Source organism: Taudactylus pleione, unplaced genomic scaffold (genome assembly GCF_031769625.1).
Source record: "Taudactylus pleione unplaced genomic scaffold, aTauple2 ptg000258l, whole genome shotgun sequence".
Lineage (NCBI taxonomy): Eukaryota > Metazoa > Chordata > Amphibia > Anura > Myobatrachidae > Taudactylus > Taudactylus pleione.
This window is the reverse complement of record NW_028284660.1, coordinates 4352355-4424443: the sequence shown is the minus strand read 5'-3', so window position 1 is coordinate 4424443 and position 72089 is coordinate 4352355. Positions and strand designations below refer to the sequence as shown.

General features: G+C 43.2%; 1 protein-coding gene across 1 annotated transcript; it reads right to left on the bottom strand.

The window, feature by feature from the left end:
- Positions 1-28438: 28438 nt before the first annotated feature.
- LOC148514821 (C-type lectin domain family 2 member D6-like) lies at positions 28439-67504 on the bottom strand. The gene is made up of 7 exons (XM_088480953.1): positions 67466-67504; positions 59441-59497; positions 46729-46812; positions 43595-43636; positions 42189-42358; positions 37110-37219; positions 28439-29319 (listed from the first exon to the last, which is right to left on the bottom strand). The coding sequence occupies exons 1-7, from the start codon at positions 67479-67481 to the stop codon at positions 29184-29186; spliced, it is 615 nt and encodes a 204-aa protein (XP_088337079.1). The 5' UTR covers positions 67482-67504; the 3' UTR covers positions 28439-29183.
- Positions 67505-72089: the final 4585 nt, after the last annotated feature.

Here is a 72089-nt window from a genome sequence, read left to right as displayed (position 1 = left end):
CAGCGACAAGCGTGCATCTGCCTGTTAAAGGGTGGTGACACCCTCAAAGTGTGCTACACAAACAATAAAAATATTGTACTTTTTTTTCTTGTCTTTGTGAAATGTGTGGGCTGTAGCCGCACCTGCATCCTTAAAGCAGCAGCGACAAGCGTGCGTCTGTCTGTTAAAGGGTGGTGACACCCTCAAAGTGTGCTACACAAACAATAAAAATATTCTACTTTTTTTTTCGGTCTTTGTGAAATGTGTGGGCTGTAGCCGCACCTGCATCCTTAAAGCAGCAGCGACAAGTGTGCGTCTGTCTGTTAAAGGGTGGGGAGACCCTCAAAGTGTGCTACACAAACAATAAAGATATTGTTCTTTTTTTTTCTGTCTTTGTGAAATGTGTGGGCTGTAGCCGCACCTGCATCCTTAAAGCAGCAGCGACAAGCGTGCGTCTGTCTGTTAAAGGGTGGTGACACCCTCAAAGTGTGCTACACAAACAATAGAAATATTGTTCTTTTTTTTTTCTGGCTTTGTGAATTGTGTGGGCTGTAGCCGCACTTGCATTCTCAAAGCAGCAGCGACAAGCGTGCGTCTGTCTGTTAAAGGGTGGTGACACCCTCAAAGTGTGCTACACAAACAATAAAAATATTCTTCTTCTTTTTTCTGGCTTTGTGAATTGTGTGGGCTGTAGCTGCACTTGCATCCTCAAAGCAGCAGCGACAAGCGTGCGTCTGTCTGTTAAAGGGTGGTGACACCCTCAAAGTGTGCTACACAAACAATAAAAATATTCTTCTTTTTTCTGTCTTTGTGAATTGTGGGCTGTAGCTGCACTTGCATCCTCAAAGCAGCAGCGACAAGCGTGCATCTGTCTGTTAAAGGGTGGTGACACCCTCAAAGTGTGCTACACAAACAATAAAAATATTCTTCTTCTTTTTTCTGTCTTTGTGAATTGTGTGGGCTGTAGCCGCACTTGCATCCTCAAAGCAGCAGCGACAAGCGTGCGTCTGTCTGTTAAAGGGTGGTGTAACCCTCAAAGTGCGCTCCACAAACAATAAAAATATTCTTCTTTTTTTTTCTGTCTTTGTGAATTGTGTGGGCTATAGCCGCACTTGCATCCTCATAGCAGCAGCGACAAGCGTGCGTCTGTCTATTAAAGGATTACATTGGTGACAGCATCCTAGTAGGCATGTCAGACAGTCCGTATCTGTACTGGCAGGAAAAAGAAGCAATTTGGAGGTCCCTGTACAAACTGGCTCTATTTTACCTGAGTTGCCCCCCCTCCAGTGTGTACTCCGAAAGAGTGTTTAGTGCAGCCGGGAACCTTGTCAGCAAAAGGCGTAGGAGGTTGCTTCCACAAAATGTGGAGAAGATGATGTTCATAAAATGAATTATCAACTCTTCCAGGGAGACCAGCAGCCTCCAGAACGTACAGAGGGACCTGTGGTTCCAGCGGGGACGAATTAATACTCTGTGAGGATGAGGATGTACACACTGAAGAGGGTGAGGAATCGGTGGATGAGGAGGATGAGGATGACATCTTGCCTCCGTAGAGCCAGTTTGTGCAGAGACAGATTAATTGCCAGCTTGTTTTGTGGGGGCCCAAACGAACCAATCATTTCAGCCACAGTTGTGTGGCAGACCCTGGCGCTGAAATGATTGGTTTGTTAAAGTGTGCATGTCCTGTTTATACAACATAAGGGTGGGTGGGAGGGCCCAAGGACAATTCCATCTTGCACCTCTTTTTTTTCTTTGCATTATGTACAGTTTGGGGCCTAGTTTTTCAAACTGCCATCCTGTCTGCCACTGCAGTTTCACGCCTAGATGGGTCACGTGTTTGTGCCGCCCACTCGTGTCGCTTAGCATAGTCATCCAGCTACCTCGGTGCAACCTTTTGGACATAAAAACACTATTGTGAGGTGTGAGGTGTTCAGAATAGACTGGAAATGAGTGGAAATTAAGGTTATTGAGGTTAATAATAGCATAGGAGCAGAAAAACCTACAAATTCTGTGATTTTAGCTGTTTTTATGCTTTTTTTAAAAAAAATACAGATCCAAAACACAAAACCCAGAACCCAAAACACGGAAGGGTGGTTTTGGCAAAACCAATCCAGATCCAAAACACGAAGAAAGATCCAGATCCAAAACCAAAACACGAAACACAGTATGATTTCAACCGCTCAGTCAGTGGGTAATACAGAGCTTAATGATTTCAAACTGGATTAGACATTCTTCTACCACTTTATTATACCGTACATTCCTGATTCCATGTGGAAAACGCTGTAATACTGTATAGTGTACCGAATCACCGCTTCTGTCAAACAATCATCGGGCGGTGATACAGAACATACCGTACGGTACATTGGAAATCACACGCATGCGCTATGTAGTTTAGGAAAAGTGACACCTGGTGGGCAAAATGTTGTATTACACATAATGACTTTTTTCACTACTAAACTTTCTTTGTGGCGCGACTCATGGCGTGGTGTGTGGCGCGCCATGCGTGGTGTGAGAGATAACGCTGTGATGCCATGTTATAGCTGGGCACATCAGTAAATCCTTATGTTGGTTTTATAATATTGGACAGTTTGTGTGCAGGGCCTACACGGTCACCTGAAGCTGCAGACTTGCATACAGTGTCACCATCACAGCCATGGTCTGGTGGGCTCCTGGGATTTGACTATGCTGATCGGGAGTGTGGGCAGCCTGAAGGGGTTTGGCTGCTTACCTGCTGCTGTCTGGCTGGTGCCCTTGATAGTCCTGGGCTGAAGAGCACTGGCTGCTTCTCCTACTGGGAGTAAGCTTCATATGGTGACCATCTTAGATGCTAGAGTTGCTTCTGAGAGAGATCTGCAGGTAAATTAAAGAAAAAGAACTCTGTTTGGTAAGCACTCATTAAATATATATAAATGAATGGTTTAAAATATAACTTTTATTATAACATTAATATAAAATAAATTATAATGATCCCTCATTGTGTAGAAAGCAATGTAAAATATTTATTAAGTATTCAAACTAAATATATTACAAGCATCAATTCCTAAATGTAAGAAAATATATAAAGAGTAATGTCTAGTAACATACAGTATTCACAAATACGAATGCCTCCTAATGCGTAAATATAGGCGAAATATAATTTTAAAATAATACTACTGAAATATCAGCTACAAATAGCTTCATCGATATGCATCAGTAAGTGACTGCTGTATGAGCACCTGTGTGTAATGAAAAAAGGAAGGTCAGGGTAAAGACACTGCTATTCCAAATTCTGCTGCTTCTCACTTAAGCTGGCCACACATCTAAAGATTTTCTGTCCAACCAGAAACTAGTTGATTGGTTGGAATTAAAATCTGGTAATGTATGGGAGTAAATAATGATCAACAATTTGCTCCTAAATGCCAGAAAACTGATGAAAATGGCGTCAGACAAGTTTGTTAAATGTTTGATCTAAACAATTTGTTCAAACAGTTTTTGTCCATTTTCTGGCGTTTGGGAGCAAATTGCTGATCATCAGTTACTCCCATACGTTACCAGATTTTCATTCCAACCAATCAACCAGTTGGCTGGTTGGCCAGATAATCTTTAGATGTGTGGCCAGCTTTAGCCTAGACCATCTGTGAGAAATGAGAGATTTGCAGGAAAACAGGTTGCCTTTAGAAACAACAATGTGGAGGAGATGTTGCTCAAATATTCATTTCTACTGTTAAGGGTCTTACTCTAGGCATTGGACCCCCTAATGAGAGAATTACTCTGTTTGAGATAATCTTCAATCAATAGACCAATAGAAAGAATGTAAATCACAAGGATTGCTAATGTTATGTTAGCACTCAGTAAATTGAACTTAGTGCTAAATATACAACATTGTTTGACAAAAATAGTAGTATTCAACCTGTATCATCATCAGAAAAGCATTTCTTCAAAAACAAATATACCATGCAAGAATTGGGTTGTAAGTAATTATTAAATAATCCCAACAAAAAAAGGAGAGAATTCATAAGTTATGAATAAGTTGCGAAAGGATCATACATTCATTATCCTCTTACCCTTATGTATGTCTTTTATGTATGTATGTATGTCTTTTATGTATGTATGTATGTCTTTTATGTATGTATGTATGTCTTTTATGTATGTATGTATGTCTTTTACAACCCAGTGTAATGTTAATGTTGATTCAAATTGTAAAGTGCAACAGACGTTGCTGCGCTATATAAGAAACTGTTAATAAATAATAAATAATAATACACTTAAAACTGTTAGGCAGGTTGTCATATATTTAGTTTGAACCCACAGAAGCAAGCTCAGTGAATAAATATGTCTCTGTAGAACAGGTATTGTTGCGAGAGTCTGAAAAAGATCCTGCCCAATTGCACAATCCAGATCAAACTATGAAATGTCAAGCATACATATGCATAGTTTAGGTACTGCTGTAAAATGGTATTTAGCATTTATAATCAAATATGCCAATATAATAATTCAATCAAGTGAAAACTACTAACCGTGGGTGGACATATATTGAATTAACAACAAAAATTCATGAGCCTTATAAGTTGCAAATGTCAAGATACTTAGTAACAGTTTAGACACCATATAATAATAAATATAATGTCAAAAATGACAATTTCATACGATAAACGGTAATAATTTTACTTTAAATGTCAGCATAAATAGTACCAATGTAACTTATTCATGTGTTAGCTATTTATCACCATAAATCAATGTATTTAAACACAGACTAATAACAAAGTATCAAGATAGAGGTGTATCCATAAAGTGCTAATGCAATACATTGCAAATGTTAGTATCAAAATCAGTTAGGAATGGGTCATACATAGTTCAGCAGACAAAATACAAACACTCGCTCAGGATACACAGTCTGAAATAAGTGCCATGTATCTGTATTACGTCAATCAAATTCTGGGAAAGGTGCTGATAAAAAATATAAACAGATTATTACAAACTGTATGCTGGAGTGTCCCGTGCTGCGCAGACACGGACACCCTTGCCCTGACGTGCGTTTCGCCTTACTGGCTTGTTCACGGAGGAAATGATGGGCTGAAGATCACTGGCTGCTTATTCTACTGGGAGCAAACTTCAGATGGTGAGCATCTTAGATGCTAGAGTTGCTTCTTAGAGAGATCTGCTCTCCTGCAGACTTACTACTCCATACTGGATGTAGGAGAGCTAAGATCCCATAGTAAGCTGGGTGAGTGCTTCAAAGCCTTTCTTCCATTTCTACATCATCATAGCCAGCATCAATATTGTCCCATACCTGGGTTGTGTGTGGTTCTGACTTTTTTGATTGATACACTGCATTCAGGTGGACATGTATAATATCGGTATATGATGTGAACTGTCCAGCTGCCCTGGTGCTGTAATGGTGTCAGGACACTAAGCTATTGATGTACCCCCCACTGCTTAATGGCCTGCTTGAATATTCCTTCAGTGACACCTTCAGATTATTGATACATGCCTCTTAGTCTGCTAGATCGAGCTCTGCTTTTTACTACTCCTACAATATGGCCTGAAGATATCGAAATTGCCAAAATTAATATCGCAGGTTGCCTTTTTTAAGCCTTTCTCACAAACTTCCAGATCTAAAGGGTTGGGTGTCTCTGGGATGCCGAAGAAGGGATTCTCACCTAGTGCAAGAGAGGGATCCACATCTCCTTCTGAATCATCACCATGTCTACATAGTGATGGTGAGTCCCTCACTGTGGGCACTATGAAACATTTCTTTACCCTCTTCAAGGAAGAAATGGCAGCAGAATTACGAGCAGCTCTCCACTCTTCTGAAATCTACTGACAATCTGGTGAAACCGACGTAACATCTAGAAACCAAAATGGGTAAAGTATTTGGCTCCCATAATGATTTCACTCTCCTTCATGATGCTTTGCAGATGGAGGTGGTGGCTCTTAGAGACAAGGTTAGCGAATTGGAACACTGTCCTGTCACTACAACCTTTAATTACATGGAGTTCCTGGTACTGTTTCTAATAGTGGTCTTAAGGAATTGCGACTGACCTGTTCTGGAAATTCCTGCCAGATGTACAACTCTCAGATGTCCTAATTGATTGCATTCATCACATTCTAAAAGTTAGTAATGCCCAGGAGAGACGTCCTGATTATGATATACTACTTTAATATTAAAGAGGCAATTCTTAGAGCTGCCTGGCCTTCATTGGAGTCTGCAGAGGATCTCAGCAATCTTCAGTTATTTGGTGATCTCTAACCAGCAACCTTTGCTAAACGTTGGTCCCTGTAGCCCATTACTACTGCTCTGAGTAAAGCGAGTATCCTATGCAGATGGGGGTTTCCAACTAAGCCGTTTGTCTCTTGCAATGGTGCAATAGTTACAATATTCTTCGCTGGAGGAGGGCACTTCATTCTTAGAATCATGAAACTTTGATAGGACTTTTCTGTGTCGCCGTTCTAGCTTAGGGATTCAGTAGGATTGGTTCAAAGTTGGGCCTACAGGCTGACTGTGTAATGCGAATACTCTCCTCTGATTAATTGTATTTGACACGATTTTGTGTGGTGCTATTATTTCTAGCCCCCTTTCTTTTTTTTCACAGGTATTGAGACTTTACTTTTATGAGCTGGCTATTGCCTTGTTTTTTTATTATAGTTTTTTTTGTCTCAATTTTCTCAAGGGGTGTTATAGTTCTCATTGATGGTACAATATCTACTGCGTGCAAATTATGCACATACTGTGTGTTGAAGCTTTTCATAGCTGTGTCAGTGTTGAGGTTATATGTTTGAATTTCTTTCAAGTGTGCTGTTCTTTATTTTATATTTCTACTAGAGTTATACTGAGCAGGTCATAGCTAACTAAATATCTAATATTTGGTATTTAATATCTGTTATTCATATTATATGTCCCATGGTTAAAAGTTATTATGTTTTTATTTATGATATATAGTTCATATGTGAAGGGACATAGATCTCTACCCCTCAATTTCCCAGTAGTGCTGTCATGGTTCAATGGCCTCTCCTAGCTTCTAGAGAAACTATTTCAGTTCTGGGTATTTTTTCCCATTACATCTTTCCCTGCTTTTTTCTTTTCTTTTTTTTAAGTTTTCTTGGGGGGCGGGGGACACAATAGCACAATTTATATCGCAATTTCAGTTTGGTATATTCTTTTCTATACATTTTTATTATGAATGCATTTTCAATTAGTACTAAAGTGCTTATCTTCCCACATAAAAGGAAGATCACTCTAAATCAATTTTCCAGACTGAAGGCCCATATTGCTGCTGTACAGGAGACTCATTGTAAACAACTCCCCTTTTGTTCACCAGTCTTAAATTCCATTATTTTTACACAGACAATGGACCTGATCAAAAAGCAGGGTTGGCCATACTCCTATCACGTGGCTGTCCATTTGTACTTACCAGACATAAAAGAGATGGAAATGTCAGATATGTAATTCTTGTTTGTTCATTCCTGGCCTTCCCTTTTTTTCTAGTTTGGGAAATTAGTTCTAGATGTGCTCCGTCTAGGCCATGGTGGTTAGGCAGCCATTTGTTAACACAACTAGAGCCCAAACAGGCTCTTCATTATTTTCTGCCATTAATTTTAGAAATAATTACATTTCTACTTTTACTTTTTGGTGTTCTTTAAATGTTGTAGTGCTGGGTGCTGTAATTCACACTGCAGATAGGATCAGAAGAACTTATATACAGCAAAGGTCTGGTCTAGAAGCTATGGTTGCCAGACTAGAGTGTCAAAGTGTCACGAAACCAATTCTAATGTTGGGGGTTGATTTACAAAATGATGCCAAGCAAGGGACGATTTAAATAGTTACTCTCATCAGGAAGTCCAAAGAAACATGTCCCTTATTAACCAGAAATTATATGTTTTTGGCAAATGTGCTTTTAGGTTACTGGAGCAGAAGTTGCGGGTGAAGATGGCAAGAGAATGTGTGCAGAATATTTTTAATTCAGTTGGAGATATAATATCCAACCCTCTATAGCTGGCAAATGTTTTCACTGAATATTACTCATGTTTATATAACCTTGGGGATGAACCCAATACTCTGAATCCTTTCCTGGAGGTATTGAAGACTTTTTAAATTATATCTGTCTTCCATCCCTTGCACCTTAAGTTTGTCAGTCTCTTGAATCCCCATGGTCAAGTAAGATTAAAGTGGATATTGATTCACTTCCATTGGATAAAGCTTCTGCCCGGAGAGAGATATTTTTATTTTTTAAAACTTTTAAGGAGGATTTGGTTCCAGTTTTGGTGTCTGTGTTTAATGATGCTTCTGCACGGGGACGTTTCCCTTGAGAAATGTTAAAAGCTCAGATAATTGCTCTTCCCAAATCAGGGATTATCATCCAATAGTCTTGTTGAACACGGATGTCAAGATTTATGTTAAATTCATAGCCAATAGATTGAGCTCTCTACTTCCCTCATTGGTGCAACCTGACCTGGTGGGTTTCAGATTAGACCACAAGACCAAAGAAGGGAGGAAAGAAGAGGCATCCGAAGCCCCAATCATTACCATTTACCAAATTTACTAACCTCTGATCTCCAGAGCAATAAAACATAAAGAAGAAAAGAACCACCTGTCCCTGAGTCAAGATACCCTCAATTAGAGTTTGAAGGGAAGTACCTTGATCACAATTTTTTATTTAATTTAATTATATTAATTTTAATTGATTTAAGCTCCAAATTGCTTTCCCACATTCTACCTTTTCTAGCATTATTTTGGTTTTGAGCGTAAAACCAGGGTGAGAAAAGGCTGCTAAAATCTTGACTCACTTATTGTCACTGACACTGCAATATTAGCTGTATAATTTAAGATATAGAGAGGAGATAAACCCATTTGGTCATACCTCAGGAAGATAGAACCCTGTTCCTGAAATACACATTATTTGACATTTATTTTAAATTACATTTGAATTAAAGTAAAGTATTAAAAACTAAGAGTGCCCCCCAAAAAGGTTTTCTCTTCTGTTTTTGGTCTTTGCAAAAACAACCTTGTGGTAAACTATACAATAACCGTTGAGTCTTTAATATCATTGGGCATTGTGAGAGATGCAGGGAATCCTTATTACTGTTTTTATTAGATGCCGAAAATGCATTTAATAGACTTCATTGGGGGTATCTTAAAGTTGTTATGCAGCATTTAGAATTGGGGGTCAATTTTGGACTTTTAGTTTCATATAGAGTACCTCCCCATCAGCAAGAACATTTGTCATTGAAAAATCTTCATAGTTCAATATTTCAACTCGCCAAGAATGCCAGCTTTGCCTCTTTATTTTTGTGCTTACAATAGAGCCTCTGGCTGCAAAAATTACACAAGGCACAGATTCCATAAGTGGTTCTTGTATTGTTAGATACTCCCATAAGATTTGTTTATTTGCTCACAATGGGCCAAATGTAATGGAGTGCCAACTTGCACCTTCTCGCGTTTTTTGACCTGGTGCTGGAACTCGCAAATGTAATAGCCTACGAACTTGTTAGTTCAGGGCTAGTACACTATGCGAATCTGTGCGAGTATTTGCAAACTCAGACCTTTTAATGCGACTAGCATTGAAAGGTACAAGTTATATAGAAGCCTTCACAGATCAGTGAAATCCGTGAAGGCTTCTGTGCCTAAAAAAAATAGTTTTTACAATAACAAAAAATAAAAAAAATTGCGTGCCCCCCGGCCCACAAGCTTAGCCAGCCCTGGGCCCTGTAGATAAAAATAGCAGTGCTAAAATAAATAAATAAATAAATAAAATATGGACGGTTTTTAAAATTAACCAACCAGAATACATTTATTCAATATTAAAAAATGTGTACTATGTGCAAAGATTGATATCTTAAAATGCCAGAAGTATATTTGATATTAGTAAAATCAAAAAAGGTCCATTCAATGGGGATAAACAAACATATCTGTTCCTGTGTAGCTAGACTGGACATATGACTTTCCCCACTTATCCAGAAAGGAATTGTATTAAGCAGCAAGAGGTTACCATATAGTGGGCCAAATGATTCCAACACAGTCCTTTAGCACCCAGAGAGCAAATTAGCAGGCTGTATGCAGTCCACCTGGAGCCTTTCCAACGCTGCAGTCTGTACCAGGGAGGATGTAAAAGTCCAAACAAATGTCTGGTCAATCACAGGAGTCCAGAGAGGTCTATAACTATATATTTCTTTATATAATTTAAAACTATTTTACTATGTAATGGTGAAATACATACTCACCGATGGTTTCCAATTTGTGTGGATAATTTTTCTCTCTATCTGTAATAAGGACCATAATGATCAGATTGATGGGCTATTCTACGGATGTAAGGAAGTTCATTCCCTACTTTTTTCATATTGAATCAGCAAACCTCTCAGCTGATCGGGTTTCCCTTTGTTTTGTCACTATGTTTGTTCATGTGGTTGGTTAACCCAACAATGGGATACGAGCCCATTCAGTCTTTAACACAAGATATATTATTGTTTATTTCCCACTTGCCCGTTACAGGTCGGCACTTGGTCATGTGACAAAGGAGTGTCACGTGATTGAAACGCTGATGGCCGGAGCCTGTAGTGTATCCTTTGTGAGTAGGTATCTCCACTTGCATTATAATTGTTTATATTTGTAATGAACAGGTGAGATTGCCTTGTTATGTATTTTAAATAGATTTGATGGACGGTTTTATTTTCATTTGGTGCAATTAACCACAAGTACAATCATTTTACTAATTACCTATGTTATTTAAGTGATTACCAGCAACACATATAAAACACACTCCAGAGGAAGCTTGGCACCTCTTTACCCAGCGAAACGCATTGAGGTGAAATCTCTGGACTCCTATAATTGACTGGACGTTTGTTTGGCCTTTTACATCCTCCCTGGTACAGACTGCAGTGTTGGAAAGACACCAGGTGGACTGCATACAGCCTGCTAATTTGCTCTCCGGGTGCTAAAGGACTGTGTTGGAACCATTTGGCCCACCATATGGTAACCTCTTGCTGCTTAATACAATTCCTTTCTGGATTAGTGGGGAAAGTCATATGTCCAGTCTAGCTAGACAGGAACAGATATGTGTGGTGTTTATCCCCATTGAATGGACCTTTTTTTATTTTACTAATATCAAATATACTGTACTGCTGGTATGTTAAGATAGCAATCTTTGCACATAGTACATATTTTTTAATATTGAATAAATGTATTTTGGTTAATTAATTTTAAAAACCTTCCATCTGTTATTTGTTTACTGTAGCGCTGGTATTTTTTTCTATTTTATTTTGTGATTATCAAAGGGACTGACTACCCCTTTGCCGGCTACTTTGTGACAGCGCGCCCAAATTCGATCTTTCATTCCGGGCTCTGGAGAGCCTGTCCTGGTTATTAAAATACAGGGGAAAAAAATGCGTAGGGGTCCCCTATATTTCAAGGACCAGCACTGGACTCTTTAGAGCCTGTCCTGGTTCTCAAAATAAAGGGCAAAAAAGGCGTAGGGGTCCGCTGTATTTAAGAACCAGCACAGGGCTTAGCTGAGCCGGTCCTATTTGTGGAAATACAGGGGACAAAATTAGTTGGGGTCTCCTTTATTTTGCATAACAATCACTGGATTATTTCTAGCGGTGGTTTTCCCACCATTGAAGTCTATGGGGGAAAGTCTGACAGGCAGGCTGACCTCTTAGAGCCAATCAGTGGGGAGCTCCAAAGGAGGTGCCCGCTGATTGGCAGGCAGCTCCTGCAATGACAGGAGACACATGGGTCCCTGTCATTCACACAGAGGAAGGGTATGTATTTCTCCAGTCCGTACTGGATTCGGGTATTCGTTTTTTTTTTTTAATCCTGTGGATGACTACTTGGACTAAAGTGGACGTGATCTATGCTAGGAATAGGTGAGTATTGATTTTTGTTTACAGGTATCGTGGATTTCTACTGGACAAGGGGACCGTATTGGCTACAGGGATTCTAGGTGAGTATGCATGAATGTGAGTGTGAATGTATGCTTTAATAGAGCTTTACTGTCACGGTCTGGGTGTCTTATGTTTTAATATTTATTTTGCAGGTGAACTAAAGGTACCAGTGAGCCCTTAATGCCCCGCATGCTGGTACTTGTGGTTCTCCATATACTAGCATGCAGGGGAGGCTTGCTGGGACCTGTAGTTCTCCAGCAAAAGACAATTTTATTATATTACATTACACTATACATAATCAACCCGGTACCCACCTGCCAGGGGTGGTGGGGATAGCCCCGGGGTATCAGCTCAGGCCTTAGATGCCCTGGAGAGGAGGATCCCTTTATTGGCGGGTTCCCCACCTCCCCAGGGATCCCCAGCCTGGGCTGACTAGTGGTCAAGTGTAATACTTTGTCCAAGGACATGGTTCTTAAAATACAGAGGACCCTCATGCATTTTTCCCCTATATTTTAAGAACCAGGAGAGGCTCTATAGAACCCGGGGCTGTTTATGCTTCCGGGGGGGCACATCATTTTTTTTTTTTATTAAACTGTTTATTTTTAACACACACTGAAGCTGGTCTATTGTTTTTGAGAATTTTCAGACTATTTAGTGAACGAGTGAAGCACTTGCACTCTGGTTGGGTAGACTTGTTGCAATAAAAATGGTTCTACTTCCAAAAATATTATATCTATTCCACTCTATCTACATAGTGCTGTCTAAGACATTGTACAACAAGTTTTATTCAGTGTTCGCTAGGCATATGTGGAGACAGTGGTGCATCCATCATGGGTGCAGGGTGTGCAGTATAAACAGGTGCATGGGGACCCACACGGTACACCCTGCAATTAGAACCATTGTGCCTCCCATGCGGTGCACCTGCTCCCTATGTTCCTCATGGAATCAGTATGACATACCACCGGACCTAAGCCCGGCAGATGAAATACCGAGCCGGACGTCCGGCAGATGAATATCCCGACGGCGCCTGGTAAGTATCCTAACCTCCCTTAGGGGTGCCTAACCCTAACCTCCACCCTAGTGCCTAACCCTAACCTTCCCCCAGCGGTGTCTAAACCTAACCCTCCTCTACGCGCCCTAAACCTAACCCTCCCAGGGGGGTACCTTACCCTAACCTCCCCCTGGGGGTGCCTAATCCTAACCATCCCGGGGGGGTGCCTAACCTTAAGTCCTCCTGGGAGTCCCTAAACCTAACCTCCCCTACCCCGCTGCTAACAGGTCCCGACACCCGGCTTAGCTACATTCGGTATGCCAGGCGTCGGGATATCAGGATGGGGCTGCTGATAGGCATCGGTATTTAGACGCTTATTATTAGTCCCATGCTGAAATTTCACAGTCGGGAAGCTGTTGGTTGGCATTTCAACTGCCTGCTTCCTGACTACATACCGTTCCTCACATGGTGCCGCTTGTTAGTGATATATTCATAAATATGGCTCCGCACAAGAGCTAGCAAAGATTCTGGCACTGTGCTAGAATCTTTGCTCTCTTCTGCACATGCTCCATCTTTCTGAATTTATCACCAGTAAGATAGCACCACGGAAGAATGCAGCGGAAGCCGGTGCACCACACGGGAGGCAAGAGGATCAGATACAGGGGAGGCACTTCATGGTGGCTGCACATGCCCCCTCCCCAGTTCTTAATATGCCCCTGTGTGGAGAGGTCACAAATCTAGGCTGCACTATCAGATTGCATGTTTAAAATGTCAAGCTAAGGATTGGTTTGTGAATGTCTCTCCTAAACCATGGATCATTTTAGAAATTGTTTTCTCTGCCGTTCTTGCTTTTAGATTTATTATGGTTGCCTAGGTCTAGAAAATTTTACTGTATTGGTACCGTCTTTAGCTGTGTTAGCTACCATTGCACCATAGCATGGCAGGGTTAGTGCTTTCTTGTGAAGACATCCTGTTAACGTCTCCTGCTCTCTCATAGTCAGGAATGCTAATTTGATACGACTTACAGTTAAAGTCCTGGTCAAGTAAGGGCTTGTCCACTTTGGGGGAAGTAATGATTGACTTTCCGAGGTAGAGCTTTTTTATAAATATGTTATGGCACAGTTCACTTCCTCCAGTCATAAAGGGAGTACTACCTGGTGGTATTGCTTACAATTGCTCAGAGGGGTAAATTCTCCAGCCAACTTAAATGGGAAAGGGATCTGTCTCAGGTCATATCTGAGGAAACGTGAGCTACCATATTCCACAACTGTATTAAAGTTTCTCACTGTATCAGTCATATAGCAATGTTTTATAACTTGATACATAGGTTGTACCTCACCCTGGACAGACAATACATAATGTGGACCTCTTTTTCTAAATATTGTTGGAGGAATTGTGGACAGATGGGGATACATTTTTATATTTTATGAGATTCGCCAATCCTCAAACCTATCTGCATTGCAGTTTTGCCTTAAATAGGCAAGTAACAGGAGTATACATTTCTCCTGACCCGCTGGTTGCCCCCTTTCATTTTTATCTGCGAGAGATGCCTTCAGAAAATGGGTACATTTTGGGTCATCTCCTCATAGCTACCAGGGTGGCCATTGCTCAGCTACGGAGAACCACTTTGGTGCCCAGTCTGAGTATAACTGAGGGTAAGATACACAGAGGCATTATGAATTTGAGACACCAGATTGTAAATACTCCTTTTCTGCATCTTCCTCTCTCATGAGATGGTTTGGATGGTGTGAATATAGGGAAAACCAAGGTTGTTAGCAACTAATCTAGGTTTGCTGAAATCTCCACACTTTAGTCTTCATGATGAGGGTATTACTTAGTGTTTGATTCTGCTTATTTTATTTTTTTATTATTATTTAATTCATGCATGTATGTTTAACTCTCTGGAAAGTATATTTTAACTCATAATATATGTTGAGTTTCAATTTTAACTTATTAGTTTAATTTGTGCTCTGTGGGCCTGATTCAGAGCCGGACGCTCTTGAAGAGCAGTCGCCCTGAATCAGGGTGTTTTTTTCTGTTGCAGCCTCCAGGTCGCTCGCTAAGCTGTGGGTCGCCGCAACAAAAAAAAAATACCCTGATTCACAGCTTTTGCAAGCGGCCAGGTGATGGTCGCGATGGTCGTGTGTGGTAGGGTCTCGTCCGTCGCAAGCCCCAGAGATCTTCCTGCTCTAACAGAGCAGGAAGCTCTCAACTGGTGATGTCAGTGGTGCCTCCCACAAACGGCAGGCATTCCTTCGGGAACGCCTCCGTTTCTGTAGCCACCCCCCCCTGCCATCCTCCAAAAAAGGGCGAGCTGTCAATCAAAATCGACAGCTGTCCCCTTTTGGTGCGAGACCCGTATCGAATCAGGCCCTGTGTTCCCTTTCCCTGGGTCTTGACAGCAACTTTTATTTGCCGCATGTTTCCCTTTTCTTTTCTGTACCACACTTTCTGATGTGTTAAAGAACTATATAATAAATGTTTTAGTTTTTTTCAAAAAGTCTTAACTAATAAAATGTGTGTCTTCTTTTGTATCCTCCAACCGTATGTTCAAACCAGTGATACCATATAGAAGAGGCAAAATCATTTACTGCATTATAATTTATTTTTTTATTAGACAAGAAAGGATTATAAGCACTTTCATAAGCAATAGCAGTCTTTAAGGCACTCCCACAGTCTTTGCCAGCCTTCCTAAAATGATGTTCCCATGGGTAGTGTAAGGCAGGGGGAAATATATTTCTCCCTCCACTGATGAAGCAATAGCTTCTTTATCAATGTGTATAACTGACTATAAAAAAAACAATTAAAAAATTATCTTTTACTTCAACCAGCGATCATGTGATGTGTCACAGGATCGCTACCGATGTTAATAAAACAACTTAAAATAACCTGGTGTTCTCCCATTTTTTACTGAAAATCAATAAATCTAATAAAGGTAAAGTTTAAATTAAGAGTCGTAGACCACCGGAAGTAACAAACTGTGGGCCTGATTCAGACCTGCTCCCGAGCGTTATGCGCTCGCAAGCGGGTCAATGGTGGCCCAGTGCGCATGCGCACGACGGAGCCTGCTCCGTCGTGCGCATGCGCGAGACCCGGATAGCGATGGGCAAACCGTCGCTCCGGGTCTCGCTACAAAGGGGGCGTGCTGTTGTTGTTGAGTGACAGCACACCCCCTTTGGTGGGCAGGCCTGGGGAGTGCCTGCCCAAATGGAGGCGTTCCCATGTGAACGCTTCCGTTTGGGGGCGGCTCCACTGACATCACGAGTGATGTCAGTGGGAGAGATATCGGCTCTGTTAGAGCCGAAATCTCTCTGGGGCTTGTGGCCACGAGACCCTACCACAAGGGTCTCGTCGCAAGCCCGATAGTCGTGATGGTCTTGACCATCGCGACCATCTTCCTGGCCGCTCGCTATAGCTGTGGGTGGTCACCCACAGCTATGTGAGCGGCCAGGAGGCCGCTCTAAAAAAACAAGGCTCTGTCAGAGCATCCGGCTCTGAATCAGGGCCTGTGTCCGGTGTGTGGAAAGTAGCCAAACACTAAGCGTACTGCGTCTGGGACATACCTGTGTCAAAACTGGAACTGCTTCATCGAGATCCGGTGTTTGGAATGCAATTGAGATGCAACCTGGAATCCTTATGAGATATATGGGAATGAACTAATGGTATGCAATATACAGCCATCAGACAATATAGTTTATATCTGCAAGTTATTATGTGATGTTGTCCAAATCCATACAGTGGACAGCCCAGAACAAGCTCCCCGGGTCAAAGTTCTGCTCAGCACACTCTGCCGGCCCAACCAAGACTCCAACAACTTCATTAGGCATCCCAGAACAATTGCCACCCCCAAATCCATCCAGTGGAAGGCCCAGAATAGGCTTCCCGGGTCTAATTTCTGCCCAGCATCCACGGGTCAAAGCTCTGTCCAGCATACACCAACGGGAGATTTGACTTGGACCTCAACACCCTAGTATGTCTTCTAGGATCCAATGTTACCACTCTGATTTTTTTTCATCCAAATCCATGCAGTGAAAACCCCAGAACAGGCTCCTTGGGTCAAAGTTCTGCCCAGCATATACCAATGGGAGGTCCAACCAGGATCCTAATGCCCTTAAAACCTGGCCAACTGGATCACCTCACGTTGATTTCATCCCAATTGGTGCAGGGGTGTCCAAATGCATAACCGAACAAACAAGCAAGGAAATAAACAAATACTGTATGTACGTCCTATAATAAACAAATACTGTATGTACTTCCTATAATAAACAAATACTGTATGTACTTCCTATAATAAACAAATACTGTATGTACTTCCTATCTAGGGTGTTACAATTGTGAAACTGAGTTTATGGTTTTTCAATTAATATATATGTTTTCAAAATTCTGATCAAATTAGAACCTAATATAAGGGATATTTTTTTCTTATTACTATATATGTACTATATATATGTTTTTTGATTTCTCATTACATACAGTATCTTTTTAATTAAATACTATTAAAAGTTATGTTTTAATACTATAATTTATTGTACTATGGGCGGGATGTATCAAGCATTGCATTTTGAGTGAAACATCCTGCCACTTACCGCACCAACTGAAGATATAGAAAGAGTGCTGCTTGTAGGGTATATGCAGCAAATATCAGCAGCGGGAGATCCATGTATGTACCCTGCGCCTGGCAGCTGAACTCACTGGCAAATGTACTCGAGGGGTATTGGTAACACCTGGGTCATGGATTGGTCACTGTGTTCAGGGCTGCCAGCAGATAACTTCATGTGTAAGGTGTCTGACTGCCATGTGAGAAGTGATAGGTTTGAGTCCTGGGTATAACAGTATTTTGAAATGTGTGTGTTAAATAAAAGAGGATGTGACTGAAGGTGTTTGGAGAGGTGGCTAGATGGAGGGGAGAGTTTGCCAGGGAGGTGATAGGAGTGGCCAGGAGATGCTGGGGATAAAAGAAAAGAAAGCTACAAATGAGAGTGATTATAAACAGAAAAATTTAAATTTACAAGCCTGAACAGCGCCCCGTGCCCTGAGCTGCAGTGTGGTGTCACATGTCGCACCACCCTAGTTATGGCCCTGCACTTATGCCATCTATCTTTCCAGCTCTAACAAAGCCTTCCAGGTGAAAGTGGCATGCGCATGACAAAGCAATCCATATGTGAAATGATAGGCTGCCAGTTACAGAGCAGAAGATGCCGCTGAGAAGAAGGACATCACTGGACCTTCAGGAGAGATGAGTAATGTTAAATACCAATAGCAAAGTTGGTACTATCACTATGATACTAAACAAAATATGTCACTCTTATTAAGGGATCAATGAGGCCCTGTATATAATAATTTTGAGCTAATTATTCAACTGACATTGTTGGCCTATCTGTCTACTTAACCATTACCAAGTCATGTGCAGGATAAGGGTTAAAAGAAAAAGTGTGCACTGAGATCTGTGTGAGAATAAAGTTGTGCTACTAAGCTGCCACACAAAGTGGGATCTGCAACCCACTAAAAATTGGAAATAGAGAAAACACAGTGTAGCGCTGGTAGACAACAAAATGTAATTAATACAATAAAACATTTGTGCACATGAATGGTACATATAAAAAGAATAATCCTGATCAGTATGAGATATAATTAACCCGGCTGTTGTAATAAAAATAAAAAGCAGTAAAAATGATATATGGGGTGGATGTTATTGCAATGAATACCTTCATGCAATTGAGTCCAGAAATGGGGAACAATAGAAGGTAAATGTCTTACCCTAATTGAGGCTCTGCAGTATCTTATCCACAGGGCACCAGGGGAAAGTTCCAATAGTCTCTACCTGTTGTCGCTGGAGTAGGAGAATAGGAAACTCAGACGTGAATAGTTATGCCGTGGTATAATTCCCTCTTTGGTCCGTACGACTCACTTAAACGGGGGTGATGTTTCCACTATAGACTCCCAAATTTTCTCCTGCAGTGACAGTGGGATTGCCGTGGAGGCCAGCGGGGCCAAACGAGAGTCCGCTATGTCCACAGTCTCTCTCCAACGTGGACCTATAGCCAGATTACCTCCAGGTAGGCTCCTGTGTATAGTTGGCAGACAGGGCTGGACAGAGAGACGGGAACCGGCCGCTGGATGCATTCCGTGTGCACTCTGTCTGCGGCTGCTGCATGTCACAGCTGAGCAGTTTTCCCAAAGTGCCAGTGTGGAATAAAGGTAAGTGATATAAGCAGAGCGTCTTGCAGCGAGGTTCAGGATATCCCCTGTGCAGGATAACACAAACTTTCTCTACGTGTCCATCACCCTCCCTATGAGGGGCCCCTCATGACAGCCTTAAAAGCACCCCACAAAATAGGAAGAGCAACAGAATCAACATTCAGGGATAAAACCCCATTAGAGTGAGCCAGAAAGGATTACATTTCCCAAAATGAATGTTCATGGGGAGCAGAAAAATTGAATGACAGAGAGAGAGGGGCATGTCTGACTCACCAAGGGAACAATACTCTACCAGCACAACCCTCGACACCAGCTTCTGAGATATAATTAAAGTAAATTCTTGAAAAAGAGTGGTGGAAGGCCGAGAAGCCAGAGAATTGAGCCAACTGAGGGTGCAAAACCTATAAGTTGTCGACTAGACCAAACTCATCTACTAAATTAGCAATGAGCGGGAAGAGTTGCCTGTAATAACATGGTGTGCCTGACACATATCAAGAGCTTGCTGCAAATGACTGGAGAAGGGAGATCAATTCACCACATTTATGCCGAACCTCACTTATATATGGAGGGGAGCAGGGCTATTTTTCCAGCAGGAAGAAGCAGAAACTCAGTTCTGAGCCCCTCATTTATGATGTAATGTCCTTGGCCAAATTTATTTTTCATAAGTTTTATTTTAAAGTCGCATTTGAGTGCCTTCTTTTCTAAATATATATAAATAATTGTTTTTCTATAGCTACACCCGCAGTAGCTCCACCACCAGTTCTTGAAACTATTTTTCCAGAAAAATATTCCTGGAGGGGGCATATAAGCTGTAAGTCTCATGAGTGGAGAGGAGTGAATAGAGGCACGCACAAACACATAAAGCTCCAAGGGGTTGATCTGAAATTCTTTAAAAAAAAAGCTAAGGGACCTACAAACTGAGACTGATATTCTCTTGGCATATACAAGCCCACCAGGGCTTGAATAGGGACAGAATTCCCCCAAACTATAAGTGTGTTTCCAGCAGGCAGATAATATCAGACTTCTTCACCTAATTCAAAACCAGGGAGCACCCCGTACATTCCAGGAGAGTATCTGAACAGGAGCACTAGAACTAGCATAATAGAATTAAATAAGTACAGGCTAGGACAGAAAGTAGGCCTGCCAAAAAGCAGCATAAATGGGGGTCACCTGAAGAGTAACAGCAGAGACAGATGAAATAAGGCACTGAAAATAATGTCAATACAGAGGACAGAGACACAGGAAATAATGTTACTACATAGCAAAAGTATTGGCAGATGCTTACAAGGGCTGGATCGGACACCAGAGGGAGCAGGGGGCAGGATCGGACATCGGAGGCTGCAAGGGGAGGGGGAGCCAGATCAGACACCGGCGGCCGTGGTGGAGATGGGTGATGTGACGGACACCGGCAGCTGCCCAGTTGGGAGGGAGGGCCTGCTGAGAGTTACACAGGCCAGCAGTAATATGGAGGGGAGGCTTCAGCCACGGGGTGGGGGTGGAGGTGTCTGGGGTGAAAGACAGTGGCAGAGGGGGGGACGTAGTGAGGAAATCCTCATGGATAACTCAGTTTCGGGGGAAAAGCATCACTTTTCCGAAAAGCTGACTCTGCAAAAAGAGCAGCTTTTTGGCAGTGATTTTTTTGTTACTAGGGCATGATGAATGCCTCCAAAAGATTATTTAAACTCGCAGTGAGTTTAAAACATAATTATCAATAGTAAAAATTATATAATGATGAATAGGCCCCTTTGTGAGTATGGGGGCTATTTAATAAACATAACTATCTTATTTTTCCAGCATAATAGCTGGATAATGTGAAATTTTTTTTCCATATTTAAGTGCAGTAAAAAGTATGGAGAAATCACTGTCACATATTTTTCACTGTTTCTTGAGAACACTCCCTCCACCATAGAATCTAATGGGTGTTGGTTTTCTTCTGGAGTTAATTATATATGCTGGAGAAGAGATATTGATCTCTTTTTTTAACAAACTTATCTCCATTTCCAGATGGCGATAAATAGACTTTCCCCTTTATGACCTGAGCTGTCAGCACTACATTCCCATACACATATACTGGGCCTCTGTACCAGATGGTGATAAGTAGCCTTTCCCCTCAGTACCTGATCTGTCAGCACTACATTCCCATACACATATAATGGGCCTCTGTACCAGATGGTGATAAGTAGCCTTTCCCCTCAGTACCTGATCTGTCAGCATTACATTCCCATACACATATAATGGGTCTCTGTACCAGAGGGTGATAAGTAGCCTTTCCCCTCAGTACCTGATCTGTCAGCACTACATTCCCATACACATATAATGGGCCTCTGTACCAGATGGTGATAAGTAGCCTTTCCCCTCAGTACCTGAGCTATCAGCACTACATTCCCATATACATAGAATGGGCCTCTGTACCAGATGGTGATAAGTAGCCTTTCCCCTCAGTACCTGATCTGTCAGCATTACATTCCCTTACACATATAATGGGCCTCTGTACCAGATGGTGATAAGTAGCCTTTCCTCTCAGTACCTGATCTGTCAGCACTACATTCCCATACACATATAATGGGTCTCTGTACCAGATGGTGATAAGTAGCCTTTCCTCTCAGTACCTGAGCTATCAGCACTACATTCCCATACACATATAATGGGCCTCTGTACCAGATGGTGATAAGTAGACTTTCCCCTTCAGAGATAGATATGTAGAAATTAGATATAAATAGATATGAAATAGATAGATATGAGAGAGATAGATGTGTAGAAATGAGATATAGGTAGATATGAGAGATAGATATGAGCTATATAGATACCGTAGATATGAGATAGAGATATAGATATGAGTTAGATAGATATGAGAAAGATAGATATAGATATGAGAGATAGAAAGATAGATAGATCGATAGATATGAGATAGATGAGAGAGATAGAAAGATAGATAGATTGATAGATATGAGATAGATATAGATATGAGAGAGATAGAAAGATAGATAGATCGATAGATATGAGATAGATAGATATAGAAATGAGATAGATAGATCGATAGATAGATATGATATAGATAGATATTGAGATAGATAGATATGAGAGAGATAGATATGTAGAAATTAGATATAGATAGATATGAGATAAATATATATGAGATAGATTGATAGATATATATGAGATAGAAAGATATATAGATAGATAGATAGATAGATAGATAGATATGAGATAGATAGATAGAGATATGAGATAGATAGATAGATAGATAGATAGATAGATAGATAGATAGATAGATAGATAGATAGATATAGATATGAAATAGATATGAGAGAGAGATATGTAGAAATTAGCTATAGATAGATATGAGATAGATATGACAGATATGATAGATATCTATGAGATAGATATGAGAGATAGATAGATAGATAGATAGATAGATAGATAGATAGATATGAGATATTGTGTATTTATTTTGGTTTTCCCAAGTACCACACCTGGTAGGGAACTACAAATCGTGAGTGTATGTGAGGGCAATTGGCAAATTGATTCTACCACTGTCAGTGCCGGATCCATCTATGGCTATATATATATATATATATATATATATACACAGTCCAGAAAACCGGCACTCCCTGTTAAATGTCAACTGACCTTGCCTTGATGCCCCCCCGGGGGTGTCCTCCAAAATATATATAGGTTTGCGGTGGCACTCACAGGACTTTCAAGTACACAGGAAAAAAAGGGAAACTAAGCCCAAAAAGAAGCCAACGTTTCAATCTCCTTTAGAGCTGCGCTGGAGGGTAAAGTTGTTGATCAGCCAGTAGCCAAACATTTTAGGGACCATCACCACAGTTTGTCCTCCATGAAATTTAAAATGATTGATTGGGTTCCACCTAACCATCGAGGAGGAGATAGGGATAGAGTGCTCTTACAGAAAGAATCATTCTGGATTTACAGTTTGCAAACTGGGCAACCGGGAGGTTTAAGTGAAATGTTGTCCTTTAATTGTTTTCTATGATTCTTTGGTGGCCCATGAGCGCTGTGTCATGAATATTGCATCGTTACATGCTGGATGTTCTCCAATAATTTCCCTCTATCTGTCACTGTATTTTACTTCATTATGTTGGACCTGTTAGTATGATGCTTACGAATGTTAGGTAGTTTGTTTAGTATAACACTTTTTATCTATGATTGGCATCCTGACCTTTCTGTAAGATGCTATCTGTTCTTTATTTACAGAATGCTGCCGTGCGATTTTGTATATGTGTTACCATGGTGATAGGTACACGCCCCCTAGTGACACACCGAGCGCCAGCGTGTCTCACGCCGATGACGTCATCGGGACTCCAGAGGGACAGCGTGGATGTGCACTGTGGTGATGAGTCTCAGGTATGTTTATATATATGTTTGTTGTAAATTTTTTGATATTTGTCTTGATAAAAGAGCCGCTGAGCTCTGAAACGTTGACCATTAAGATACCGTTTTGTCTGCAGTTTTTTATAAGTCGTGGAGTGCCATCTCCTTCCGTGTATTGTATATAGAGTTTCTCTATTAGATTGGCACCCACGCAGGTTGAACTGACAGTCTGAGTGCCAGTCTCTGGTTTTGTGGATATATATATATACTGCAAATACATACAGATGTGTCCTCACATATCTTTGCTACAGTTTTGCCAAACAGCCCCTATCTGTGTGCCAGGTCCTGTAAGAATCTGCTAGCGGTGGTCGTCTTTTTCACCAAATATGCATGTAAACTGCATTGCAATGCAACTAGGACATACCAGGAGACTGTGCTGATTAATTTGATATGTGCAAAAGAGTCTATGAATCATTATACGAAGCCCTGCAATTCAATGGCCACAGTTTTTTTCCATTTAGAGTCTTAGTCGCACACAGATATACAAGTGTTCACTTTGCATGATATGGGAGTTTCTTAAGGGTTTAAAACTTTTAGTTCAGTTAAAGTACTTTTAATCCAGAGTGCCTCTTTTTCTGCTTCAGTCAAGGCCATACATTCAGCTTCTGTTGAAGATACAGCAACTGTTGGTTGCTTATTGCTTGACCAGATTATCGCTGTGCCTACTGTTTCAGCTACAGTAGCTAGTCAGTATAAGAATGTATGTCATCTTCATCAGCTCCCCAGTCTGCACTGCAAAACATTTCAAGCTTTAAAGTTTAGTCCTCGAAAACATAAGATTTAATAAGTTAGTAGACTTTAGATATCTCAAGATCCTCTAACTGCTAACAAATGTTTTCCAGGATTCATTGAAAACTGGCTAACACAGCTCATAGCATGTGTGATGTCTGGGTGACTTCCAACACTTGCATACATCAGACTCCCAATTGCATTTTGATATGGGATAGCTCTCATCTCCTCTATTCAAATTCTGTAGTTGGCGACATGCATTTATTAGTGTTTTACTTTTGTCAATGGGAGAAAACACTAGTTGTGCATCTGACATACCATATTTTAGTAGTACAGTTTCAATATAGTTTTGATGATCTGCACTGATCGTTCCAGCTTTTAGATTTTGCAGAATCTTTTTACCCAGCAGGTGATTTGCGGGACCTAGGTCTTTTGATTTAAATGTTTCTACTAAATGTCTCATTACATTTTCAATGGGACGTTCTTGACCAGCTAGTAGCAAATCATCCACATACACAATGACAGGGAACAGATATCCTTCTATAATTTTTATGTACAGACAAAGATCTGTTTCTGATCTTTCAAAGTTAATTTCTGGCAACACATGGCCTGATTTTGCATGGAACACAAGCTCGCACACGCACGTACCCGGCTGCTATGAAAATATGCTAATTAATGCAATCGTGAGGCCGCCACAGCACGATAAGCCGACGCCCAGCAATACATAATGCCGCCCACTTCACTTTACTCACATCACCAATACCTTGCAAGACAGCGAAAACATCGAGAACCATCGGACCCAAATGCACAATAGTAGTTGACCTGACCTCACTCACAAACTGGTAAACTTCTTGTGTGCATCTAGTATACTGGCTGCATATACGGTTGCAGGGGCTTAATTATGCATTGCCCCTGTAACGATAATCAAACGCACTGGCATGCCTGCGTTCAACAGATCACCCCCCCCATCACCACCCCCAAACGGTCACTTCCTGTCAATCAATGTGTATTGAGACTGCATGCTCCCTGCGATCGCAACCCAATCGCAGTGGCCAGTTTGCGCACTGCGACGCGTAGGCATATGCAGTGCGAAACAATCCATTAGGTGCGTGCAAATTCACGGCTACGTTCCTTGCTGAATCAGGTCCACAGTGTCTAGTTTGATTTTGGTATAATAGCAAGTCATATACTGCAGTGCATATATAGCAATTATTAAACACAGCATACTGTACCTTGCAATGGGGTAGAACTGTAATCCATTCCGGACCCTTGAGTAAATCTCTTTGCAACAAGGTGAGCCTTGTATTGAGCAATTGATCCATCTGGAGTTCAAGCATTACACATTTCTCAGGCACGTCACAGTTTGACTCATGAAATATGACATCTCAGGATTTAACAAGTTTTTTGTTAGCAACATTTCTAAGTCTAAGATGCATCCTGCCACCCTTCGCATGCATGCTGGCATTAGTATTAATACTATCGCATCAATGTTTATAAAATATGTCCTTGTCCTGCATTGTTTTGTACTGTAAGTCGCCGTTTTCTTGTTTGTTCATTTAATTATGTACCTTGTAAGGCGCTGCAGAACCCTTGTGGTGCCAGCTAAATAAAGGATAATAATAATATATCTGCTGTTCTACATCTAAGTCAATGGTTCCAATGGCTCTATCCAGCTCTTTGGGATTTGGGTTGTCTCCTAGATCCATCCTGACCTTCCACAGCTTCTCTCACTTTAACTGCAGTTCTACAGCGAATTTCCAAGTAGAGTAATTCTCTGAGCCTTTCAATTTTATGAAGTTCATACTTGCACTTGGAGCATTTTCACTTTCAATACAAAGTTATAATCCAGTTGAACGTGTCCTTCACAGCCACGGGGTAACCTGAAAGGGGTCCTATTTCATCCTTTTCTGGGAAGTCTGTAGTAAGAAGTCCATACCTACAAGTTGGTATGTGTGTGGATGTGAGCAAGGAGGTTAATCGAAACCTTTAAGTCTGGTGACTCAGACATGTGATGTTATTGAGGCTGAGCCACGAGCACTCACTGCAGCCATGGGCAAAATCCAAGATGGCACCTGCGAAGAGACCCAGTGCAGCATGGAGAACAAAACCAGCACAGACAAGCTCTGGACCACCACAGACAGCTCAGATGAGACCCGGAGGTAGAGGAAGTCCCAGGCCCGGTGACAGGGAAGGACTAGGGGCACAGCCGTACTGGGCCCCAAGATTCTAGGGGCCCACAGACAAACCTAATGGAACTGCTGCCTGCTCTGCTGCTGCAGTGATGCAGGCATGCCTGCAGCGCACACTGCATCAGTGGTGGAACGTCAGAGGGTGCAGCGGCACTGACAGCAGTACTAAAAATGAGTAAGATTGACTCATTATAGTACACTGCCATGGAGCGTAACACAGAATGAGGAGGCAGACTGAGCGCCCTCTTCCCCTCTTTTCCCCTTCCATCTGCTCCTTCCCCTCCTCTTACCTACCCTCTCACACTGCTGTTGCTGGGGGCCTGACGTCACACTCTAGTGACCGGCCCTGGTGCAAAAACCAATGTTCCACTTCCTAGATGCAGCCAGGCATGCGGGCTCTGGCTTTGCCCTGATGCGTTGGCTAGGAGAAGTTCCCTACTGTAGATAGCGTCTCTGCAGAATAACTAGGTGAATTAGTCAATATCTATTAATTAATTAATTAATTCATTCTCTCTCTCTCTACCCCAATTAACCCTTATTTAACCTTCACACCCTTCTACAGAGGCTTCACTTACCCTCTTCCCCTACTCTTCACCCACTGCCTCTCCCCGTCACACTCACCCTCTCTTTCCCTGTCACCCACTGTCTCTCCCAGTCACCCTCTCCCTTTTACCCTTACTATATCACCCACTGCTTCTCCCAATTAACCTCTGTTATTCACCCTCTGCCTCTCCCTGTTACCCCCTTCCTGTCACCCTTTCCCTGATATCTAATACTTCTCCCCAACACCCTATAGGTGCTTACACACGGTACGATAAAAATGAATGATAACGATATCGTTCATATTGTTATATCATTCATTTTTATGTACCAACCAATTTACCCATGACCAACCATGCGCGTTCCCGCATGGACGATAACGATATCGTCCATCGTCCATGCATTCAGGCCAACCTGGACGATATCATTATCTCTTCATAGGGGTCCGCGATCGTTGGTCGTGGGTTGTTGTTGTTTCTGTGGCATGTGGATGAACAATATTGTTCATCCAGCACACCGGGAATTTTAAAGGGAGATCATTCAGCGATATCGTTAGCACTAATGATCGTCTCGTGTGTACGCACCTTATGTCTCTCCCCGTCACCCTCTCTCTGGTCAAACCTCTGCTATATGATAGTCACATTGGTTGTAATTCCTTCGCAAACAGGCGATTTCCGAACCATGTGATCTCCCTCGTGAAAACTGAATACCGACTGCAGTCCTAGGGAGAAACAATTTCTTCATAGGTTCCCCATTGCCGAGAAAACACATATAGGTAAGGCAGACTCTCAAACCCTTGGCCTGTACCTGCAAAGGAACTGGGGATGAGGGGCCCCTAAAAAAAAGTTTGTACAGGGCCCCATGATTTCTGTTGCCAGCCCTGGGAAGTCCATCCATGAATAGAGGTCCCAGGTGCAGGTTAGGTGACAACAGGACAAAGGGGTCTATTTACTAAGCAGTGTTAGTGCCCCTATACACTACACGATTTTAGCAGGCGATTGAACGATAATGATGTCATTATCATTCAATCGTTTAAAAATCGTTTATAAATCGTGCAGTGTTTAGTCATTAACGATCAACGATGCGCGCTCCCGCTGGTCGTTTGATCGTCTCGTCAGTCGATCAAAACATGCAGGTCAATTTCACTTGATAAAGGAAAAATACACAATCTGGGCGCTATACTAACAAGGAGGATATTGATAGTGGTGATTCCTACTCAGAAAACAGGACCTACTTAATTTAAGAGACAATCCAAAGGTAAATCAATCAGGTCTCAGATGACTGCTGCTGCTGATCAAGGAGCTGACCCTCATATACAACAGAAAAAAAGAACACAAATGGAAGCGCTGTCCCTGAGAACCTCAATAATGAGTGTAATGGTGTCAACTAAGGATGTTAACCTAGCACAATGAACATAAATTGAGCTGGTAATTGATGGACAATACCTTCGGCAAATCTATAAAATAAACTTTATATGAAGAGAAATATTAAGACAAAAATAAAAAATACAGATAAAAACACAGATAATGGAATGAACATATAAATAAAATAAATACATTTCACTTGATCTATTAAAGATAGTTTGCAAATCGTTCAGACTGAAAGATAAAATTTCAAGGGGAGTAGATCGTCTAGTGGATGTGCCCCTTTAGGAGACAGAGTGAAAGTGATGAGGAGACAGCCAATCAGTACCCAACTGTCATTTTTCAAACACAGTCTGTGAGATGGCAGTTAGGAGCTGATTGGCTGGCACCTTATCACTTTTCACTCTGTCTCCTAACACTGCTTAGTAAATAGACCCCAAAGTCTTTAAAGCTTAATATAAATGCATGTTATGAATAGATAAATTATTGGGGAAAATATAGGGCCTGGTTCAGCAGCGTACGCAATAGCGATTACGGACACAGATTGAGCGATTGTTTGCCATCACACATGTGTATAAAGCGCATGGCAGTGATCGCATTGCGATTACAGATGCACAGAGGAATTCATCGCAAAGTGAGTGACAGGTTATCAGCGTTTGGGGGTGGTTGGAAAAAAGCAGGTGCGTCTGATCGTTAGAACACCATTTCAAGGGCGTGCATACATTAGCCAATGTAATTGCATATGCAGCATGAGAGCTCTCTGCGTGTGAGGAAACTCTCAGTGCTTACAACTGGTCAGACTTGTAAATGCTGCGTGATTGGCCAATGCAGGTCGATGGTACCGATGTTTACGCATAAGGGCGACATTGGATGGATATGAGAAAGCAGCAGCGGGTGTCTTTATGCCGGCTGGTCTTTGGCACTGGGTTCTCTCTCCAAATGTTACGTATTTTCGCAGTTACTTTTTGTGCAAATAAAGTAGTTTACAAATTCTCCATTCTGGCTTTTGAGACCATTATGATTAAGGAAAACACATTCGGATTTATCTGAGTTCTCAGAAACACTTGTAAATGAAAATCTGCAAAGAGAAGACAAAAAAAAGTCTTTATTTGTGATGTTGCTTAGCAGTAAGGTTCATCTTGCTTCAGTCAATATAAAACATAATAAATTAATCAAGAAATGTTTAACACTAAAGAAGAAATATTATAGAGGGAAGAGTTTACAGTTTTATTACATAGTATATCTAATCTAACCAATTTCAACTTAGACTTTGGTAATTACATTACACAATGGGCATGATTCAGTATGGATCGCTATTGTGATTGCGGCTGCGATTCCGTATGCAGCTAATCTGCGAAAGTATACTAATATTAACAAAAGCACAGCCGCCATAAAGAAGCCCACTTCTGCTATCTTACATACGTCTACCTCGCAGACCAGCGAAAACATCAGTGACATCGGATCCTCACGCACAATTACAACAGGTCTGACCTTACTCAGAAATTGCAAGTCTCGTCGCATGCAGTGAGTACACACGCTGCATATGCCAACGCAGGGGCTAATTTATGCATACCCAGGAAACAGAATTGAAACGGACAGACCCTGTCATCACCCCCAAACGCTGACTACGTGTCGCTCACTCTGAGACTTCATTCTGTAGTCTGCGAACACAATGCTGCCAACGCGCACCATCGACCAATCTGTGCGGTTACAGTTGCGATGCATGCTGAATCCAGCCCAATGTACACTATACTAGGATGTTTATAGTCCAAAACCATTACTTTTGTTGTGCAGGCGTCTACATTTCTCCAGAGTTTCAAAGGAAAGGAAATTAGCAATTTCCACTTCCAGCTGGTTACATATTCTGAGCACAGGAGTGCAGGGTAGCACCATGTTCTTAAGACCCGTCCTCCTCGCAGCTAATTGCCGCAATTTGTGGAGCAATATGGAGGAGGCGAGCCAATATAACGCAATTCCATTCAAATAGCGTCATTTGGCCCCTCCCGACTGACCCGCGAATCTCAGCATTTTGCTGTCAGGGGGAGGGGCCTAATTACATGGTGTGGTGCCAGCCTGCCAGGTCCTGTCCCCATTAGATCTGCTGCAAGATAAGCTTATTTTTAATATATGTGTGACGTATATATTAGGGATGAGCGGGTTCGGTTCCCTGAGAACCGAACCCACCCGAACTTCGGGGATCCGGGGCGATCCGAGCCCAAGCTCGGATCTCCCTGTCTGCCCCGGATCCCTCTCCCGAGGCAAAACCTCGAGATCTGCTGTCGGATCTCGAGGTTTTGCCTCGAGCGGCCATTTAAAAAAAAATGCCTTTGCCTTTAATGGGCAAAGTGCTGATTGGCTGACAGAGCCGTCTGTCACGGCTCTCAGCCAATCAGCATTATGGTGCTCATTTGCATGTAGCACGGACTCGTGAGATCCGTGCTACATGCATCTGTGTGATTGACAGTGACACAGAGCACAGATGGGTCAGTGAGACCCGTCTGTGCTGCTGTGTATTTCAATGACACAGATGCACGCACGGACCAGGAGATCCGTGCTACTTGCATCTGTGTCATTGACACAGAGCACTAACGGGTCCGTGAGACCCGTCTGTGCTGCTGTGGTAAATAAAAAAAAAAAAACCTGTGTAAAAAGAGAAAAAAATGGCGTCCTCCCCCCCAAAAAAAGAGCAACCAGCCCCGGGCATTAGTGACCCAGTGCTGGGTGTGCTTAAATACAGGGGACAAACGACATAGGGGTCCCCTGTACTTAAACACAACCAGCACCGGGCTAGTCAGAACCAGAGCTGGTTGCCAAAATACGGGGGACAAACGACGTAGGGGTCCCCCGTATTCTGCGCAACCAGCTCTGGGCTCTGATCCGGTCCTGGTTCTGGAAATACAGGGGAAAAAAATGAGTAGGGTTCCCCTGTATGTTCCAGAACCAGCACTGGACTTTTTCTAGCGGGGGGCTGATGCCACAGCCAGGGGAGCCCTTTCACCGGGCCCCCCAGCCGCAGCATCAGCCCTGACCGCTAGTCAGCCCAGGCCGGGGATCCCTGGAGAGCTGGGGACCCCCCCAATAAAGGGGTCACCCTCTCCAGGGCACCCCAGGCCCAGGCTGATAGCCCAGGGCTATCCCCGCCACCCCTGGTGGCGGTGGGTGGCGGGTTGATTGTGTGGTGTGGTGTAAATAAAGAATATCAAACATTGTCTTTACAAGTAGAACTGCAAGTCCCAGCAAGCCTGCCCCGCATGCTGGTACTTGGAGAACCACAAGTACCAGCATGCAGGGCATTAAGGGCCCACTAGTACCTGTAGTTCACCTGTAAAAAAATGTTTAAAAAAAACACAAGACACACACACCGTGACAGTATAAGTTTATTAAACATACATACACACACACACATGTACACATACTCACCTATGTAACCTGTAGCATCGGTCCACTTGTCCGGTAAAGTATCCCTAGGGGACCTGTGAAAAAAAACATACTCACCATCTCCTATGCGAGGTTCTGTCCTCTTCGTTCCAAAGTAGGCATCCCCGGACTTGGCAAAAAAAAAAAACGAAAACGCGATCCACGAACTTAGTACCGTTCTATAGAACGGTACTTCCCGAATGAGAGCTTAGCGGCGGGGTATCACCATGGAAACCCCGCTGCTAAGCGTTCATTGGCTGAGAGAGGCCATCTCCCGTCTCTCTCAGCCAATGAACGGCTCCCTCCATTGTAGTCAATGCTGGGAGCCGCAAGGTTATTAAAGTTTACCCTGCGGTTCCCACCATTGACTACAATGGAGGGAGCCGTTCATTGGCTGAGAGAAGGGAGATGACCTCTCTCAGCCAATGAACGCTTAGCAGCAGGGTTTCCATGGTGATACCCCGCCGCTAAGCTCTCATTCGGGAAGTACCGTTCTATAGAACGGTACTAAGTTCGTGGATCGCGTTTTCGTTTTTTTTTTTTGCCAAGTCCGGGGATGCCTACTTTGGAACGAAGAGGACAGAACCTCGCATAGGAGATGGTGAGTATGTTTTTTTTCACAGGTCCCCTAGGGATACTTTACCGGACAAGTGGACCGATGCTACAGGTTACATAGGTGAGTATGTGTACATGTGTGTGTGTGTATGTATGTTTAATAAACTTATACTGTCACGGTGTGTGTGTCCTGTGTTTTTTTAAACATTTTTTTTACAGGTGAACTACAGGTACTAGTGGGCCCTTAATGCCCTGCATGCTGGTACTTGTGGTTCTCCAAGTACCAGCATGCGGGGCAGGCTAGCTGGGACTTGCAGTTCTACTTGTAAAGACAATGTTTGATATTCTTTATTTACACCACACCACACAATCAACCCGCCACCCACCGCCACCAGGGGTGGCGGGGATAGCCCCGGGCTATCAGCCTGGGCCTGGGGTGCCCTGGAGAGGGTGACCCCTTTATTGGGGGGGTCCCCAGCTCTCCAGGGATCCCCGGCCTGGGCTGACTAGCGGTCAGGGTTGATGCTGCGGCTGGGGGGCCCGGTGAAAGGGCTCCCCTGGCTGTGGCATCAGCCCCCCGCTAGAAAAAGTCCAGTGCTGGTTCTGGAACATACAGGGGAACCCTACTCATTTTTTGTCCCCTATATTTCCAGAACCAGGACCGGATCAGAGCCCAGAGCTGGTTGCGCAGAATACAGGGGACCCCTACGTCGTTTGTCCCCCGTATTTTGGCAACCAGCGCTGGTTCTGACTAGCCCGGTGCTGGTTGTGCTTAAGTACAGGGGACCCCTACGTCGTTTGTCCCCTGTATTTAAGCACACCCAGCACTGGGTTACTAATGCCCGGGGCTGGTTGCTCTTTTTTGGGGGGGTGCACGCCATTTTTTTCTTTTTTTACACAGGTTTTTTTTTTTTTTTTTTACCACAGCAGCACAGACGGGTCTCACGGACCTGTCATTGCTCTGTGCCAATCACACAGATGCATGTAGCACGGATCTCCCATGTTCGTGCTACATGCAAATGGGCACCATAACGCTGATTGGCTTCCTGTCTGCCACTGCAGTGCCACTCCTAGATGGGCCACGTGTTTGTGCCGCCCCCTTGTGTCGCTTAGCATAGTCATCCAGCTTCCTCGGTACAACCTTTTGGCCTAAAAACAATATTGTGAGGTGTGAGGTGTTCAGAATAGAGTGGAAATGAGTGGAAATTAATGTTATTGGGGTTATTAATAGCGTAGGAACAAAAAAAGGCCCATTTATGTGATTTTAGCGGGTTTTTTTTATTTTTTAAGAAAAAATCCAGATCCAAAACACAAAACCCAGAACCCAAAACACGGAAGGGTGGTTTTGGCAAAACCAATCCAGATCCAAAACATGAAGAAAGATCCAGATCCAAAACCAAAACACAAAACACGAAAAGTGTCCGGTGCACACCCCTAGTATATATATATATATATATATATATATATATATATATATATATGTGTGTGTTTGTTTGTGTAAGGTATGTGTGAGATGAATGTGTGTATATGTATGGGTGTATGCTTGTGTCAGGCATTAAAGTGGTCAGAACGAGGCAGAACTACGTTCAGCCTACGGCCGCCCACCTTCCCTGGTAGCTGCGGGCTGCAAACCTGCAGCTATCACTCTGAGAGCTCTGCGCTGCACCTACTATGAGAGTCCCTCTCCGTGCCATACTTTACTTGGGTAAGGTTGTGGGATGGAGCTGGAGCTATTTCGGGTCACTCGGGAGAAGCAGCCGCAGATCTATCACTGCATGCACACTCATTGTCTCCTACTGTGCTGCTAGTACCGGGGAAACACGCTGCCCCCCATACACTGACATGTGTTCCCTGGGAATGGACTGCCTCAAATACACTAACGTGTGCCTGGGAACACATTGCACTCAATATACTGGCATGTGCCCTGTAGCATGCTTCCCCGAATATACTGACAAATATGCCCCAAGAACATGGTGCCTCATACACTGAATTGTGTCTAGGAACATGCTACCCCCAACACACTTTATGTGTGCATGGGAATACATGTCCTTTCATACACTAATGTGTGCCCGTGAACATGCTGCCCTCCATACACTTCATGAGTGCCCTCTGTATACTGACAAATACCAGGGAATCCACTGCCAGCCATCCATACATACTGACATGCCCACACACTGCCAAAGTTCATGCTTTCCATACATTGACATGTATGTCCCGGAAACACGCTGCCCTCCCTACACCAAAATGTGTATATAGTATTCACCCTGTCGGTCATTACATTATTGTTCTGATTATTGCTAATACCCCTTTCACGCTGCGTAGCAAACGGGTTACTGTGCAGTGTCAAAGGGTCCCGTTCACTGCCTAGGGAGAGCTGGCGCTTGGAGATGATCAGTGATGGCGGTGATGTCCTCGACCCGGCATTTATTGCCGGGTCGAGCCGCCAGTCTGAAAGGGGTCTCACCCGGGATGGACGCGTGTACAAACCCCAGATGCGACCCGCCAATTGCGAAGTGGCATTTTATTAACATATGAAGTACAATGGACCTGAAGTATGTTATATTTGTAATAAAGTAATTTTGATTGTAAAGGATACTATTGGCTAAGCATGCCCGGCGTGCATGCCCACCTTGCTCGGCTGGACACACACCTGACGTGATTGATACTGTGAGAGGGTAAGTACAGGCAGCCGCAGCATTGTGCACTGTTTTGTGACTATGTCTGTGGCTCGGCAGCTGGCTTCCCGCTATGACTGCTGTCTGCCCAGCTGTGTGCTGCCCACAAGCGCTGCTGCAGAAAGTGCGTAAGGGGCACTTCTAATCGGGGCATCAGCGGCACCACTACAGTGGGCATTGCATAAGGGGCACTACTGCTGTGGGCATTATGTGTAAGGGGCACTACTGTTGTGGGCATTGTATAAGGGGCACTACTACTGCGGGCATTATGTGTATTAGGGGCACTACTACTGTGGGCATTGTGTTTAAGTGGCACTATTGTGAGTATTGTGCAAAATGGGCACTACTGTGTGTGTACCATAAATAAGGGACACTTATGTGGTGTAATGTGAATCAGGGGCACTATGTGCGGTGTTATGTGAATAAGATTGCACTACTGTGTGGCATAATTTGAATTGGAATAAAGTAAATTATAGTGGTGCGCTCTGGGACTATAAATAAATGTAACTCAAAGAAAGTGTCGATGTATTAGTGATTCGGGTTTGTGCAATGTCCTGTAAATGGATTCCAAAGTCCCAACTATACGGCTGTGAATCTGTCAAACTGTAGGCAGGGTGTTCTTTAAAAACGTTGTTATGATTAAGTGATTGGATAGTCTACGATGTATACCCCTATCCGGAGTAGATACTGTATAGGAAATAATGCTGAAAATTGTCCTTGGATAGTCCCATCAATAAAGTTGTAGTAATATCTGTAGGGTGGGTGTTCTTACAGTGTGCTTCAAGGTATCAGAACCGCCTTTACCTCCTCTCCACCTCAAATACAATACAGTGGCACAGTATCAGGGATCTTAAAAAACGCTATCATGCAGGTAGGTAAGAAGGAATCGTACTTACCCCGTATGCTGTGTGCTCCTGCTGGTTCTCCTCGTCCCAGTGCTTGTATGGATGTGTATGAGGGGCTACGGTGGATAAGGATTGCTGATTGCTGATCACTGCTTGTATATGTTCGGCAATGCGGGGGATGTAGCACACTGTATCAATTAAATGTCGAGTACTTACAGTGCTCGTTTCCCTTCTGTCTCGGCTCACCGCGAGAAGAATGGTTGCACCGCATATGTGTCAGCTTGGTGCCTCCGACCCTTGCTCCGTTTGCTGTGCACAGTGATCAGCAATCAGCAATCCTTATCCACCGTAGCCCCTCATACACATCCATACAAGCACTGGGACGAGGAGAACCAGCAGGAGCAACACAGCATACGGGGTAAGTACGATTCCTTCTTACCTACCTGCATGATAGCGTTTTTTAAGATCCCTGATACTGTGCCACTGTATTGTATTTGAGGTGGAGAGGAGGTAAAGGCGGTTCTGATACCTTGAAGCACACTGTAAGAACACCCACCCTACAGATATTACTACAACTTTATTGATGGGACTATCCAAGGACAATTTTCAGCATTATTTCCTATACAGTATCTACTCCGGATAGGGGTATACATCGTAGACTATCCAATCACTTAATCATAACAACGTTTTTAAAGAACACCCTGCCTACAGTTTGACAGATTCTCAGCCGTATAGTTGGGACTTTGGAATCCATTTACAGGACATTGCACAAACCCGAATCACTAATACATCAACACTTTCTTTGAGTTACATTTATATATTGTCCCAGAGCGCACCACTATAATTTACTTTATTACGATTCAGTGGGGGAGGGATACCTCTATTGGTGGCGCAGCTAAGGACAAATTATACAAGAGACCCAGAGCGCTGTAAAACCCTACTTGTTTATAATTTGAATTGGGAATACTATTGTTTGACCATGCCCCTTTCTTTCGAGACCATGTCCCTTTGTACGACGTGCACTGTCACTTTATTGAAAAAAAGAGAGGGAGGGCTAAATTTATATATATATATAGTCTGCAGGGGGGCGCTGAAGACAGGGGGGGCACCGTTGTGGGTGGGGGGTGAGTTCCACCACATCTCTAGGACCACTTTAAGCACCGCGAGTGTGTATATATTTATGTATGTGTGTAGGTATATGTATATATATTTGTGTGTGTGTTTGATTTTTTTTGGTGGTGATGATGGAGGGGTGTATCACCATGAGTTACAGGATCATACAACCAGTAACATTCTTAATGAAGCTAACTTGCTTTGGAAGTACTCCCGCTGATAATTATTACCAAATGTACTAATTGAAATCAGATAAAACTTACAGTGTATTATCGTATAACGTTCCATCTGTCCAGGTCCAGGCATTATTAGCACTTATCCATCTAAGTCCAATCCAATAATTGCGTTTGCCCTGAAATTTTTTCAAGAACCTCTATCAGGAAAAAAATACATATAATTTTGGATTAATATAACTCATAACATGTAGTATGATACCATGATAGACAGAAAGTCCTGATTGAAAATGAACACACAGGGGCAGACAATGAGTTGGTGCTTTGTCAATATGCTTAGTGAAAAATATGCAGAGAGGGAAGGTCAGAAGCTGGAGGAAAGGGGGAGGTCTTGTGATTGACATATACCTGTACGGATATATACACATATACAGTATGCCTGTCAGAAGCAACGGTGCAAAATCAAATACACACACTGAGGATTATGACAATGGTCAGCAACGTAAGCTGGTCACTTCTGGTTGGATGAATGCAGACCTCCATCTGATGGTGTTTCCTTCATTGTTCGTACCAATATTATATGCTTTAGCTGGTATATGTCAGCATGTTTATTTTGCTGCTTTTCATTTTCAAAAATAAAATACCCCAGCTGTCTTTTGTGCAAGCACTATCCCAGCAAACAACCAATATTATTTAGCTCCAATAAATGAAAGCTAAACAATGAAAAATGTATTATTTATCAGGGGAAAAAAAACAAATAAAATATTAAATAAGCCTCTAAATGTGGATGGAGGGAGTTGCCTCCCTATTGGCCTCATTATTAGGAGTAGTGCAGTTTTGAGATTTTGGTTTATGGAGCAAGATTAATATACTAAGATGAAGTGATGAAAAGGTTGCATGTATTATGGAGATCAGTTCCAGGTTATAGTACTTGTACTATACTTTAATGGTAAGTATTTTGAACCTTCCAGTTGTACTGTTTCAAAGAAGTTCATTTCTATGTGAAACTTGTCCATTAATACAACATAAAAGTGCCACATGTAATACAGCTAAACTACACTATGTAGATAAAAGTGATTTGCATTCCATTGCACACGAGTTACAAATGGCCACTAATGTGGCGGTTTCGACAAGAACACTTAGTAGGGCGTCTCATGCACTTGCAGTTCTACGGAAACAAATGTTTTTGTCAGGACATCTGTCATGTTTCCTGGGCGATGCTGGACTGGTATACAGAAAATTCGGTAACCCGGATGGACTGGACAGCTCAGAGTCCAGATCCTAACCCCATTGAGAACCTCTCGGACGAATTAGAGTGAAGTCTGCAGTCTAGGCCGACTCGACCTTCTTCAGTGTCACAGATGGTCACTGTACTTAAGGCAGAATGGCAGAACATACCGCCTGCTGCTGTCCAGGAACTTGTAGACAGTTTACCAAGAAGGGCGTCTGCAGTAATCACAGCAGGTGGTGACCTACAAAGTACTGATGTGACGTCAATAACATCTCCTTGATCTATTTGCTGTCAGTGTTCAATCACTTTTGTCTACATAGAGGGGTATTCAATATCAGCCGAGCCGCGTTAACTTAACGTGGCTCAGACTTTCCGCCGACTTTGCCTGTTTAACCTGCGGAAAAGTATCGCGCGCGTGCTCGATACGTTCCGTATTCAATATGGAAATAGGCGAAAACGGCACCCGGCGATACTGATACCAGCGGAAAATCCTGTCATTTTTGTGGAAATCAGACTGACACCCCTCAAATGATGCTCTGACATGGGGGTTCACTATGGTACCCCCCCCCCCCCCCCCGATTTGGCTTGCTAAAGGTATTTGGGGTTTTTAAACGGGCTCAATAGCTGCTAAATAGCGTTTTTATATATGTGATGCAGAATAGTATTTAGGAGTATTTTTTTCCAGAAAATAAGTTGTCCCAGCAAATTTGGGGTACTTGAAAATGGGGGTGGGCATATTTAAAAGTTGCTAAAGTGAAGTTGAAAAAATCATGAAAAATCCACCTGCCGCAAACTCCTGCAAACAAAAAATACTTGGGGCATACTTCGGGACCCCCCCAGAGTCAAGTTCGCTAGTTTTTAACTTTGTACCCCCAATTTTTTTTTTGCCCCCTTTTTCAAAGTTATTTTTTGGGGTCTCCATAGGACTTTTAAGAAAAAAAAAATTGATGTAGATTACTTTTAGGGGACTGTCTGAAGGTTGCATGGGGGTTCCCGAAATGTTGCACCCCAAAACCCCAATTCTGCACTTTTTCCGCCACCCACTCATAGGCGATACTTTTCCGCTTATTACATTGCGTTGACTTTCTGCATAATCGAAAAGTCTTCCAAATTGAATTCGGCGTAAAACTAAAAACAGTGAAAATGACTTAATCGGCGGAAACTTAACGCGGATCCGGACTTAACGCTCCATATTCAATACCCCTAATAGTGTACATACCCCTCAACTTTATTATTTATTTGTGCCTTATCTAAATATATTTTGCAGAATAACAAAAAAATTTGATTAAATGTAAGGGATGTGGTAGAGTGGGATGTAGTTATTATCCCAGCGGGACCATCGGGCTTGCGACGAGACCCTTGCGGTAGGGTCTCGTGGCCGCAAGCCCCAGTAAGCTTCCGGCTCTAAATAGCACTAGTGATGTCAGTGGGGCCGCCCCCAAACAGCAGGTGTTTTTTCGGGAACGCCTCCATTTGGCCAGCCACCCCCCCTGCCCGCTTACCAAATGGGGCGAGTTGTCAATCACCATCGACAGCTCGCCCCCTTTAGTGCGAGACCAGGAGCGACGGAGCGCCTCCGTCGTGTGCATGCCCAGTGGGCAAACATCAACCCGGTTGCGAGCGCTCTGCGCTTGCGACCGAGTCTGAATCAGGCCCTTAGTTCAGAACCCTTTGGACACCCCCTCCCCCTAATGACTAGTTAGGCCAAAAAAAATATTAAATTATCTTAAATCCTATAAAAAAAGATATGTCATTTTTGGTGGTGGAAATTTTAAAAGTGTTGGAAAATGGGTGTAAAGTAATGGGTCAGGTATTTTGGGGGGCTGTATGGATGGGACAGGTGTTTTTAGGTTTGCAGGTGGCTGCAGCAGGTGTTTTTTTATTTTTTTTTTAATGCATTTTATTTACACAAAAATATAATACCCATTTGAATGTAGCCCTAAACATTTAGAAAATAAAAAATTTCCACAGTTGTTCAAATATGCATATAACAGCCCTTTGACTCAATTTAAGAACCCTAAATACTTTTATTAGGGCAATTAATTAATACACTTCTATTTTGATTTCCAGGGTCTATATTGATTTTGCACATCTGCGTTTTCACCTGTTTTGTAATTGAAAGAGCCTCCAAACAGACGAATGAGGTGAAAAGATTGCAGCAGCGAATGCTTTTCGTCGGCCGCGACTTTTCGCCTCTAAATGAATTCGGCCCCTAGTCAGGATTCTGAGCCCCAGGATCCTAAGCACCGGCATCCTATAACCAACCCAGCGGAGCTGGCGAGTGGTGGGGCCAGGTGCAGCAGTATGTTGAGAACCCAGCACACAGTTTCAGCAATCGCTGACATCAGTCGGCTATGAACCCTCCTGTGGCACCTATAAGCCCGGGAAGTACAGCGGCGGGTGTGGGTAAGCAACCGTGAGAGCCGGCTGGAAGGACAGCTTCCTTCCTTCCTAGTTTTCAAACTGGGAATGTCAGTTCCCTGGCTTTAACAGCAGGAGGACCACTTCAGAAAGGAGGAGCCGGGATGAGATGAGTAGACCACTTCTTCCTCCCTGTTTTTTATGGTCCATGTCATGGTGTACTATAATGAGCTAGTCTGTCTCATTATTAGTACCTGGTTGGCCTGTTGATAATGCTGTCGACAGCAGATCTCTTCATTGCGATTGGTCCCGCTGCACTGCATCGGCTGCCCTGCAGCTTGTCCCTTTCCTGAGCCTGTCTCTGATGGGACATATACACATCTTATGATTTTGATGCCTACCTGGATACGTAGGTGTATTCTAGTTTTTGGAGGTTTCCTCCAAGAGCGGTTAGTAGGCATATACGTAGAAGTGTGTTTATTGTGTTACCTAAGCACAGCAGTGTTGTTTTGCGATTCAAATCCAATGGCAAAACAGTCAAAAGCCATGTTCCTATTACACAGCCAGGGATCTACAGTACTGTGAATGCTGTCCAAACCCCTAAAATTTATATCTGATTGTCATGCCATGTATTGGAACCTTTATTTACTTAGAAAAGCTGATTGTTGTTGAAATACAAATAGATCACTGCAGTGTTGATGTACTTGAGTATTGGACACAGGGCCTGATTCAGCACGGATCGCAATTGAAACTGCACATGTAAATCAAACAATTGTTGTCCACGGCGCATGCGTATAAGGCGCAGAGCACGTGCGCTGCGATCTCACTACCATTACGCACGCAGATAAAAGTTCATCGGAGAGTGAGTTACAGGCTGTCAGCATTTGGGGATGGTGACGGGGGGAGTGGTCACAAAAACGCAGGCGTGCCTGTCCGTTTGGATGCAGTTGCATGGCCGTGCATAGCCACGGCAACGGCATACACAGCTTGTGTACTCATTGCCTGTGACGAGGCTTGCAGTTTCTGCGGCAGGTCAGAGCTATTGTAAATGTGTTGTGGTGGTCCGATGTGCGTCGACGATTCCAATGTTTTGACGTGAAGGTAAATGTATGTGAGAAAGCAGAAGTGGGTGTCTTTATGCTGGCTGAGCTGTGGCAGGTATTAGTATATTTTCGCAGGTGCGTTGCATGCGATTTCGCAATTGCAATCGCAATTGCGATCTATGCTGAATCAGGCCCATAGACGTCTTTTATGTGAAACATACAAAATCCTTTTGTACATTATGGGGTACATCTACTAAAGTGAGAGTTTTTAGAAGTGGAGATGTTGCGAAGAGGAACCAATCAGATTCTACTGTAGCTATTTTTTTCTAGAAGGTGCTAAATAAATGTTACGTAGAATCTGATTGGTTGCTATGGGCAGCATCTCCAAATCTAAAAAACTCTCACTTTAGTAAATATACCCCCCACCCACCCCAGAGTCCATCTTAATCTTCCATCTGGCTATAGGGCATGCTAGTGAGAAACGAGAATAGTTCTACAAATCACAGCTTACAGAAGACATTCTCTGACACTCACCAGTTCCTTCTCATCATCAATAACTGCTAACGATGCATTATGTGAGGCACAGAAGCTCTGGCTGTTGGTCCATGTGTCATTGTTGTCAGATAAATAGTAACATTTACCCCTGTGCCAGATCCAATCATCCTCACATGGTGTAAACTTCAGTATGGAGATTCCTGGTGTTACTGTTGCACAGAAATAAATATCAACATATATTATGCATTATTCGGTCATTGACATTTGGTCAAATGGCTTCATGTTGTTTTTTTATTTTTAATTCACATTAAGGTAGCCCTGAAGAAAACTATTCTACAATTGTCATGTCCATAAGATGGACTGCATGGTCAAGTGTAGTCTGTATGAAAGTAGACAGCAATTTGTAGTAACTGTCCTGGGGTAATAACGAGGGATGTGGACTCTAATGGGAACCCCCAGTTTTCATCAGGAACCCTGATAAGACAGTGATGGACTGAACTACCCAACAACCCACAGATTAATCTTCCAGTGTGCATCTTCTGACTAAGACACAAGGGTGGTTTAGTACAGGCCATGGTCAGGACAGAATCCCAGTGGTTGGGATATTGGGGCAGATGTATGAAGCTCTGGGAAATGATAAAGTGCAGAGTGATAAACGACCAGCCAAACAGCTCCCAACTGTCATTTTTCATACACAGCCTGTAACATGACAGTTGGGAGCTGAGTGGTTGGTCATTTATCATTCTGCACTTTATCACTTCCCAGAGCATCATACATCTGCCCCATTGACTGAATCCTGGTCAGGTCTGGCAGCTTTGGTGCAGTGTAAAAATTGTATCAGGCAGATTAGAGTCATAAATGGGTAGCAAGCCAAGGTCAGGGTCAGAAGGAAGAGAGCACGCAGAACAAGTTTGGTCGGTACACAGGAAATCAGACTGAACGACAAAGAGCTGTAACATAACAAACAAAGCCAATTGCTCAGGCACAAGTGAAGGAGCTGTAACATAATTAAACACAGGCCTGAGTGACATGACAATCATGGACCCAAACACATGTTGGTCATCGCAGGGCCAGCCCGAAGATAAAATCTTTTTCTCAAAATGTCAGATTGTGTTATAATCCCCCCCCCCTATATTTATTTACTTATTTATTTATGTTCACATTATTCATTTATTTATCTTTTTCTCTTTATATGAAAGTGGAACTGAAAGGCAAAGTCTAGGTTTTCGGTAAAACAGACTTATTAGTAAGTTGCGGAAATAGAGAATCCTACCAACGCTTCTTAATATATCTTCAAGGAAAGTAAAAGCATATTTAACTTTACACTAGTTATGAGTAGTAGCAAAGAATAGTTCAAGGAATATACAAAATATAAACTGCAAATATAAGTAAATCTCAGAATAAAAAAAAGAAAGAGATATAACCAAAAGTAGATTTTTACTTACGTGTACAAGTACAGTCATGAGAGCTTGAACTTAGAAGTTTAACTGAAATACAACCCTGGAAAAAATAAAAGTAATTAACCTCTAGCTGGGCATTACTGTTACCCCCTACTGCAGGATATTGTATGTGTGAAATACTGTATACAGGAAAATGTTATAATTTATATAGGTGTACTGAAGTCTTATATTCTTATAGTGCCAGATCTGCCGATTCAGACAGTCCCATCATGTATCATACCACCCAGCATGTCTAACTAAAGGGAAAATATCTGTCTTATAGGCCATGTCTCCTTTGTCCACATAAAATAAGGGCTCACTGACAAAACAAGAACGTGATCACCATGAGATACTGTTCTGGACTGTGACGCAACTTCACATGGTACACAAAACTCATCACACTGGGGACATAGATGTCTAGGCACCAGATCTCGACATTGAATTCAAAAGATATCAACCTCTAATAGCCAAATAGTAACTGTCTAGTGTTAAACTACACATTTCCTGTGACAGACAGAGGTAAACACAAAGTAGCATCCACGCTTACACACATACACATTCAATTAGCCATGAGACTTCAGCTGGGTGCACAGTCACACAGGACATTATGTTGTCCAATCCGGCGGATAGCACTGACATTTCGTCCACATCGGGCAGTGTGTACTCACTATGAACGACCATGGGCATAGTGGGTATCAACAGATCAAGCCTTCATGCTGCTCAATCTGTCAATTTGATGAAAGACCCCATGCTTGTGGATGGTGCTGGTGAACGTCATATAGTGCGGTCGTTCACCAGATCGTGTGGTGTCAAATGACTGCACGATATGTCGTTCATCGCATCCTGCGTTGGCCGGGTACACACATCTACTGAGTGCCCGGCCTTACTGTGGCCTTTTAGCTCCCTGAGAAAGTACCTGGAGCTAATCAAATTACATCCTGCGATAAGCACCGCGGCTAATACTCGGTAAGGCATAGATTCCGGGTTAAGTGCCTACAGCTATGCAATTACCTGGCTCATCACATGAGCAGAACAAGTCCTGAGCATGTGCAGATTCATTTTAATCGTGAATCTGCGTTCAGCATTGTACGCTAGCTGAATCAGCCGCTAAGTCAGTGTTACATCAATCTTTGTTCACGGACGCAAATGCCGAGTTTTGCACACAGCGCAGAAGTGAATTTACGCATGTCCATCCTATTCTCAGTTGAATGCAACTTAGCCAGATCTGTCTGTCCTTGAAATAGGCCATTTTGAGACGTGAAATGGGCAGTAGCAAAGCCATCACACAAAACCACCCTGACTTGTGGGAATTTATCCACAGCACTGTGTGGTTTGTGCGTACAGGGAAGGGAAGCCGTTTCTGACTGATCTCCTGCAGGTAGCGTAGGGCTGAAGTAAGTCCTGGTACAATTGATGATGGTTGCAGCGGCCGACGTAAAACGAATGGGCGGGACAGGTTTCCACTTGCATACACGCAAATCCCCTGCAATAGATGAACAACTCTCACATGAGCATATGGTCTAAATCTGGCTTCTGCGGCTGCAGCTATAGCTACTCTGTGTGTGACCTAGAATCAACCATTAAGTGTGCATGGATCACACTGTGGACCTGATTCAGAGCCGCTCGTATGCGGCCGCTCGTTCACTCCGAGCGATGTTCGCACATCTGCGCATGCGTACGGGTTGTAATATGCATGTGCGAACCAGTCAGTGCGGTCAGAAATCGTGTGCTCGCAAAATAGCGAATGCCTGCTAATTTGAGTGACATGATGAGGCATTTGTGGGTGGTAACAGGGGAAGGTGCTTGAAAACGGGGAGTGGAGATCCGAACGCAGGCGTGCCAAACGGTCAAAATGGGTGTTTTAAGGGTGTGCATAATTAACAAAGCAGCGTCATTGACCACGTCACTTGGTTGTCTCTTAGCCTGAACTGCTTGCATGATTGCGGTAGGAAAATGCTACCACAAGAATAGCGAGCAGTTCATACGCCGTTTGATGTACTCGATTAATCTAATAAATAGCGGAGATGACGTATGATGCGAGCGGCCAAGGGGCGTTTTTATAAAAATAGCGAGCGCATGTTTCGGACACTCGCTCAGACATAGAGGCATCAACAGACTGCAAGGAGCGAGCGCTCAATTTAAATAGCCAGCCCCTTTTTCTGAACGAGCGAGCGCAAATAGCGTACGGCTCTGAATCAGGTCCTGTGCTCATCCCCTTTAGCAACCAGACGGTCTATATCAATCCATCATCTCTGCAAAGGCACATGTAACAACTGATATACTGTAACCATTTGATTCCCTAGGAGAGAAGATAAAACTTTCAAGCTAGTTTTCAGGGAATTATTTATATTAAGAAATTGTGTGCCCACCCAAAATATACATTTAAAAAAGCACAGTAATGTGGCAAACATTTTGCACAATTTAAGTAATAAAATGTCATTATTTTGTAATTAATTAAAATTCCTATTAGCTGTGTCTATAAATAAGGAGATTTGAGACCTGTGCATTTAGGATAGAAAACCGTGACGGATGAAATCTTTAGCTATATGTACATTTTATTCTTTTTTTTTTTTTTTTCAATACAATAAAATACTAAATATTTTTATTTACTGGACACCATCAACAAATCTGCAGTAATTTTATATCTGTGCAGCAACACCTGTATACCTTAATGATAGCACATATTTGTAAGTTTAACAGAGATATCTTGCTTATTGTAAATACTATAATACCTCACTATAAATAAAATAAATTATTTAGGATTTATAATATGTGATAATATTTATCCCTGCTTATGCATCAAATATCATTGTGTCTTAAGCTGCATACACACACACAACGATTTTTTGAACGATTATCATTAAGCGATATCTGTGAACGATAATCGTTTGAAAAAATCGTTCACTTTCTGAGTCAAACGTTTGTAGTTTGTAGTTCAGTCAGACTTGTCAACTTAACAATTTTCATTAAGGGAATATGCAAAAATTGTTTGTAGTTCATAAAAATCGTTCATTACACTTTAAAAAATCTGACAGATAATCGTTCAGAAAATCGTTGGTAACAAAATTGTTTGTGTATGCAGCTTTAGTGCTCATATGTGATTATTTCAAAAGTTTGTAATATACAGTATCTATTCTTACTTCTCCTCCAGATAACAAACATAATAGAGGTGAGAATGATCAGAATAGCCAGTAGGCACAGCAAACGGACATGCTTTGAGGGTCCTAAAACATATTGAAAACAAAATAATGAAACAAAAATTAAAATGTTATTCATACATGAAGAAATCAAAGAAATGACAAACTAAAGTTAAAGAAGATAATCTGCAATGGAAGACAGTAACACTTTAAGGGACTCAGTGGAACTATAAACTGTCAAATACTTCTACCAGTTTTATGGAAAAGAGCTATGCTGTGACATCACAAGTATAGTCGTTATTATGGGGCTCAATAATTACTGATGACCATATATAATTGTTAACTGTGGCTCATAAGATACACCTGGCCCCAAAATGATTCAAACACTCAATGTCTTTGATTTGTAGACCACTCACCATTCTTAGATATGTCAATAGCTCAGAATGTCTGGGAAACTCACTGATTCAAAATAACTCCCCATCCACCTCCCCAACCTTCCAGTTACAGTTCCGGAAAAAGCTAGCTTATTAAGAGATCTTGATAAAGGCTGTCACGGCTGCCGAAACTTGAGATTCCTGGGAGGAGGCAGGCCTACTAGGCACAATAAACTGGGGTGGCTTTAGGAATGACCTTTTCATGAAGTCTTGATAGCATGGAATAAAAGTAAATAGAAATTATTCACAGGAGAAATATAATAGCAACGTCTCACATAAAATCTCAACAACACTGAGATTCACATAAGCAATAATGAGTATAGGAGAAAACCCCCCATATAGTCTTTAACACAGAAAAGTTAATATGGTAGGGAACCCCAAGTCCAGTATGAGGCTAACACCTCAGGATGGTATAGAGGAGCTTCACCTGGGTTGAAGCCTGTAGTGATGGAGATCCAGAGCAGAGTGAGCCCTGTGATGCGGTGAAAGATGGAGTAGGGTTGAGCCCTGTAATGCTGTGAGGTTGAAGCAGGGTTGAGCCCTGTGATGCGATGAGGTCGGAGCGGGGTTAAGCCCTGTGATGCGATGAAGTCGGAGCAGGGCTGAGCCCTGTGATGCGATGACGTTGAAGCAGGGTTGAACCCTGTGAAGCGGTGTGGTTCCGGAACAGGGTTGAGCCCTGCGGTGTAAATAGAATCCGGAGCAGGGTCGAGCCCCGCGATGCAATGAAGGTTGAAGCAGGGTTGAGTCCTGTGAAGCGGTGTGATTCCGGAACAGGGTTGAGCCCTGCGGTGTGACTAGAATCCGTAACGGGGTTGAGCCCCGCTATGCGGTGATGATATCTGGAATGGTGCAGTTGACAACTGTAACGAAGATGGGTTCGATGTCCACAGGAGTGAGAGGCAACAGGCAAAGTAAATAGTGTAGCAGAAGGTGAAACCACAGCAGTGGAGCAAAAAGCAATACTTAGGCAATGGCTGTGCTGAGCTCTGTAGTGCGGCTGGTAACTGGCATCAGAAGTTTAGCTGGAACATGAGTGGAGATATAGCAAAGTCCACAGCAACCCACAGGCACAGCAGGGATCTGGCAGGAATCCAAGAAAGACCTGAAAGTAACGTTGCACAGACACTAAGACACAGTTAGTAACAGGCTTTATACTAGAGGTCTGTGATCCATAGGAAGTTCAGAACATGTGACCCAAATGGAATCAGGTTTGAAATAATGAGCAATCTAGGAATCCCACAACCTGACAACAGCTTGGAAACAGACGATCACTTTAACTCTCTATTCCCTGTATGTGAAGAATGCTAGCAAGCAGGATAGCTCCTCCAACGACCACAAAGGAACTTTGGAAAAAGTAGTCTCTCTTTATGTACTGATATAGTCGCAGTCCTGACAAAGGCTCAGACAGAGCTGAAACATTGACCATTGATGTTTACTGTCATGACATGAATATTTGACTGAATACATTATACTGATTTACATAACTGAAGATTTGTGAGTGCTTTCTATACTAATACATCTGTATTCTAAACCTGGACCTAAACCATCTGGATAAAGAAGCACCCCAGTGGATGGATAGATATAAAATAGAGAGTGCCAACCTAACTCCATTTGAGACACCAATCAACAATACAAGGAACTAGGTAACAAGAAAATGCATGAACTTAAGCAGCTGCAGAAGATGGAATGACATCCTCTTATTTAGTAGACGTGAGGGCAATCAGTAATCCAGGAATGATCAATGTCCCGGCAAATGGTCAGGTCAAGTGACAATCCAAAGAATGGTCAATATATAGGCAAAAGCTCAAGGCAGGTAGCTATTAAAAGAAGGGTAAATAGGTAGGCCAAGTCAAACAAGAACTAGAACCAGGCAGCAAATAGAAATCCACTACAAAAAGGTAAAAAAAGGTTGAACCTTATGTCCTGCTTCTGGAAAGCATCCATAGTAATCAAACAGTGGTCAGGGGAAGCTGCATGGAGAAGTGTCACATGCTTGCTTACATAACTTGCCTGACAGTACAACCACCTTGAGGAATCAAAACTGGTGTTTTCCTGGAAATAACCTATGCTAGGATTTTTAAGCATGCACATCTTCAGAGGGCAGCCACAACAGGACCATTACCCCAACAATGGGATAGTGTCCCATTTCCTATATAAAATCTAGAATCTTTTTGACTTTATACTGAAGTTGTTCATCAACAAAGACTGGGTGTGGTTAGGAGTACTTTTAGCAATTCCTTTAGCGGCCAATTAGTTTCAACGGTAAAATATAAAAATGCCACGGGAATTCTCATGGGCAATATCAAATCTAAGTGATGTTTCTAGGTCTTAATTTACCCAATAGTTTCTGTAAACTAATATTTCATGTGGAAAACCATATTGTGTCTCCAACCTTAAATTAAAAGTGTATACTATGACGATCAGTGAATAAGTTAAAACAGAGAGAAACAGAACCCTAAAAACATCAGAAAACCGAAGTATAGAAAATTATGTCTTTGAATTTTATAAACACAGTAGAAATACCAGCTAAGACATAACAAGCATTCTCCCCAATGCAGAAAATCATTTTGTTCTAAAATTTACTTCGGTTCCCCAATTGATCTGTGGATGATATGCAGAAGAAATGATAATTTGATATAAAGGTTTTCCAAAATCTGGAAATAAATTGGCAATCTCTATCCAGAGAAATATTCACCATGATACCATATAGTCTGACTACAGGCTGAACAAAAAGTGAAGCAGATGTTTACCAGAATATTGGAGATACTAATCAAAAATTCCAGGCACCGAATAACAAAAGAACATTAGTGCTCACATTGCCAGAGTATATGGAATAAGGTTCTATATCCAAGCAGAAGTGACGGCAGGCAAAATCAAGTAATAGTCGATGTCCAGACTTGAGGTCATGGCAGGCAGCTTTAAAAAAAAATAAAAAATACAGGCAGTGTGAAAACCAAAGCCAGAACCTGGCAGCATAGAGCATAGATCTGTCCACAACAAATGTAAAAAAAAAAGGAAAGAAAAAAAAGTTGACACTTGCATCCTGCCAAAAGGAAGTGACCAAATTAACCAATCTGGTGGCAGTAACCCCTTTAACGATCCCTTAAATTGGGTTTCCTTGAACGTGAAGTGTTTCTTTAGTATTTTAGTACTTTCATCTTCAGAAGTCATTCAAGAACACCCCTTGGTACCATGAGTACCCCAACAGAATAAATTATGACACCGGCCATTATCTAGTATCTCTTCAACTCCATCTCAGGTTGTCCATCTAAGTCTGGAGATGCTTTTGAGAACTTTTTGAAATACCTTGAATCTAGTTTCAACAGAGGCATACAGATATGTCCTCTTGCTTTTCTGCTGCGTACCCGGTAAATCGCACCACATATGGTGCGAGACGTGCACCCGCGAGTGGATACGTGCACTGTGTTTGCCCCCATGACTCCATGAGATTGCATGGTGCGATCGCATTGTGCGCCATAACATACCGTAGCGTATGCTGCTGCGAGTAATCGCATGGCACGATGCGTGCACTTGTTTGTAGTGCGATCGGCAAGGATGTAAGAGGACACTTCTGTATTAATGTCTTGAACATTCTGGATAATGGAAAATTCAACTTAAAAGCTACTGGAGTCATTATCCTTCTGATCTTGCAAGAACCTAATTCACACAAGGGCTGCTCTAAACTATCATTTGTTGTCGACAAAAACTAGTCAAGTTCAGGCAGAAGTCAACACAGTCTGAGATCAATAAAATTTGTTAAAGACAAGTACTGTACAAAAAAACAACAGTATAAAAGGAACACCAAGACAAGAAGCCAGGCTTGGAATTATAAATCTTCACTGAGTGCTTAGTAGTGGTAAGTAACATGGCAGAAACTGTTGTTTATGTCGAAGGACAAGGATCAGGAGCCAGATATTGTGGTCCAGCAGTCCAGCAGCTAAGAACAAGATAGCACTTCAGACTCTAAAGCCAAAGAAGATGAATGCTGAAATGGCAACAAGGCATGGAGCAGTCTGTAATCTCATGATTAGAGTTCGGTCTCATGCTTATCAAACAGATTAACATTTTCTGTGGATCTATAAGCACCAGCATATCCAAACGGAATACGTTCAATATCCCGGCGCATGGGATTCCAGCACTCAGAATGCCAGCGACAGAATCCCGACATTTGTCAGAATCCCGGTGCCGGCATCCCAACCGCCGGAATCCCGAATGAAAGTAGCGGGGATAAGAGGAGGGTTAGGAGTTAGGCTCTAAGGGGGAAGGGTTAGGGTTAGGCACTAAGGTGGGAGAGCTAGGTTTAGGGAGCAGGGAGGGAGGGTTAGAGTTAGGGTTAAGGAGAGGAGGAGGGTTAGGATTAGGGAGAGGAGGGTTAGGATTAGAGATGTGCGGGTTCGGTTTTTCTCGGATATGTTCGGATCTCAAAAACGGCATCTTATTGGCTATCGGCTATCATGTGTTTTGGATAGCCAATAAAATAAATGCAAACTAATCTGAACTTGCAATATTTTTGGCGAAAAAAAATGAATAAAACCGAAATTGCACATCTCTAGTTAGGATACTGACCACAGGATTTTGACTGCCAGGACCCCGAGCCCCGGCATTCCGTACCCATCCCATCCATACAGTTTATGGCTTCCAGGGTTTGCTGATACAAGCAATGCCATATATCTTTGCTCCAAGGATATAGCATCCATAACCAATACACCTCCAGACAGTCATATCTGTGACTGAGTCCACTAAGTTAAGAACAATTACATGAATACACCATAACTGTGCATTTGCACTCCTCCTTCCCCCTTTGTAAATGCAAGGAAATGCAAGTCAAGTATCTGTGAAAAGCAAATATGGATGCAGTGGGGTAACTTTATTAAGTGATGAGTTTGCGTTCATTCGGAGCACGTCGCAGATTGACGGCAGGATCTATTGCAAAAGGAAAGTATTTACTAAAAGTCGTTTTGACCTTCTAAACAGAGCCTGCAATCAATCCCTGTCCATTTCTAAAGCCCTATCCCATCAGGATCTCGCCGCAAACCTGCTGCAACCCAGCATTTTAATCTATTTTTAACACTACATGCCTGCACAGATCATAGGGATCTGTGCAGTGCTAGCAATCCCGACTTTAGTTTGGCAGCATTGCAACAGTTTTAAACCCGCCTTTTAGTAAATGTGTGATTTTTATTCTCCTAATGGTAATACATTGATTGTCATTGATGTTCTATTCTATTCTAAAGTGTGGTTTCTCAGCGGTTTAGCTGTGGTTTTGAGCTTAGTAAATCTTTCAAATGCAATCCCGCTGGAAAACCGCTAGGAAAACAAAAACCCGCCACTTAGTAAATTTTCCCCAGGATATGCAAATTCACAGTGCAAAATGATTTATTCAACAAAAATAAATTTGAGATCATTTAATTGTTAGATATAAATTACATTTATTTTTATTTATTCTGTAGCACTTTACAATTGGGAACAAACACAGCAGTACAATTGGAATGGGCATACAGTAAATAGACAGATAGAAATGTAATCTTACTTACTGTACAGTACATATAAAACAATCCAACAGTTAAAATAAATATTATACAAAACCAATAAGCCACTCTTGGAAGTGAGTTTTCATTCTATATCCAGAAATGTTTCATGCTATTCTGTTAATCAGATAATGTTCTCTAACAATTTTTTCTTGCAGTGCCATAACTCTGGATCCTGGCGCAGTCCATGCCCCCTCCGCATGATGTCATATTGAGGGGGTGGGACCACAATCATAAGAAATTACAGCAATGCCCAGAGCTTTCTAAGGATGCTCCGGGAGGCAGTATGGGCAGTGGTGTGCACGTCTAAAGTGTCCTATGGATGCTCCGAGCAACACTACTGCAGAGATTCTGGCAGCAGGGTGCTGTTCCAGGTACATTGCTAGCTAGATGCAGTGACTGTAGGTGAGCAGCGGTGCTGCCCACAGTGCTATACTCGTATACCCCGAGTTATGGCCCTGCTTACTTGTATATATCTTCATCATCGGTTCTTCTATATATACAAGTATATGGGGGCAATTGAATTAGCCATGGATGCCGCTGAATTGTTTTAGGTGGCTTTGCATGCTTCCTCTAGGAAGACTGATTTTGCTCATAGCTTATGGATCATAACTGGCTAAAAATGTACAATGTGAGCCTCTGACGGCTGCATTTAAATCCTGCCATTTGTGCGCAGGGAGAGCATGAACGAGGAGCTGAGCAGTTAGTTATTACAGGCAGTGTGTAAGTTCCTGCCTCTGGGAAGTTGGTGGTTATTGATACTGTGGAAGTTCCTAGATCCAGGCATTTGGTGACTACAGGCACAGTGCTAGTTCCTGGCTTTGATAGTTGGTGACTACAGGCAGTGTGCTAGTTCCTGATTCAGGTAGTTGATTACAGGCTTGTGAAATTCCTGACTCTGGGGAGTTGTTGATTACAGGTACTGTACTACTTCCTGGATCTGGGTAGTTGTTGATTACAGGTACTGTACTACTTCCTGGATCTGGGTAGTTGGTGATTGCAGGTACTGTGCTACAGTAGTTCCAGGCTCTGTGCAGTAGGTGATTACAAGCATTGTGCTATTTCCTGGCTCTGTGCAGTAGGTGATTACAAGCAGTGTGCTATTTCCTGGCTCTGTGCAGTTGGTGATTACAAGCAGTGTGCTATTTCCTGGCTCTGTGCAGTTGGTGATTACAAGCAGTGTGCTATTTCCTGGCTCTGTGCAGTAGGTGATTACAAGCAGTGTGCTATTTCCTGGCTCTGTGCAGTAGGTGATTACAAGCAGTGTGCTATTTTCTGGCTCTGTGCAGTAGGTGATTACAAGCAGTGTGCTATTTCCTGGCTCTGTGCAGTAGGTGATTACAAGCAATGTGCTATTTCCTGGCTCTGTGCAGTAGGTGATTACAAGCAGTGTGCTACTTCCTGGCTCTGTGCAGTAGGTGATTACAAGCAATGTGCTACTTCCTGGCTCTGTGCAGTCGGTGATTACAAGCAGTGTGCTATTTCCTGGCTCTGTGCAGTAGGTGATTACAAGCAGTGTGCTACTTCCTGGCTCTGTGCAGTAGGTGATTACAAGCAATGTGCTACTTCCTGGCTCTGTGCAGTAGGTGATTACAAGCAGTGTGCTACTTCCTGGCTCTGTGCAGTAGGTGATTACAAGCAGTGTGCTACTTCCTGGCTCTGTGCAGTAGGTGATTACAAGCAGTGTGCTATTTCCTGGCTCTGTGCAGTGGGTGATTACAAGCAGTGTGCTATTTCCTGGCTCTGTGCAGTGGGTGATTACAAGCAGTGTGCTACTTCCTGGCTCTGTGCAGTGGGGGATTACAAGCAGTGTGCTACTTCCTGGCTCTGTGCAGTAGGTGATTACAAGCAGTGTGCTACTTCCTGGCTCTGGGAATTTGGATATTTCAGGCACTGTTATAGTTCCTAGCTCTGGACATTTGGCAATTACAGACACTGTGCTAGTTTCCAGCTCCAGACAGTTGGTGATTACAGGCTCTATGCCATTTCCTGGTTCTGGGCAGTTGCTGATTATTACAGTTTCTGGTTCCAGACAGTTTAAGATGACAGGTACTAAGCTAGTTCCTGGCTCAGGGTAATTGGTGACTACAGGCTTCGGGCTAGTTCCGTATAGGTTACCCATCTTCAGTTTGATATTCTCAGTAAGTGATTCAAACCTCTTAAAGTGGAACTGTCACCTACACAGTGGAAGCACCCTTTCTGTGATCTGAACCAATATTCATGATAATGTATCGTACCACATTCAGTAGGAAGGAACCAGTGCCTCGTCAATAAAAAAAAACAATGTCCTAGTCATGTATGTCCAGTGTTTCCATTTACTCTTTACTTTTTCCAGTTTTCTTTTCTTTTGATCCCGATGATCTGGATCTTCACATGGAAACCTGTAAATTAACTTTTTTTAATTTTAGTTTTATTCAAATTAATTAAAAAATAGTAAAAAAAAAAAGGCTGCTGCCAACACCGTCCATGTTTTCAAGTTTTCCTTCTGCAAATTCTCGACAGGGAAACAGACCAGTACTGCATTGGGCGTGCAGCTGCAAGTAGTGGACGTCCGTATGATCGCAGTAGGTGTGCAGTCGCTGCAAAAGTAAAGATGTACACATACCCCCGTGTTTTTGGTTCTAATTTATCATCTTGTTTTGGCAATACTCCCTCAAGTGTTTTGGTTTGGATTTGGGACCTGTTTTTGTTCCTTTAGTATTATTAACATAAATAACATTGATTTCCAGTCAATTTTGACCACCTCGCAGCGCCTGAAATCATGAGGACGGGACTTAAATTCAATCCGAAACCCGCAAGATACGTTTTTTAAATCTGAGTTCCGAATTGCGAGAAGACCCGACCTGGGACTCGGTTCCATTCGGAACCCCAAAGCCATTTAGAACTCGATTCGACTCAGAACCCCAAAGTTTGGTTGTGTTCGGATTTCAGGTAAACCGAACCACACATCTCTATGCAAAAGTAGTGGGGTGTGGACAGGAGCATTTTAAAATGACTTATGTTCTGAACAACTGGGCTCTTCTGTTAAGTCAGTCCTTTTTGAATGTCTGTTTCTGTAAAATTACAAAGACATAAATTAGAACATGGCAGTCGATCTGGGGGCTTGGTGGCAGATTGTGACCCGTAAAGGCTTTTATGTGTTCCTCAACATCCAGAGAACTTCCATGAACTCCTGTTTAATGCTATTTATAGAGTTTTCGGTCCATGAGTACATAAGTTTAACAAATCAGTGAACCTCTTTGTGTAAAAAACGTGGGCAATAGTGAACTAAAACAGAAGATGCTTAAGTTATAATATTCATAGCTGGGAACCAATGATGCAGTTGAAATTACTAATATAACCTGATCCTTCTTCCCATGTTAAAGGGTAACATCACCTAAAATTGGAGATATGCGCTGACCCTCTTGGTTTGGTTCTGGATCTGGAATAATCTACGTGTTTTGGTTTTGGATTTGCAAAAAACCACCCTCAAGTGTTTTGAATCTGGATTCTTTTTTAGTAAAAATTGATAAACATAAGCTAAAATCATATAATTTTTGCAATCCAAAACCCGAAATCGGATTTAAAATCTGAATTCCGAACTGTTCCGAATTCCGTCGATGGTGGCCCAGAGCGCATGCGCACGACGGAGCCGGCATGTGCGAGATCCGGATAGCGACGGGCAATCCGTCGCTCCGGGTCTCGCACCAAAGGGGTGACAGCACGCCCCCTTTGGTGGGCGGGTTGGGGGGGTGGTTGCCCAGACGGAGGCGTTCCCATGCGAACGCCTACCATTTGGGGACGGCCCCACCGACATCACAAGTGATGTCAGTGGGAGAGCTTTCGGCTCTGTTAGAGCCGAAAGCTCTCTGGGGCTTGCAGCCACGAGACCCTACCACAAGGGTCTCGTCACAAGCCCGATGGTCGCGATGGTCTTGACCATCGTGGCTAGGAGGCCGCTTCATAAAAAAAAAAAAAACTCCCTGATTCAGAGTGAGCGCTCTGTCAGAGCGTCTGGATCTGAATCAGGGCCTCTGTATGGTGCACGATCATATAGTGTGTACACAGGGCCTGATTCAGACCCGCTCGCAAGCGGGTCGATGGTGGCCTACTGCGCCGTGCGCATGCGCAAGCCCCGGAGCGAGCGAGAAATTCTCTCGCTCCAGGGCTCACTACAAGACGGTGCGGCTGTCGATGTTGATCGACAGCTCACCCCGTTTTGTAGGCGGGGCGGGGGGTGGCTACACAAATGGAAGTGTTCCCAAACAAACGCCTGCCGTTTGTGGGCAGCCCGACTGACATCATGAGGAATGTCAATGGGAGAGCTTCCGGCTCTGTTAGAGCTGGAAGCTCTCTGGGGCTTGCGGCAGACGAGACCCTACCATAAGGGTCTCGCCGCAAGCCCCGATGGTCTCGACCATCGCGACCATTAGCTGGCCGCTCGCTGATGCTGTGGGTGGTCACTCACAGCTTAGCGAGTGGACAGGAGGCTGTTCTTTAAAAAAAAAAAAGACCTGATTCAGAGCGAGCGCTCTTTCACAGCGTCCGGCTCTGAATCAGGCCCACAGCTCAAAACACTAATGCTAGGTGGGTTATCTGGGCAGGTTAGCACTTCTCATTTTAAGTTCGCACCCCATAGCGATGCAAACCAAAACTTAACCTTGTATAATTACCCACTAGGTGAGTAGCCACATATTGGGCCTCATTCAGAGGAAGTCGTTAGATGCAAGCGGTCGCTCTGAATCAGGGCGGACACTTGCATCCTGAACGGCCGCCTCCTTGTCGATCGTTAAGCTGTGGGTTAAAACCCACAGCTCTAACGCCCGACATGGGTGATGGTCGCGATGGTCAAGACCATCGCGACCATTGGGGCTTATGACCAGACCCTAGGGTAGGGTCTGGCACTCGTAAGCCCCAGGGAGCTTCCTGCTCCCTGGGGCTTACGAGTGCCCAGATGACATTGGGGCGGCCCCAATGACATCAGCAATGATGTCAGTGGGGCCGCCCCCAAACGGCAAGCGTTCTGACTGGTACGCCTCTGTTTGGCTGGGCACGCCCCCGGCCCGCCCAGCAAATGGGGCGAGCTGTCACTCAACATCGACAGTTTGCCCCGTCTCCTACGAGACCCCTAACGACGGAGCGCCCGTTGTTAGCCGGGTCTCGCGCATGTGCACGACGGAGCTGGCTCCATCGTGCGCATGCGCTGTGGGGCAACATCGAGTCGGTTGTGAGCGCTCAGCGCTCACGACCGACTCTGAATGAGCTCCATTGACTCTGATGGAACCTTAATTGATACTCCCTCTTATAAACAGATATACATCCCTGGGGGTGTTACAAGACATTTTTTGCTCCCATGTATAATCCAGTGATAGAAAAGCTCACATACGGAATCGATATGAAATTCCCGGCAGCGCCTGGCCGACAGATGAGCAGAGACCGGCAGCGGAAGCCCCACAGCGCTGGAAATCCCGATCGTCCCTAAGGTAAGTATATACTAACCTAACCCTCCTTAGGGGTGCCTAACTCTAAGCTCCCCCCCAAGTGCCTAACCCTAATCCCCCCTTCCCCGCTGCCTAAACCTAAGTCCCCCGCGGGGGTGCCTAACCCTAAGTCCCCCCCGGGGGTGCCTAACCCTCCCTCCCCCTAGCCTAACCCTCCCGGGGGTGTGCCTAGCCCTAAGTCCCCCCCGGGTGCTCTAAACCTAACCCTCCCCCACCGCGGCTGTCTGCTTGCGGTGCCCGGCATCCCTTCGATCGGGATGCCGGGCGTCTGTCTCCCAGCGTCGGGGAAATGTCAGGTGTCTACATCTAGACGCCCGGCATTTCTCCCTCACCGGGAGATGACAGTCGGGAAGCCTGCTGCCAGTATTAAGGCAGCCGGTTTCCCGATTGTATACCCTCACATACATAGGGGGCTTTGACCAGGGGCGTATTATTAACACATTCTATCAGTACATGGGATGCTCACTCTCCACTGAACTATTAATACTCCTGAATTAAATATGTATACTTACCCAGAACTTGGCTAGTTCATCCTGAGAATGCTTCAGGTAACGCTGTTGTTCTGGTCACTTGTGGCCCCATCCCCTGTGGCATTACGTCATGCGTTGAGAGAGGTATGGCAGCGGGCACCGTCACTCAAAGTTAAGGCGCTATTAACACATTCTATCAGTACATATGATGCTCACTCTCACCTCAACCATTAATACTCCTGAATACTTACCCAGAACTTGGCTTGTCCATGCTGGCACATAGAGAGGTAAATACCGGAGAGCTGCTTTGGAGGAGCTCATCATCTATATCGGGCTGTGCTCTCACTTAACAAGTACCTCGCCAGGGGCAGAACTATGGGAGACAATGGAGGCGCCTGCCGCCGGGCTCCAGCTCTGAAGGGGCACTTCCTCCATTGTCCACAACATATTCACCCTACTTAGGGCTGTAACTATGTACCCAGAGTATACCGTCATGGCCGCCCAATACATGGCACCCCTTCCCGGCACCTGAGAAGCCACCATACACTATGGTAAGCTCCATGTCAGACCATCAGTTTCCACGTTCGTCTATCTATAACCTGTCTGCATGCGAATTGCTACATTACACAGTCAGCAGCTGTGACGGGCGGGGGGCACCAAATTATAACTTGCCTCCGGGCATCTGGGATGAATTTATGCCACTATACCTCGCTGTCTGTCTAATGCACAGTTGTTTGTAGTTGACGAGTGAAATTTAAGTGAAACAACAATATAATTGAATATCCCATCTTATTATTTACCTGGCTGAGAATTTTTTAATTTTTTTACTGGTTCCATTGTTAGAGGTGCGGAAAATTCTGCAAAACAAAAACAAAATGATAGTAATTAGATTACAATTTCTATGTGATACTAAGAGGCCAATTAATTTAGCTGCAAGTGTAAAACACAAATACTATCTACACAGGCAGCCACATATTGATTCTGATGGAACCCTAATTGACTCTCCCCCTTAGAAACAGATATACATCCCTAGGGGTGTAACAAGACATTTATGGGCAAGGTCTCCCTTATATACAGTAACCCAGTGATGAAAACCTCACACACATACACTACTTATTGGGCTTTGATCAGGGACGTATTAGCACCCAAGGGGGCCCATGTGCAGTGGGCCCCCTCCTCCAAACAGTGCCCCCAGGCCATTAGAGAGCTGGTTCAGACCGGGTAATTTGAATTTGTGTGCTGTCGGGAGTGAGGAAAAACAGAGTGTCCAGGACAGACCATAGTGGTCACTAAAGAAATCGTTATAAGCAGACTGGAACTGTCATCACTGTGAGTAGGATACACTTACTTACCCTTGTCCTTTCCATTGTCTGGTGAATACAACACATACAACACATACCTGAATACTGACCTATCAGAACAAGAAGGCGCTGTATCCCAGATTCCACCAGCTCATCAGAATGCCACATCTGCCAGTAATGCAGTCAGGTAGTTGAGTGTAGGTATACTGGCAGACCGTGATGTGGTGCTACACAAGACCTGGCAAGATGATGACGATGATGAAGAGGAGGAGGAAAATAACTTATGGCTTTCTTTCCCCTTAGGGCGTTTATCCCCAAACACCGTGTGGCAGGACAAGCATATCAGCTTAAGTACAAAAATTAATTATGTAACAGTGGCATAGATTAGGGAGTGGGCTGGAGGCAGTACAGAGAGTAGACCCTCTAATGGGGTTAAGACAAATAAAAGCTAAGAGCCTATTGTAATGGTGAAAAAATGTGACGTCATTATGAATGCAGCATAGCATGCGATTCTAACTGTATAATGATGACGAATTGGTGGCAAAATTGGCGTCAATTAACAGAAAAACAAGTGTGAATAGAAATTGTGCCATATGCAGAGCCATACATTGCGACACACCACTGTATCAGAAGCACAAACGCCTCATTTTCAACAATTCATCATAATTAGTAATGCTTGCACCTGCCCTATAGCATGTCCAAAATATACCCCTCCTAATCGATGTATATGCGCATAACTGCTGGTCTGCATGAGCCGCATTTTGTGAATATGTCCCTTTTAGTCTTTGTCTATGTGGGAATGCCACAACAAGAGGGGTGCTAAAAGATACCTTTACAGTATGTGTTCAGCACATTTTACATTACTGTGAGTGGGGTACACCTGCATGATTCATACCTATCAGTGTATAGGTATTGAATAATTTGATGACAGAATACACTATTGGTTCATCTCCCTTTCCTGGGAGCTAATTGGAAGAATCAAGGAAATGAGAATCCAGGAAGGGCCAATTAATAAAAGAAACCAGTCACTTCAGTATATACTGTGAGTGGGGTATGTTCATCTACCTGTTTTGTTCAGATTGTTTGGGATAATCTTGTTCACTTACTGTACGAGAGATATATAAAGATACCTTTAAGGGCATTTCCACAATCCCCAATAGTGCGAGTGGGTTACGTTCTTTGTCCTTTAAAGATATCAAGGTGGTGGAGAATTATTTTCTATTTTTCTACCAGCAATGACCCGTACCAGGAATCCTACACAGGGTAGTTGTGTGAAAAGTTACAAGTTTAAGACATACTACAGTATATGTTTTTTATCTCTGAATCTTTCTTGTATATGGATTTAAATTACAAGTGAAAGGAAGAACCAACATCCTGGAGGATATTGGATCATACTATTGGATTAAGTCAATGGATTAAGTATTTTATAATGTATTTTTATAATATTGTTATTTCCTGTTCATGTGAAGCGCCATTGTCTCAATTCAGAATATTTGATATAAGTAATTAGTACCCCCCTACCCCTTCTCAGCACTCCTGAGTGCCCTACGCCACCCCCGCCCCAATCGGGGTTCACCTCCCCAGTGGCACCATCTTCATAATGATATTCGGGTAGATGGTGTATGCGCACAAGATAGCAAAAACTCTGGTCTAGCACCACCTTTCCAAAGATATCACTAGGAAGATGGTGCTGCTGCATAATGGTGGGACCCACTTGCTGGCACAAGACCATGGGGCCCATGTGCATGGCACACCCCGTACCCAATTAACTATGCCTATGGGGCTGGGCTTGATTGGTAGTGCCAGTCCCCTCAGCTGTGGGTCCTATAACATACCTTCCAACCAATTGTAGAGTACTGTCCTACAATAAGGATATTCATCTTTAATATAGATGTGGTGGGGTGCTGCACTGACTCCGCTCTCCATGGAGAGCAGCATACAAAAAAATATTTTTTTAAGAAAGAGACCTCTGGTGTAGGGAGGTAGAGGCTTCCGAATTTTCAGAGCGGGTGTTACTCCCGCAAAACCATAACTAGGGTGGTGCGGCTGGTGCTGCCGCACAGAGCGCAACTGCCCTGAGGGTGGAACCGGCCACCCACTGCAATCACTTCCATTGAAGCTGCTGGTTCGCCCCTTTGTGTCACTAGCAGAGTAAGACCCCGCTTCCGCTGTTACCGGGGCCCGCGGCAACTACATGTATCCAGCTGCGTCCACAGAGCTTGGAGAGATGTTGTTATTGAGCTCTCAGCCAGTAGGAAGCGTCCTCGTCCTTGGATCCTACCTATTATTTTATAGACTGTACTTGATAAATGTTACTTCAAAGCTGATTGATTGCCATGGACAATTTCACCACTGATCGGTCCACTTCACTAAGTTTTTCACTGCTTGATAAATAAACCCGACTGAGGGCCTGATTCAGCAAGGAGCGCACGCTAGCAGACGCACGTACCCGGCCGCTGCGAGAATATGCTAATCAATGCATATGCACGGAGACCACAGCACAAGATGCAGACACCCAGCCATACATTAAGCTGCCCATCTCCCTTTACTTAAAGCCTGAGTAGTCCGCAAGACAGCGGTAACATCGAGAACCATCGGAACCATACGCACAACAGAGGTTGACCTGATCTTGTGCAGGATTTTGCCCACTTCCTGCGTGCATCGAGTAGTCTAGCTGCATATGTTGCCGCATTGCCTTAATTATGCACGCCCCTATAACGGCATCCCAACGCACAGGCACGTCTGCGTTCATCTGACCACCCCCCTTCACCACCCACAAATGGGTGTCGATCACTATTGGAAGGGTCCGCATACACACTGCGTGTTGTCTGTGTAACCTTAACCGATCACACTGGCTGGTTTGCGCATGCGCAGTGTGATGCATACACATGCGCAGTGCAAAAACATCGGCCTAGTGCGTGCGTTCTCTCCTTTGCGTTCCTTGTTGAATCAGGCCCTGAATTCACTGGTTATTGTATCCAGGCCAGACTCCAGAGGCAGAGAGACAACAGGAGGAAAACGGCGGCTGCTGGTCACAGACAAGCATAGGTGTTATATAGTGGTAAGAGGAGCCGTGTGACTACCATCTCCAATGTGTCAGCAGATAATTTCACAGGATAACATATGTGTTGTGTTATACAATGTGTACTATACTGTGTAGTTAGTACTTAGTGTAACAAATGTGCTATAAACTAGTAGCACCTGTGGAAAAAATATTTTTGGTTAATACACATATATGTTTATAGCTCCTTTTAGGAGAATTTGGTAAGGTGAGTTTCGGTTTAAAGTCACTGTTGCCGCGATGATGTTGGCCCTAACTGTCCCTACCTTGTCCCTCTGGTGGGCGCTTCTTGGGGTACATGTCCGGGCTGAGATGGTAGCTGGTGGGCTGGAGCCTGGCCTTGGCTCTTGCTCCATGTGTGCCGCTGGCGTCTGGCCGGGTGCGGCCGTGGGTGATGACACACGTGATGACGTCAGCAGATAGGGGCGGGCAATGTGAGCGGCCAGAGTGTTCATATGCCGAATGCAAATCACCTTGTGCCTCCAAAGCATTTCCTGCCTTCAGACACTTTGCCAAGGATATGTTGTACAGTGTGTGCTATATTGTGTAGGTATACTGTGTGTTATATAGGGCTCTATTTACTACAATCCGCATTTAGAATGCAGATTGTAGTGTGATATTACTGAGTGAATTTGCATTGCGAATTCAGGCAATATCACAGGGATGTGTCCATCCTGCACTTGGATAGCTGATGACCGGGTCCCAGTGCAGTGGGAGACCAGCTGACCGGAGGGAGGACAGCACCGGAGCCTGGATCTTCGGTCCCTGGACTAAAGTAAGTAATCTTTTTTTTACTGTTTTTTTTTTTGCCAGTGATCAGCGTGTGGTCTGTTTAGACCACACAACTGATCACTGGGGCCAGCTCCGGGCTCTGTTCTGCCTGTTACAGCGGAGCAGGAGTCCGGTAACTGGGGGAGACCCTGGATAATGCCACCTCCAGGTGGCGTTATTATTGAGGGGCTTCCCCCGGTATTTTTTCACAATATATTTTTAGTAACTTGCAGAAGTTCGCATTTCAAATTACAATTATGGGAAATGCTATCTGCTTACTAAAAATATGTGATAATTAGGGCTTGGAGTAGAATTTTACAAATTCTACTCCAATTGCCCTGTAGTAACTTAAGGTGATACTAAAATAATGTGAAAAGGGTGTGCGCCGCTCACCTCTTCCACTGAAGTGCCAGTCTCGCCCCTGCATGTCACTCATCATGCACTGTCTGCCTCTCGACCCAGTCCCACACTGTCTGCTGGACAGGAGAGAAGTCATTACGTCACTACCACTCCCGCAGTTGTTAGGGTGAAGAGCTGTTGGGTTAGGTGCTCAGTAGGCATCGGGATGGCATCTAATACTGTAACAGGTCCCTATGGACTGCCAGGTCAGCTCACAGTGACAGGTCTGGTGGTGGTGTCCAGCATGTATGCATCAGTGGGGGTGTTTGATCCCCTGCAGTCATTATCAGTGACGCTGTTCTAGTGCATATATAGTAAAGAGCGGGGGGCACCAAAATGTTTAGTTACAGCTCTGTTCTCCTGCATCCCGCTCGCTTCAAGTTCCAAGTGAAGTGGGCAGAATGGAAAGAATAATGCTAGGAATCATGGTCAATGAGTATGGGCGGGGCCAATAGGACATGTTTCTGTGATTATTGCATCATTCAGCCACACTTACTATACATAGAGTTGCGATTTGCGGAATTCTACCCATGAAGGGGTGGAGCCTAATGATGCTGATCGATGACCCTGCCGCCATCACTGCCCACTTGCATCCACTCTCCAGATGGGCAGTCATGGCGGCAGGGTCATCATCAGCGTCATTAGGCTCCTATTGGCCAGGATGGTACTCGCCAGGGGTGCCGGCAGAAGAGGGCTAATTCAGTCTGTGCTGATGCTGATCTCTAATGGTGCCCATCCACTAGCCGATTACACTGTACGATTGCACGATTATGACATCGTTCAGTAATCGTCCACAAAACGGGTACAAATTGTGTATCCAAATGTCGGAAACGACCAGCGATGAGTGCTCCCGCTGGTCGTTTCCGACATCAGTCATCGGCCGAACATGCAGGCCAATCTGCCGATAATGACAGATTGGCCATAACATTAAGGGGCTCACGTCCGAGAAGCAAGACACCCCAAAAAAATTACAGCCAAGGGCCATCCCCAGGGCATCACATGAAAAAGGGAAAATGGTGATAGTGAAGTATAAAGAAAAAATGTGTAAAGATAAATCAATAATTGTTAATGAAATGATAAAGAATTAAAATGACAGAAATAATGTACAAATAGAGAAGTGATAAAAGTATTCTATGTGAATTAAGTGGTGATGCCATGAGAAAGGCTCAGTCAGAACCCCCCCGGGGGCCCCACTCCCAAACGCTCACCCCAGAATAATTATTGCTACATAATGGTAGCACCCACTCTGGGTCATATAATTACAATTGATGTACTGCATGATAACAGTACATATATAAGTTGAGAGCTAACTTACCTTTGAGGTACCCCAAAAAACCTCCACATGGCACTATAAGCATCAGCACCTCCTCCTAATGCTGACTGCTTTCATGCCTCTCCAAACTTGCAAAAAAAAATGGTAGTTGCTCATATCAGCTTAATTGCATAACACTGCATGTAACAGAGCTAACTTAGCTCTCAGCATATATATGTACTGTTATTATGCAGTACATCAATTGTAATAATATGACCCAGAGTACAGTCTGCTAAAAGAGTACATCGCTGGTCGATGATAAGTTGGAAGGAGACCAAAACTGAACGATTTGAACGATAATATGATCAACATTGTTATCTTTCAAATCGTCCAGTTTAATAGCTGAGTGTGTACGCAGCATAACTGCCTGCAGTTAAGTAGCACCCTATTCTGGCATGAAAAACTTGTCCAAAACCGGTTGGGTGATGTTACACCCTATTATGAAGCTTCTATGCAGTACAGATGGCACAGAGATGCCTAACAATTTATATTATTACGCATCACCTTTGCTGTTCCTACTAGACTAGAGCTAAGCCTCTCTTACTCTATATTTGGCGCTAGAAAACATGAAAATAAAAGCTTTAAGTGTCAAAACCTTCTGGTATTTGCTGGGAGACAGAGAAAGCATTAAAGTCTAGACAAAAACAGTGAGGGGCACACCGACGCAGTGCCATAAACGGTAACCTATAGACTATAAGGATGTTTTATGCTGAGACGTATTTATTTATTAACAGTTTCTTATATAGTGCAACATATTCCTTTGCGCTTCACAAGTGGAAGCATTAATAGAACAACACTGGGTAATAACAGACAGACATAGAGGGGTATTCAATATAAAACGTTAACTTCACTGTCGAAGTTAACGTTTCATATCAGAGTTTTTACCTGCGTTAAAGTATCGGGCGCGCTCCCGCTTATCCCTGTATTCAATATAAAATTAACGAAAACGGGAGCCTCCGAAGTTGGATTTGGGTAAAGTTACGAATTTTTCCTTAAAAAAATTGTAGGACCCCCCTAAAGTTGTAAAAACATGTGGGATCACTATGGGTACCCCCGTTTTAGCCTTTAAATGAAAGTCGGGGATTTAAATAGCCGCAGCAGGTGTTTTTTTCCCGACATTGAAGAAGTGATGCAGAAGAGCACTTAGGTTATTTTTTTCATTTTTTTAAGTGGTCCCATCAAATTTGGGGTACATGAAAATGGGTACTAGCATATTTTTATGTCCCTAAAGTAAGTTTTTAAAAATTCTGCATTTGTGCACCTGCGAATATAAATCTATTCTAGAAAACACCTGCCGCATACTTGCAGAATAGCCCTGAACCTATTTCCTATTGTTATACAATTTTTTCACATGTTTGTTTTTTTCACCCCAATTTTTAAATTAATTTTTTGGGGTCTCCCTATTTTTTTTTTTTACTTTTTTTGACACAGTTCTTTTTTAAATGTCATTCCCAGGGGTGCAGGCTATTTTTTTTAAGCCTGCACCCCTAAACCCCAATTCTGCACTTTTTTTTTGACACCTATTCAATGGTGAAAAGTTATCCCCGTTTTTTATCAAAGTCTTTTCAAAACTGCGATAAGTCTTTGAAATTGAATACGTTGTAAAAGTATAACCTCCGATAATGACGTCATACATCCGATATTAACGCAAAAACGATGTTTTCGCTCCCATACTGAATACCCTTCATAGAGGTAGGAAGGCCCTGCTCACAAGCTTACAATCTATAGCCTTGTCCATTATAATCTGTCACCAGTATTCTGTGTTGCAGTTTTGCAATACAATGACTTCCTATGGGTATATAACTGTCCTGTTCTGCTGCCTTGATCCCCTCCTCATCGCTATTCATGCGAGACCCTTCCTACCACTGCCTAATGTAGTGCACTAATCTAACTGCCTGACTCCTCAATGTAACAACACAGCATGATAACAATGTAACTGAGAGCCTCCCAGCATCTGAGACTCATCTCCCATAATACTGACCTGATGTCATTACCATGTTTCCTTTACAAGGGCTGCAGCTTCACAATATTCTCTCTGTCTCTGCTGTTAGCAGTGAGTGTGCCTGAGGGACTGTGTGTGCAGTAGTCATAGGATCGGGGCTGGGCAGAATGAGGGGGAGGGGGGTTTTCTATCTTAAGTTTTGTTTCCTTGACAGACTGGTGGAAAGACCAAAGCGAATACTTATTATTATCTATTATTATCCTATATTTATATGGCACCACAAGTGTTCCGCAGCGCCTTATATAGAACTAATAAGTGAACAAAAAAAAAAACAAGTAACTTATAGTACAGTGAAGGACATTATATACATTGCTGCAATAGTGACTAAAACACTCATAATAAGCAGCAGGGAGTTGGCAGAGACGTGTTAGGTGCCCTTATGGGGAGTAAGGAGAAGCACATGAGGGAAGAGGTCCCTGCTCGTGAGAGCTTACATTCTAAAGAGGAGGGGCAGACAGACAGGCGTGACACAGAAGGGGAAGATAGGTACTACTATTTTTTTCTTTTCTATTAACTATATAAAAGCGAAAATTTTTCCTTCTGTCTTTCTATACAAATCAACAGTTTACAAGCCAAGATCTCTCATGGTTCTACAGCTAAAACACCAAAGAATAATGTAACACCCCTTTACCTGGGTCTCCTAGGTAATGGGCTGTATTTAAAGATACTCTCCTTGCAATGCTTCACTCCATGCGGTTCTCTTAATTTCAGTGCCTCCACCCGAATCTTCATAGAAAGTGCTCTTCTGGGGAGTGTTCAGGGTCAGGAACACCAGGGGGAGACTCGGGGAACCCCCTGCCCAACATGTACTTAGGCCACCGACACCACAGTAATGTATCACACAGATATGTTGCAAAAGCCACCCTGGCACATTTATTAATGGGTTTGGGATTGCTATTGCTTTTTGTGGTTTTATATCAAAAATATTTGGTAAGGTAAACAAATATAACCATATACAAAATAGGCATATAAAGATAAATTGTACAGTCAGTTGTGTTTCCAAACATCTAAAGGGCATATACAGCATTAATCAAAAACAAACATAACACATTGGCCCTCATTCAGAGCCGTACGCTCTGAGCAGAGCGCACGCTCTGCATGAGGGCCGGGCTCCATTTTCATGGAGCGTCCTCCTGGACGCTCGTATAGCTGTGGGTCACCACCCACAGGCTATACAAGCGTGCATTTTGATGGCCGCGATGGTCGTGACCATCGCGACCATCGAAATTGCAAGCCGGAGCCTGCGGTTGAGGTTTTCAACCGCAAGCTCCGGAGTGATTTTGGCTCTATCAGAGCCAAAATCACTCCCACTGACATCACTAGTGATGTCAGTGGGCCGGCTTCTGACGGGAGGCGTTCCCGTGGGAACGCCCCCGTCAGGGAGGCACGCCCCCGGCATGCCCCGGCGCCAGCGCTACAATAATAAAAGCATTGTCCTGTTTGGTTTATTGTTATATGCAGATTTGGACACCATTATTTTTGGGCCATCAGTTTACTGTTCCTCAGTTCCTGGTGGTGCGTCACCTCCCTTGGTATTTCTAGTGTAGATAACCTGGGCTCTGTGTTTGGATACCAGCTTGATCAGCCCTTTGTTTAGTAGCTCCCGGAGGGCAGCTCAGGCTAGTGAGCCCCTAATCTTTAGCCTCTCTGACACCACAGCTGGAGTGATGAGCTTGTAGTAGGGGTCTTCTTTGCACAGCTTTTTGTACGTGGCCTTGTCAAACAGCACTAGATTGTTCAGCTTGTCCCGCACTTTCCCCTTGTAGCAAAAATCTGATGTATAATTTTCAAGTCCGAACTCCAAACTGTATAGATAGTATATACACATACATACTGTGTGTGTATGTATGTGTATACATATATATATATATATATATATATATATATATATAAAGTGGAAAAACAGAGGCACTCCGGGAGTTTATAATTACAAATAATTTGTATTCATATCATGTGAAGCCGACGTTTCGGGGCCACAGCGCCCCTTTGTCAAGGTGTACGATACGGAGGGCACCCGGGTCCAGTATTTCTTTAACAATAGTGCTGGGCCAGTGGCAAATGCAGGATTTTTAAGGGGGGGTTTCCACACACACATAAATATATATATATATATATACACACGCACGCACAGCATACACACAAAAGCATGTGTAAATGCACAGCATACACACAACTTATAAGCATACTCTTGCACAGCATACACACAGACATAAGCATACTTACATACACACTCACAAGCATACTTACGCACAGCATACATACACACAATACTTACGCGCAAGATATATACATACTTACACACAGCATACATACATTCTTGCATATATACACACAAGCATACTTATACATACAGTCAGGTCCATAAATATTGGGACATTGACAGAATTTTCAGATTTTGGCCTCTATTCACCACCACAACGGTTTTGAAATGAAACAAACAAGATGTGCTTTAACTGCAAGCTTTCAGATTTTATTTGAGAGTAATTACATCCAAATCGGGTGAACGGTGTAGGAATTACAACAGTTTCAATATGTGCCTCCCACTTTTTAAGGGGCCAAAAGTAATAGGACTATCAACTCAAAAGCTATTTCATGGACAGGTGTGGGCTATTCCCTTGTTATTTCATTATCATTAAGCAGGTAAAAGGTCTGGAGTTGATTCTAGGTGTGACATTAGCATTTGGAATCAGTTGCTGTCGACTCTCAATATGAGATCCAAAGAGCTGTCACTATCAGTGAAGCAAGCCATCATTAGGCTGAAAAATCAAAACAAACCCATCAAAGAGATAGCAAAAACATTAGGTGTGGCCAAATCAACTGTTTGGAACATTTTTAAAAAGAAAGAACGCACCAGAGAGCTCAGCAACACCAAAAGACTTGGAAAACCACGGAAAACAACTGTGGTGGATGACAAAATAATTATTTCCCTGGTGAAGAAAAACCCCTTCACAACAGTTGGCCAAATCAAGAACACTCTCCAGGAGGTAGATGTATATGTGTCAAAGTCAACAATCAAGAGAAGACTTCACAAGAATGAATATAGAGGGTTCACCACAAGATGCAAACCATTGGTGAGCCACAAAAACATGAAGACCAGATTAGAGTTTGCCAAACAACATCTAAAAAAGCCATTACAGTTCTGGAACAACATCCTATGGACAGATGAGACAAAGATCAACTTGAACCAGAGTGATGGGAAGTGAAGAGAAGGAAAGGAACTGCTCATGATCCAAAACATACCACCTCATCAGTGAAGCATGGTGGTGGTAGTGTCATGGCGTGGGCATGTATGGCTGCCAATGGAACTGGTTCCCTTGTATTTATTGATGATGTGACTGCAGACAAAAGCAGCAGAATGATTTCTGAAGTGTTTCGGGCAATATTATATGCTCATATTCAGTCAAGTGCTTCAGAACTCATTGGACGGTGCTTCACAGTGCAGATGGACAATGACCCAAAGCATACTGCAAAAGTAACCAAAAAGTTTTTTAAGGCTAAAAAGTGGAATGTTATGCAATGGCCAAGTCAATCCCCTGACCTGAATCCGATTGAGCATGCATTTCACTTGATGAAGACAAAACTGAAGGGATAATGCCCCAAGAACAAGCAGGAACTGAAGACATTAGCAGTATAGGCCTAGCAGAGCATTACCAGGGATGAAACCCAGCGTCTGGTGATGTCTATGCATTCCAGACTTCAGGCTGTAATTGCCTGCAAAGGATTTGCAACAAAGTATTAAAAAGTGAAAGTTAGATTTAGGATTGTTTAGTTTGTCCCATTACTTTTGGCTCCTTAAAAAGTGGGAGGCACATATAGAAACTGTTGTAATTCCTACACCGTTCACCTGATTTGGATGTAATTACCCTCAAATTAAATCTGAAAGTCTGCAGTTAAATCACATCTTGTTTGTTTCATTTCAAAGCCATTGTGGTGGTGAATAGAGGACAAAATATGAAAATTCTGTCAATGTCCCAATATTTATGGACCTGACTGTACATACATACATACATACATAAACATCAGTATACTTACCAAGGGCTGAGGAGGGAGAAGGAGGAAGGTCACCGCCGGAGTCCAAGTGAATGGAGCTGCTGCTGCTCGCCATACGTAGCCGCTCCTTCCCGGCTGAAGACATAGGACTTGGAGCTGAGCCAGGCCCGCCAGATCGCCTGCATGCTACACCATGGCCCATCATGCCCCAGGAGCATCCGCACAGCATGACGGGAAACAGCGGGAGCAGTGACTGGGAGACACATGGTTGCTCCTCCCCCTACTGCCCCGCACCAACACGCCCCCTTACAGCCAGCCAATCACAGCACAGCAAGGATCTGACAGTGGCACACAACAGCGCTACTTGCCCGACGCCCGCTGCACCTGTATCCTCGCAGGCAGAGAGCTCTCTGTCTGTGTGTCCGCGGCAGCTATGTTATGCCCGCATTTAGCTGTCTCCATCTCTAAAAAACAAATTTGGTCCATCAGGGGGGGTTTCTGGGTACTCAGAAACCCCCCTCATTCGCTGCTGCTGGGCTGTATCTTTACTATATATATATATATACATATATATATATATATATATGTATATATATACACACACACACAGTAT

Bases quoted from the DNA above. Each gene is read 5' to 3' on its own strand.
- LOC148514821 (XM_088480953.1), bottom strand. The intron at 46,813-59,440 runs GTAAATAATAAG...AATATGTTTTAG, and splicing joins ATTAAAAAATTCTCAGCCAG to GACCCTCAAAGCATGTCCGT. The intron at 43,637-46,728 runs GTAAGAATAGAT...GTTGTATTTCAG, and splicing joins GTTTGTTATCTGGAGGAGAA to TTAAACTTCTAAGTTCAAGC.